Source organism: Sprattus sprattus, assembly GCF_963457725.1.
Source record: "Sprattus sprattus genome assembly, chromosome: 9".
Lineage (NCBI taxonomy): Eukaryota > Metazoa > Chordata > Actinopteri > Clupeiformes > Clupeidae > Sprattus > Sprattus sprattus.
The window spans coordinates 25,511,959-25,569,458 of NC_137928.1; the positions used below are offsets into that span (position 1 = coordinate 25,511,959).

General features: G+C 44.0%; 3 protein-coding genes across 4 annotated transcripts; 1 reads left to right on the plus strand and 2 right to left on the minus strand.

Annotated features, from left to right (window-relative positions):
• Positions 1-12,753: 12,753 nt before the first annotated feature.
• gemin7 (gem (nuclear organelle) associated protein 7) lies at positions 12,754-13,947 on the minus strand. 2 transcript variants are annotated; one of them, XM_080845179.1, is made up of 2 exons: positions 13,896-13,947; positions 12,754-13,339 (listed from the first exon to the last, which is right to left on the minus strand). In XM_080845179.1, the coding sequence occupies exon 2, from the start codon at positions 13,317-13,319 to the stop codon at positions 12,939-12,941; it is 381 nt and encodes a 126-aa protein (XP_080701305.1). In that variant the 5' UTR covers positions 13,320-13,339; positions 13,896-13,947; the 3' UTR covers positions 12,754-12,938. The 2 variants fall into 2 exon arrangements, with proteins under 2 accessions (XP_080701305.1, XP_080701304.1); XM_080845178.1 differs by having other exon boundaries at positions 12,755-13,370; positions 13,896-13,929.
• A 10,080-nt stretch (positions 13,948-24,027) lies between these two features.
• On the minus strand, positions 24,028-32,084 carry LOC308370249 (cyclin-dependent kinase-like 1). Its single transcript, XM_080844902.1, has 9 exons — positions 31,235-32,084; positions 30,763-30,884; positions 29,334-29,406; positions 27,849-27,939; positions 26,970-27,170; positions 26,624-26,706; positions 25,990-26,046; positions 25,218-25,370; positions 24,028-24,874 (listed from the first exon to the last, which is right to left on the minus strand). Exons 1-9 carry the CDS (start codon positions 31,400-31,402, stop codon positions 24,773-24,775), a joined length of 1,050 nt encoding a protein of 349 aa, XP_080701028.1. The 5' UTR covers positions 31,403-32,084; the 3' UTR covers positions 24,028-24,772.
• Positions 32,085-36,716: 4,632 nt separating this feature from the next.
• LOC308369831 (transforming growth factor beta-1 proprotein-like) lies at positions 36,717-55,299 on the plus strand. The gene is made up of 7 exons (XM_080844376.1): positions 36,717-38,347; positions 46,848-47,111; positions 49,413-49,490; positions 50,471-50,618; positions 51,512-51,662; positions 54,050-54,160; positions 54,396-55,299. Exons 1-7 carry the CDS (start codon positions 38,002-38,004, stop codon positions 54,441-54,443), a joined length of 1,146 nt encoding a protein of 381 aa, XP_080700502.1. The 5' UTR covers positions 36,717-38,001; the 3' UTR covers positions 54,444-55,299.
• Positions 55,300-57,500: the final 2,201 nt, after the last annotated feature.

Here is a 57,500-nt window from a genome sequence, read left to right on the forward strand (position 1 = left end):
TGAACAATCTAAGACTGAGATCCACAGCCCATTAGTTCAAGCCTGAAATTCTAAGATCTTCCACTATACACTAACATATACTTCTGATTCTGATCCGCTGTGGTTCTGGTGGTTCTGTGGTTACAGAGTCCAGATGGGTTACAGAACCATGCGGCCCATGAGGAACGTGAGTTGTGGCTGATGATTTCTGTGAGGACATTACATGCTGTAGCTTGCTGTAGGTCAGAAGGTGCTCTCTCTGTTGCCATTAATACTTGATAGATACAGTTCACTTTGTTCATGTTGCTCCAGTTTGACACATAACAGCAGATCTGTCTAAATCGGGCCTGTCAGGTCGGCAGGATATGACTATCAGGGCCACTCCAGAGCACACACTAATCCACGGCATTATAACAAATACTAGTACATACATACTAGTGGTGTATAGTAATGAAGTAGAAATACTTTGTTACTGTACTTAAGTAGTTTTTTTGGATATCTGTACTTTACTTTACTATTTATATTTCTGTTGACTTTTACTTCACTGCATTTTGCAAAGAAAACTGATACTTTGGCTCCGATACATTTCCCCCGAAACCTTCGTTACTCGCTACAAAATCAAATCTATCTTTAGAAAATAAATAAATCATGAGACCAATGTCGGGGACTGTGGTGGAACACAGACTGCAAGGAAGCAGTTTTTGCGAATCAGTGGTCCTAGCTTGCAAGTTAAATCATTGGTTAATCACGTTTATGTGCAATTGCAAACAAGTGCTCTTAAAGCAGTAAATATCAGATACTTTTAGACTTTTACTCAAGTAGTATTATAATAGGTGACTTTCACTTTTACTGGAGTCATTTTCAAGTAAGGTATCTTTACTTCTACTCAAGTATGGCTTTTGGGTACGTTATACACCACTGAGTATACATCATGCCAAATGACAAGTTATGACAACATGTCAAATGGAATGGTCCAATCAAACTGTTGATCGATCTATCAACGTTAGGGAACAGAACCACAGAGAACTAAAACCATGAGTGCCCATTGTGCAGAGGTCATGTAAAAGGCCCATTTCAACTCTAACTCTTCCCAATACTCTACAGCCTTCCTATTTCCAGAGTGTTTTGTGACACAGTTGGAATGTTGGCTGCCCAACCCCACAGCCTTCACCTGCCCATACAGAGCTGGCTTGCAATGGCAACAGCATCACCTTTTCACCTGTAACAAACAGCAAACGAGAGCATGCAATCTCAACAGAGTACACACCTCACTGATACATACACGACACACACACAAAGACAGAAACACACACACTCACGCACTCCCTCCATCTCAAGTTTTCTGTTGAAGCACTCTCATAAACTTGTCAATCATGGGGTCGTTGTTGCTGAATAGCAGTTAGCCTAATCTAGCCTGTATAGTTATCACCCATTCAGGCAGTGAGCACACAAATCATAAAACCGTAGCTATAGGCCCTGAAGCACACTTGTTGGGGGCTTGTGGGTGGACATTATGGTTTTGTGGGGGGAAGGGGATGCAGCGGAGATGAAGGGGGGGGGAAATGAGTGAGGGGGAAGTGAAGCAATAACAGGAAGCGAACTCCTCTCGTTCGTATAAACCTGTCGGGGTCGCTGACCATCTGAAATAAATAAATAAGCGCCAGGCCCAAAAAAGCAGTGGAATTCCTTGAGGGAAGAAGAAGGAGGAGAAGAAGAAAAAGGACAGACCAAGAACAAGGAAAAGACAGAACGAGAGAGTGGAAAAAAAATGAAGCCATAAAATCTAAACAACAGCACCTGCAGCTGGATGTGACCATACTGTATACCATGGCAGCTGCCTCAGCTGTGTGTGAGGAGTGTGGTATAGAACATAGTGTGTGTGTGTGTGTGTGTGTGTGTGTGTGTGTGTGTGTGTGTGTGTGTGTGTGTGTGTGTGTGTGTGTGTGTGTGTGTGTGTGACTGTTCATCTGTGCAAGTGCATGTGGGGAGGCTAACATGCTGACAATGAGAAGAGAAAAACTTGAACACAAACGGGGCCCAGAGAGGCAGGGAGTAGATGTTTATGAGAAAGAGGCCAAGGTGGAAGTGTATGTATGTGTTAATAAATGTGTGTGTGTGGGTGTATATTTCTGTATGTGTGTATGTGTGTGTGTGTGTGTGTGTGTGTGTGTGTGTGTGTGTGTGTGTGTGTGTGTGTGTGTGTGTGTGTGTCACAATCATACACACTCTTACCTTAACATCAACAACACCTATTTCGGGGTTTTGGCCACTGATAAGAAGGAATGGCGATGAAGAGGAACCAGATTTAATGAAGGATGAATAAGAAGCAACATCATCATCAGGATCAGACGGCAGCTTTTTAAATCACACAGGACTCTCAGCTCAGTCCAGACTACCCTCTCCTGCCCTATCAAGACAGTATTATGACCAGAACTAGAATGACGTTTCATACTCCCAATGCCAGAGAGTTAAGTTGCCACTCATTTCCATTTTGCCCACTTCTCTAAATCACACAATCTTGGGCGAGGGTGTCAAGCAATTGTTGGTAGGGAAGAATTCGATACACACACAGACACAAGTCAGTTGCTCCCACACGATGGGGGACATGAGCTAAATTATTTTTAGAATTATAATCTAATTTCAGATTCATACACAAACAAACCTAGCCTGACGATGTCATACTCATAATTCTAAATTTTGTGTGCGGGGTTTGGGCTGGTATCCAGGCTAAAACAAACCCCTCTTTTGATGATGCTTCATGGAGCTGCTTTCAGAAAACAAACTAGTAAACAAACAAACAAATTAACAAGTACAAATCTGCTGTGATGGAGGGTGTCAACTGGGCCATGGACAACTCAGTTGAGGCTGAAGAATGTTTTTGAAAGTGGTTAATTCTCCTATGACTGCGAAGGCCATTGACTGTAATTCTGCACATGAATCCTTTAATTAAAAAACAGAAATGTATGCTCTGTTTAGGCCCATATTCTCGAGTGTGTTCTGGAACATTCTACTGCAGGTTCTGGAATGTGATGTATTTATACCAGTTATGCACGGACATCTGGTCTGCCTGAGTGGGCTGTGCATCCCTTGAAAGAAAAGATACACACACGCACGCACGCTCGCACACACACAGCGTCAGAGAAGTTCACTAGGGTTGGGCCGATCGTGAAAGTGTCCGTCACGAAGCGCTTTGGAAGGGTCACGTTACGCCGAGATGCTGAGGGGATCAAAAGAAGAGGCTGTGATAAAGCACCGTCTCCGAGGAGCGAGGAGCCATCCATCACACACACGGAACACAAGGACAGAACAGTCACAGATAACTGAGTGTGTTATTTATGCAATGCAGCGCCACAGAGATTTGCCCCGTCCACCAGATGTGCAGAGGTTAAAGGAGGCTTGTGTGTGTGTGTGTGTGTGTATGTGTGTGTGGGTGTGTGTGTGTGAGAGAGGCAGAGAGAGAGAGAGAGAGAGAGAGAGAGAGAGAGAGAGAGAGGGAAAGGCTGTCCAGTTTAGTCGCAGGTGCGCTGTGTCAGGTCATATCACCACCTGTTCCTGCCTCCATCTCTGCTTTGTTCTGGGGGTCATTAGGTCACCTGATGGCCCCATGTCCTATGTGGGAACACATGTGTGGGAACACGTGTGTGTGTGTGTGTCTTTATAAGCCTGTATCTCTGTGTGTGTGTGTGTGTAGAAGTGTCTGAATGCAAGCAGTACGTGTGTTTACATGTGAGTGCAAGCGCATGGTTTTATCTGACTTATTCTTCAGTAAGATTAATACCAGTTGTTTGTTTTCCCAGGCAATGAGTCATTTGGAATGTAGTCATCACTAGTAAGTTCAGCCCACTAGTAGAATATCAAGCAACTATGGATGAAACTGTTTACACTCACCAGAAGGAATAACACTCGCATAGAGGTTGATTTCAAACACGGTTTTAGTGTGTGTCCAGTTCTGTGTGTGTGTTCAGGCATGTGGTAGGGTGTTCATTTGCAGATGAGTGCACGTGTGTGAATGAGAACATAAGCTCAGACACTAATTAAGAAGCTCCAGCTCAGTCCTGGCGAGGACCGCCCAGTGGCCCAGAGAGGCCTGGCCAGAGGAGGAGGCCCAGAAGAGGGCAGAGGCATCATGGAGCGCAAAAAGAAGGGGGGAGGGGGGTTAGGGTTAGGAAGAAGAGAGGAAGATTCTGTCTGCTGGTTATCTCAAGACCCAGTGTTTAGCCAGATCCAGACTTGCAGATACCATCAGTAAATAAGCAGGGACTGAAGACGTGCACTGGGACACTGCCAAAGAGGAGCCACACACACACACACACTCTCTCATACATCTACACACACTCCTCTTCCCCCAGTCCCAGCTCCCGTTCGTCCGAGTCAACCCTCTCCCTCACCAATGCCCCTCTTCCAGGCCCAGAGAGTCAACCCTCTCCCTCACCAATGCCCCTCTTCCAGGCCCAGAGAGTCAACCCTCTCCCTCACCAATGCCCCTCTTCCAGGCCCAGAGAGTCAACCCTCTCCCTCACCAATGCCCCTCTTCCAGGCCCAGAGACCTCCACCCGGACATGCCTGTGGCCAAACCTCTCACACAGTGCCTCAAAAGGAAGAGAAAATGCTGTGCTTTAATCTCTGCTGTTCCTCATTCTTCCCAGGCAGGAACCAATGCTAGATTGGATCCTGCCCTGATCTGGTACCGACCCTTTCGGATGAGCACTACAGCAAACCAGAGGCAGATCTATTTCAGATCTGTGTCAGTAGCCATTTGGCCTCTGGGTTTTCTCTGTCTTTCTAGACTGTTGAAAAATGTTCTAAAGGTCTAAAGCTATTCTGATTGTCTTAATGTCAGCAGTCTTGAAGGTCATGAATGTTCAACAAAGAAGGTTTCACTTAAACCGTTAAAGGATTCTGGACTTCTGGGCGCTTCATAGAATTTTAAGAATGTAGCTGAAAAACCTTCTCTTCTGAGAGGGTATCCCTCTCTCTTCCCTTTTTCTCCCTTTTTCTCATCTCTCTTTTCTAGAAGCACCTGTGTCTCTATTGTTGCACAAACTCACCATACTCCTTCTGTCATCCATAATCTCTCCATTCTTCTCCCCTCCTCCTCTTTCTCCCTCTCCCTCTCTCTCTCTCTCTCTCTCTCCCTCTCTCTCTCTCTCTCTCTCTCTCTCTCTCTATCTCTCTCTGCCAAAGAGTGGTGTGACTGTACGGAACAGACAATGTCAGGTATCTGTGGTAATTTTGGGCGGGGACGGAAGCTTGGTGGCTGCGATGGGTGGGTGTGTGTGTGAAGTCGGGGAGGGGGGCAAGACGGGGTACAGACGGGCCCCCACTGATGAGTCACCCGCTTGCGTGAGGGAGGTTGGCGACCCCAATTTGTGAGTGGGAGGAGGAGGAGGAGTTGGAGGAGGAGGGGGACGATACCTACGTCATTCCCTTCTCTAATGGGCAGATGTCCTTGTCCTGACACAAGTAAATCAAGCGTTGCATGTAGAGAGCAAAGCAGAGGAGAGGAGAGGAGAGGAGAGGAGAGGAGAGGGAGAGGAGAGGAGAGGGAGAGGAGAGGAGAGGAGAGGAGAGGAGAGGGAGAGGAGAGGAGAGGAGAGGAGAGGGAGAGGAGAGGGAGAGGAGAGGAGAGGAGAGGAGAGGGAGAGGAGAGGAGAGGAGAGGAGAGGAGAGGAGAGGAGAGGAGAGGAGAGGGAGAGGAGAGGAGAGGAGAGGATAGGGAGAGAATGAAATAAAAAGAGAGAAAGGGGACTGAATGAGACTGAAAGACAGATGGATAGAAACAGAATGAGAGAGAGAGAATGAGTGCATTAGAGCAGGAATGAAAGAGAGAGGAGAAAGAGAGAGATGAGAGAGCATATGAAAGCTGTGCGATAGCTTGAGTGCATGTGTGAGTAAAATTATAAGTAATTAAGGCTGCCTCCACAGACCCCAGAAAACACTCTGGATGATGAAGAGTGGAGAGTCGAGAGGAGAGGAGAGGAGAGAGGGAAGAGGAGAGGAGAGAGGGATGAGAGGGATGGAGCACTGCCATCATGCCGAGACAAGGGGAGAGGGAGAGAGAGGGAGAGAAAGAGTCTGGGTGGGAGGAAGATTAGGGGGGTGTTTTAAAGGAAGGATGAGAAGATCATTACCTCACAGACACAAACACACACACACATACACACACACACACACACACCTACATCCACACACACGTTTACAGGCAGAAACCTACTTCCATACATCACACAGCATAGGCACAGGAGAGGAAGAGCACCACTTTAGATATTTACAAATCTTCAGGTCATTCTTCCATTTTCAGGACATTTCTCTCTTCAATGCTGTCACAAGCGCAGACAGTGGATATCTAACACATAGGAATGCTTTGTATAAGGTCTTTGGATAGCAGCCTTTTTTAATGCTATTTTACTTATAGAGTAAAGCTGTTATAAGATTCCTTAACACATGCACATACATCCACCCCCCCCCCCCCCCCCACACACACACACACACACACACACACACACACACACACACACACACACACACACACACACACACACACACCCACACACATCCACCCACACACACACACACACACACACACACACACACATAAATGTGTCTCTTGGCATTGCAGGGTTGGGCTTGGGACAGTGCCCACAACAAATGGATTTAGTTCCAACAGGAAACCGTTTCATAGATATTGTGGGTCTACTTCCTGTTTTTGGCCAATTAAAGGATTATTGCGGCGGGGTCATAACCTTATCCAGAAAAACACTGGAAACACTGTCCTTACAGTAAGGAGAGTGGAGAGAGGTGTCCAAGGACAACCACATGAGCTCTAGTCTCTCCCCTCCTCTTCTAGGCTATGACCCAGACATATCATGCCTTCCAGCACCTATCATGCAGGACCTTAATATGGATATGTCATTTAAGTCTGAGGGGCAAATCAATAAACCAGTTAAGGGCTATTGGACTTAATTGAATAGTGTCATTATCTTCTTAAGATTGGATCATAATCACTTAAAAAATACATTTGAAAGACCGGTGATTCCTCTAAATGGCCTGATACTGAAAAGCAGTATTCATACTATCAATCATTTACAGGCATACTTAAGCAATGATTACAAATTAAAGCGGGAAGTATCAATGATACGTGCCATATTCTGACAATAACTGTTATGAGTGATCATGCTCTGGGATAACACAACGTCAGGGTTCCATCACAGGTAATTATCATGACTGCTGCCACAATGATACAAGCCGTAACAGCTTATATCAAATATTGATAGGCTGCCATAGCATTGTACAATTATCATGCATCTTGAATAGAATTACAAAATATGAAATTTGCCATGACATGTTTATGGTTCAGTTGAGGATGCTTGAAGTATTGCATTACCAATATATTCCCCATCTATTCAGTTCCATACACAGCACATCTAGCATGAAAAGCTCATGGCAATCACTTCTGGGAGAAACCCTCCAACTACATTGATTGCTAATGGTGGGATAATCCATTTTGGCCAGGAATCTTGGCAGATCAAAGCCTAAAATCCTCCCACACTCCTGCACCACACGGCACCTAGGTCCTCTGCGATTGGCTGCAAGTGGCGGGAGGTCGCGAGGTCAACCAATCAGAGTAGTGTCCCCCAAGGAGCCAGCCCCTCCACCCATCACATCTCTATCTTGTTAGTGACATCTTCCTGTGTTTACACTCTGGGGCCCCTCAGAGGGAGTGCACCCGGGGGGCGCCTTTGATGTAGATAGTGGGCGCTATCTTTAATCACCGCCTAATTACAATCGCCCTTCTTGCGCATCACTTCCTGTCTAGACGTTGGGGACGCATCCCACCCACTCTCCAAAACCTCCGGCCAAGTTCTCCACCCTGCAGAGGTATGCTGGGGGAGAGGGGGTTGTTTATGTGTGAATGGGGGGGGGGGTTCGTCGGTGCAGATTTTCAGGTGACTTGTTGCGTTTTGGGCCCACCATTAGTGTGAAGAAGAGTCTTGTTCAGTTCCAGAGCTCTAAAGTGTAAACTGATCCACTGCTCAGAGGTGGCCTTATGTGAGATGTGAGGCCATGCTAGATGGCAGGAAACAAAGCAATTCTTGGTCTACGGTTAATTAATTTCTAGGTGGGTTATGGCCTAAGTGGACATGTGAGAGGGCCCCAAAGGGAGGCTTTGCTCAGAGCCACACAGAAATGCCACTGCGTGAAATACCCACGAGGTCGAACCCGGAACCTGGAGGCGAGCTGTCTCATGGGGGCTGGCATGGCAGTATTGGCGCTGGCTTTATCTCCCGGGCCACTTGAGCCAGGGAAGTGCACGGGTCACATTAACTCCAGTGACTTCACAATCGCTGGAGAGCCTCCAACATTCCCCAGAAGGCAAGTCAAACAAACCTGATGACTCAGTGCCTCGATGGCCGCCACAATGGGCACATTCCAATAAACATCCCAACCAGAAGGAGCCACCTTCCCTGGGCTAACCTAAACAGAGCACAGGGGCCCTGGACAAGCAACGGGGGCAACAGCAGACCCTAAGCACCACACATCACGCAAGGGGACATAATGCAGGTACACACCGTTTGCACAGGGCTGGTGAGGTGGATGAGCATTGTTGTTTAAATTAAATGTTAGTTAATGATTGTGTTGAATGTGTTTAGCTAATTAGTTTTAAGGGTAGCCTACTGTTTCCACTTACTGATTTTCAGTATGTGATGATAGATAGAACCTTTCTGGCCAGCAGGATAGTCCTGTGTAGAATGCCTAAGCACTGAAAAGACTGTGGGGGAAACAGGGTCTTCATAACTAAGGTCAAATGGATGATGTTGGCATGTTAGCCAGAATGTTTCACAATAGTCACAACAGATCAGTTAACAGTGATTCAACAGCTTGTGGATCTTCTTGTCACAGCTTTCACTCTACATGGATTGCCAATGAGAACTGGACCAAATCGGTTAAGTAAATACATACATCATCGTACAACAGGTACCCATGTGTTTGAAGAGGAGATAGCCTTGCAGGGAGGAGAGCCCACAGGTTTCCCCTTACTCACGATACATGAGAACAACACAATTAAACGCACCTTTGTGTGGGTGAAGAGACGCTCTTTATCCTGTCGGATTACACAAATATTATTCCCTAAGTGCATCCAAGAGCCGTGCGGTTGTTAGTACGAACCAATGAGAGAGCGAGGTTTCAAGTGAGGTGGAGGAAATGACCAACTCTCAAGGACATTGAAACATATTTATTTAGCAGCTGCTTTTTCCAAAGCGACTTACGGCTCAGTACAGGTATAAAATGTATCAGCAGGTGGAGAGGCAGAGTGTAACCTAAGGCCGTAGTGTTAATGGTACTCAACAATTTAAGCTAAAGGAAGGAGGTAAGTGAGGTAGAGGAGATTGGAAGGGGTGTGCTGGTGTAGAATATCTGGTATGAACATGGGAGATCCAGTATCTCTATAAAGTACACAAATAAACAGGAAAAAATTGCTCTTGTGAGCTGAATACAGTATGCTTATAATCAAAATGAATGAATTATATTACAATCCACTACAAGCAATTCCTGTATATATCTATACAAATCTGACTGCTGTTGTTTCGATCCACTGTTAGATAACGGCAACAGCTTCATCCTGAAAGAATTTGGAATGGCATTGCAGAATACCAGCTCTAGCATGTTCCACTGACTCTGTAATTGGCTGTGTGAACCCCTTACACTCCGTCACATCTGCAAGATGCTAAACAAGTAAACCTGTTGCTGCTGACTCTTACTGAAAAAATATGTCCTTCAGGCATGATGTGAATGCAGAAACAAATTACTCTCGTTACGTTATACCTTTAATACAAAAAAGTTAGTATGCTTCTTCAAGTACAAGTTGCTTGCCCAGAAATGCGCAGACCGTGCTTCACAATATGTCATCAGGGTCAAAAAACAGTCCTGCCTCCACTAATGTAACTAAACCTGCAGGACACCAGTATGTCACTTCACAGGACAAAAAGAGTAAGAGACAGAGAGGTGGGAAAAAAGTCAAACAAACAAGTGCATCATGACAGTCCAATACATGGGGCTTGTGATTCAGAACATCAGCACAGCAGGAGAACCAAAAAGGACTATTTGACCTGTGTTTGGGCATGAGGAGGTGGGGGTGTAGGAGTGTGAGTGTCAGGGGGGTGGGGGGGCGGGTAGAGTGATTAAGTGGACGTGGTCATGTATTTTTGTAAGCTATCACAGACATGTTCTTGCGTTAGACAGGAAGTGAGAGAGGGCCACAAACAGGATGGAGTGGAATGTGCTTCCTGTTGGACGGGGCAGATTCCTTGTACCATCGTTGACTACGCGAGCCCACGCAACCTCCACCTCACCCTTCACCAACCCTTATTGAGGGCTCACACACACACACACACCCACACACACACACACACACACAAACACAGTCACACACACAAAAGGATGTTTTTCCACTGGAATCGGAGAGAAGCAGGGTACCAGGACTGGCAAAAAAGCAAAAAGAGGGAGCCCAGAGAAGATAAGAGAGAGACAGACAGTGAGTTCAGCAGTTAGAAACTCAGGCAGGGGACATGACACACAAAAATGTAAAAACAAGGCCTTGTACACATCACCACAGACCTGAGCACCAAATGTCCCCTTAAGTCGCAATAGTGACCAGCAGTAACTCAAACATTACAAAAGGGGACACCAACAGTCTAGTGAAAAATGACCACCACACTACAATCCCCAATTCAAAGCTATGAAAACTAACACTCCTGGAGCCTGTCATCTGTGCTGTGAGCAACGATCAGTACGGGCGGCCAGCCGCTGTCGGAGTTGCCACCCTAAGACTAGGCTGGTGGGAGGGGCGGTGGTGGCACAGAATAGCGACAGTGACTTAGGATATGAAATTAACATTGTATGTCCTTGCAGGCTTACTGATTGAATCAGAGCCCCTGATGACGAAATGGGAGCTCTCTCATACCTCACAGGGCCCGAGGATGAGTCATGCCATCGGCGGTGGCGGCACTCGCCGTAGCCGGGCCCCGAGTAATTGAGCTTGTACGACAGAGGGACAGTCATTGTACACTGCCTAATGATATTCCAATAAAAAAGGGACTTTGGAAAACAAGCTGTACCTTTTAGGAAGATTAAAATATTACTGCCGCATCCGTCCCAAAGCGACGCACCGGAAAGAAATGATGCAAGGCCCTGAGAAAAGATGACATAATGGCCAGAAACCAGGGTTCAAATGACAGCAGAGGATGGTAGAGAACAGTGGGAGATGTATCTCCTACTGCCATACTAAATATTAGGCATGCAAGGTGGATGCAAATTTAACACTCAGGAAACGTTGCCTGAATTCGACTCATTTTTTTCTTTACATATCATTTTATTCGTTGGATGAAGATTGCTTTGAGGACAGAGGTAAGGACTATGGTCCCTGTACTAAGCAACAAAGAACATTTTAAGAATTTGAAGATGGCTCAGAACTCATATAATGGCAAAAGCCATGTTCACTACAGTAAGGAAAATGAAATGTATGCATTACAGGATACAAACTGCTGTACACCATTTTGACAGTTGTAGCTTGGGTAATTTAAATCTTTATTAGCCAAATACAATTTCAGACCCCTTTCCCTCACCCCAGGTGAATGTTGGGTACAAAAATATTCCAGAACGCAGTCCAACGGATGTGTGCACAAACAAGAACTTCTTCCAGGCAGGCACCATCATGAACCCTGCAAAACGATTAACAGAAACAAACAGAACGTTGTCCTTTCCTTTGAGGGCCCGCACCGGGAATTCAAGTTTTCCAGACAATTATATCAGTGTTCCACCTGCAGACGTTTCCTCCTCTCTCCACACACACACACACAAAGCAAAAAAAAAAACCGAGAAGGTGCCAAAAAACGGCCTTACTCCCATAGGGTTCGAATACACATAAGCGTTTTTTTTTTTAAACGGGACGCTAGAAAATGCATTGATTCCTATGGTACAGCGCGCTTTGCGTGTGCGCCTACGCAAAGCGCGTCAAACCATAGGAATCAATGCATTTTCTAGCGTCCCGTTTTTAAAAAACCGCTTATGTGTATTCGAACCCATAGGGAGTGTTCCCCTAAACTCAAAATATCAACCTCACTCTAACCGGGATTAAAGTAATCTGAATAGATTGGGCTCCCCCTGGTGGCACCATGTCGTCATAACATATTGACTGCAAAAGGACCTGTGTATGCCGTAATCCAGTGGTCCCCAATTATTTTTCCCCAAGGGCCAAATTATGTAAAGCAAGTGAGGCTGAGGGCCAACAACCCCCCCCCCCCAAAAAAAATGACAGCGGTTTAAAAAAATAACAGTTTTTATTAGTGCTGTCAAACGATTGAAATATTTAATCACGATTAATCACAAATTAATTAATCGCAAATTTTATTTTAATGCTCTTATCATGGAAAAGTGGATTGGCTTGCTTTATGCAATGTTTTATTTTATTGAAAAACAACATTGCCAAACAGGGGTGTACAAAATAAAATTATAAAGTGCACATTTCAGACTCTGCTGAAAAGCTGCCCGTTGACAGTGAAGCTCGCTTCTTTTGCACAACTTTTAAAAGGTAAACTTTCTATTCAGAAGCTTTTTATCAAACATTTCGCCGTATCGCGCTCACCATCACTCAAACCGTAACGTTAGCCTACTACACAGTTTGCGAGGCCAAAAAGAGCGTTAATCTTAAAAAAAAAAAAAAAAAAAAAAAAAAAACTTTTTTTTTTTTTTTTTTTTTTACGACGTCGCGGGCCAAAAATGTGCCGTACCCGGGCCGGATCTGGCCCACGGGCCGCCATTTGGGGACCACTGCCGTAATCCGTAAGGACCAAAACCTGGGAAAGACGCATCTCACCACTACTAGGCCTACATTACAGCCATCACTAGAGGTTGAATACTGGAAACTGTGACATATCCATGTGAGACGTTTATGTTCACGGTCATACATCAAAAGAAAATGAAATCATATCACGACAGCGAAGTAAAGCCTCCTTCTGAACACCAATCGGTGTCTGTAACTCTGAAACCTGAAAGTTCAGCACATCAATGTCTGACGCTCCGAATTTGGCCCGCACCTGTACACCCTCATACATATCGAAATGAACTGGTTTATTTGACATCTTAATGAGGGTGCGGAGAAAACGTTCCCTCAATTCACTGCGATAACGCTGCTCCTCTTCAATGCAGGCACCTTCTCCGGCAGAGGAAGGTATGGAGGTGGGACACAGGGCGATGAACCGCGGGGAGTTTGGGTCAAACCCGCGGCTGTTGGGATCTGGTCCTCTCGGTAACCGAAGAACGGTGACAGGGGACTTCTTCATTGCAACAGGCTGTCGGCAAGCTGTAGAACATTTCACCATCATATTAGTCACCTATAAGATTAGTAAAAGAACACAGGCATTCAAGACGAGCTGCATTAGGAAGTCAATATATCGTTATTAACAATATAATTCACGGGCAGGATTAGGCTATATTATACGGGCGTAACAATGGAAAAGGCATGTCGTGTGATAATCATATGGAGTTGTGTCAGGATAGTTTGCGGAAATAGCATAAAGTTGGTAGACCTATATGGAGATCACAAAGCTAGCCATCCCAGATCACCGTTGCCCCACAACGTGGCGAGTCTCTCAAAACCTACAAATAACAATACTCCCACTAAATACCGAGAGCTTGACAAAAAACATTTCCTTTATCAGAGGATAGAATTTAGCATACCGCAGCGTAACATTCACAGCTCACTGACTCAATCACTACATCGACTACGTATGCAAGATTCGTGTAAGAAAAAACTGTGCCAGGCTTGCAATAAATACAATAAACTATGCATAATAAACTCACCGATAGAGGTGCAGCTAAATAACAACTATTGAACAATGTTAAAAAATTCCACTTACCAGAGAAGTAGTACCAAAACCGGAAGCAGCAACACCAAACCAACCGGGCAGAACGGTGGGAACGAACGCCAAGGTTCCACCTGTAAAATGATACCACAGCGCTCTCTACAGAGATAAAAGTGGTTGGTTTACCAAGAGGCTTTAACGTCGTTTTATATTTAATAAATATTTAAATATTACTGAATGTTATCCATCATACCCTCACTCCCTCTGCTCCCAACGTGTTAGTGTAAGCATATTCCAAGTATATATATTTAATACAAATGAAAACAGTTATGTAATTCTGATACTTCTAGAAGCTAATACGATCTGGGAATCATCATCGTAGGAAGAGAAAGAAAGAAAGAAGTACCTGGAGAGGGAGCGGAAGGCTTCTGAAAAACAAGATAAAAGGCGACTTGCAGAGGAAGAAGAGCAGCACAAAGAGACAAGAAACTGGACAAAACGCGGCCTCTGAGGAAAAGAGAAATCTGGAAGTGGAGAACAAGAGGCCAAAAGAGGAAAAGAGGAGATTGGAGAAGGAATGGAACACAATTTATGGATTCAGCGCAAATATATGTGCGGGTGTACTGTATAGAAACGTGAACATGTCATTAATAATACAAAAAATAAATGTGGGTCAAGTTAATCAAATTGTGAATATGGCATTCAATGCAGACCTAACTCACAGCGCTTGATAGGTTATGGCGTGTCTTTACAGTGAAAATGTTGGTAAATGACCAATGAACATGAAGTCCATAAGAAGCCTAGCTACCATGCAGCGGAGGAGACATCATTACACTTTCTTTACTAGCTAACAATTCTGCAGGTTAGACTTTTGACAAGCATTTATCCGATTATTGTGATGTTATATTTTTAAGAAATGCGTAGGCCTATGCTGTTTTGTTCTGATTAAAAAGTCTTTAAATACCTAGTGATCAATTACTGAACTGATCGATTTAACGCGACAACAGCCATAGGCCTACTTTCATTTGACATGGTTATGGGATTTAGCAGACTTATACAACATTATAAAAACCTTACACAAAAAAAGAGAAACAATACAGCGTATCAAAGTACAAATGTAAATGTAAAAACAATCTAATAATTATAACTACCATGATTTTGTTTAAAGTTTGCCCTGAACGGAATAACGCATTCGACATCTGTTGCTTGAGAAGATTTAAAAGAAGAAAATAGAGGAAAGAAGGGGCCTAAATGCTTACTCTGGAGTTCCGTGCTCTGGGCTCGTTAAAGCGTATTGAGACCGTTTCTATTGTTACTGGCGCTCAGTGGTGTAGTCCAGGGTATACGCAGGTATACGGAGTATACCCACTTCATTTTCAGTCAGCATTGGGTATAGCCACTTCTCAAAACAGGGCGTTTATCCTGTGCTGTATGGGCTGCTTAAAACAAATAAATGATGGCGCTATATACATATTTGATTCAAATCGAAGTATGCACATCCAACTCAAGTTGAACCAGGTGGTAGACACAGGTAATATATAATTATCCTAATCCATATCACGTCGTCCCAAACACTGAATATGCAAGGTTGGGTTAATTTCAGGTGCTAATTAATTATTAATATTAGCCTACAGGTGACCCACACAAAACATTTACAACACAGGGACTGAATCCACGTAGGACAGCCTATGTTTGTGTATGAGGGGAGGCCTATAAATGTTTGCGTTGTGCTATTGGTGAATCAGTAATATACAAATCCATGATCTTTGATATTATACACCTTCATGATATCACAAAAAAGTAAATAAAGTAAATCAACATTTAGTCTATTATTTGTTCTCCGTTATTTTCCCTCTATATTTAGGGATTAATTCCTCAACAATTCCTGAACAAAGATGCCAAAAACGCTGGGAGAGACGTTTCAAGGGGTGTCACACGAGTTGTATGTAACACACAGACCTGGGTAGGCTTATTCATAATTTGGTACAGCATGGAAACTAAGCACAATACTCTGAAACTCACAGCCATGTTCCTTTATAACCACACCACTGGAAACTGTGATAGAGTTCTATCGTTTCAGCTTTCATTTTTCATGGCAGGATTTAAGAATGCACCAGAGGTCATATACGCTTATTTTAGTAATCTACAGCAAGGGCCAAAGGGAGAATTTATATGTTTATGGGCAAAATGTACCAACTGATCGCATGTTAATCTATTATTATTATAAGGATTATTAAAATGATGATTATTATTGTTGTTATTATTATTATTATTAATAATAATAATAATAATAATAATAATATAAGTAGGCTAGTAGTTGTTGTTGTAGCAGTAGCTACAATGGTAATACTATTATTAGAAGTGGTTGTATTTAGAAGAAGGCAAAAACGCTATCATGTACAAACGATTTGTTTTGGATGCCAGTGGAGGCAGAGCTTTGGAATACTGTATGGCTAGGCAACGTGTCTTTGCTGTCGTCAATATCACTGATTGTGACGTCATTTGTTGCATCGGCAAGGATTACTCAATTTGACGAAACAATGGTGAAATTCTATCAAAATGATTGAATTACCATAACGCTTCACATGCAAAGTGAATGAAGTTTAGGACGGCAAGACTAAGGACTATACAGAACGACACAAGAAGAAATAACGCAATTAAGTTTGTGGTGGGTTAAAAGTACATGGATGATATATTTATATGTTTAAGAAGTAGATTAGATAGCAATAAGACCACTCTGGTCTATTTCCTGAGTTTAGAAAAACATATCCATCTATATCCAGTCGTAGTATATAAACATTTCTTTCATTATAATCTCTCAAATGGTGTTTGAATAACAAAATTAATCACATTTTCTCTTTAGATTTTATATGAAGATGAGTTCCGGTGATCATTCACACCATCCTCAACCCCATCTGGTAAGTCCATCTTTTCCATTTTTCTTTAAATGAATATGACATTTGGACACTACAGCAAACAGTATGGTCATACGTATGTCTGTCTGTGTTTGATATCTGATTATCGTTGTCTTCAGATCTGTGAAAAAGACATTATCAGGGAAGAGATGGCTCAAATGAGCATTACTGAGTATCTCAGAGCGATTCAAATGGCCACCCAACACCATTTGGAGGATCTGACACGTGTGGAGAAGGAGGAGGTGATGTACCTGCAGGAGGACCAAGTGAACCTGGAGCGAAGGAAGGCTTATTTTAATAGAATGGGAAAAAACATGACACCAGAGCAGAGGGAATACGTCATACAATACCTCCTATTTGAGGAGAAGGACATCAAAATAAACAGGAGAACATTAGATAAATCGATAGACAGAAAGAGAGCTCAACTCCAAAGAGATTTGCATGAATGTTCTAAGCTGCTGAAGGAGGAGGAAGAGAAAGGAGGACAGATGGTGAAGTTCCTGGAGAGCGAGCGGAAGGCTTATGAGAAACAGGAGAAAAGGCAACTTGAAGAGGAAGAAAAGCATCTCAAAGAGGCAATGAGGAGAGCAGCCTGTGAGGACAAGAGAAAGTTGGAATTGGAGAAGAAGAGGGCAAAAGAGGACAATAAAAGATTGGAGAAAGCACTGATGGAACAGAAGAAGAAAGAGAAGGAAGAGCTGGTAAAGAGGAAAAAGAGAGAGGGGGAAGAGCTGTCAGAAAAGAAAAAGAGAGAGAAGAAAGAACTGGCAGAAAAGAAAAAGAGAGAAAAGAAAGAGCTGGCAGAAAAGAAAAAGAGAGAGAAGAAAGAGCTGGCTGAAAAGAAAAAGAGAAAGATGAAAGAGCTGGCAGAAAAGAAAAAGATAGGTATGGAGCTGAAACCGCTATGGGTGGACATGAGGAAGTTTTTCCTGTATGGAAATAAATAAGAGGAACAGAGAGAGGAGGAAGATAAGAAATGATGCACCCACCCACACACACAAAAAACACAATTAAATAAAATGGTATGCACCCAAAAAAGCTTTTACCTTCATATATATTTTCACCACTTATGTATCTTAGTAGAATTGGACTTCACTTGACTTCACATTATAAATTGTCTTTTTTTTTTATATATAATTATTTTTATTTGGTAAGAAGGCAACAGAAAATATGATAGGGAACCAAAACGTACAATAATCACAAATAATGTAAGGAAGCAACTAGTTTTACAAACAAAACCATAATTTTCAGCTTTCTTCTAATAATGAATGCTTCCCCTACCATTCAAAATAGGTGGCCCCATCTATCCCCACCCCTTCAGTTCTACCTTAGTTTCAGTTCTACCTTATAACCCTCTCATCAAGCCCCATATCCCAATCCCTCCCCAACCCACTCATTCCCTCCCAGACCTTTCTCTCCCCCTCCCCCTCCCCCACCCACATCCCACAACCTTAATACACAGCACATTCATCCAATATTTTAAATAAATACACACATGCATACATACCTTAATAAATAATAAAGAAAATAAATGGGTTCTAATGTGTATTGCTTGGGCAGCGTTAAGTAAAGCTCGTTATAGATGGAGCTCCATTGGCTATCAAATTGTTTCTTTTTATTTTGGTCCGCTGACATTGACTTTTCAATGTTCAAGTAGAATTGCATTAAGGCTTTCCATTTTTCTAATGCAGGTGCCTCTTTATTCTTCCAGTGTTGCAAGATCATTTTTTTAAAGATTAAAGAACAGAAAAGTATCTGCCAACCAGTTGGGTATCTTATTCCCTCTATATCTTGGAAAATACATGTTTTTTGAGTTAATATTACTTTTTTATCTGTGTGTTTTGAAAGCCACCTCCCAATATCCTCCCATTTCTTTTTAATTTTTTCACAATACCAAAAGGCATGCATATATAAATTGTCTCCTTGTTTAATTACCTCATTATATGTAATACTAAGTGTTTTAGGTCCACATATTCAACAGGCTGCAAAATAATGACATACATTGCAATTCCATGTCCTCAATACTCAATCAGTGAGGTCAGACAATATACAGTACTGTATGCATCCATATTATGGCACCCATCAGTCCTCACTGCAACCACCTGAGGGAGCCAAAGTCTTCTTTTATGAGACCTTTTCATGACAGATCAGATGGTTTGGTAATACGCTGTTCAGAGATCAATCTCTTTAAGGCTGGCAGAGAAATGAAGAACATCTTACTCACATCTTATTTATTTTTTATTTCACAATCGACAGTGACATGTTTAACTCAATTTGGCAGACATATCACCACATATTCATTACAAGCAGAATGAACGGTTCTGCTGTTCTCAGTCTTGCAATTGACCCCACTTTTCCTTGCTCCAAATACCTGAGGGAAGTCTCTGTGGCACTCTAGAGGAGAGTGTTTTAACGACACTGACCTGGTTGGAGCAGGAAATGGATAGAAGACAGGTGGGGCAAGGGGGCTCCAGGAGCACGAGTGAAAACTCCTGGATTAGTGACAGGTCATTCAGAATTTTGGGATACATGGAATGGAAACCAGATTAGCAGTTCAGATATAGCCACTCCCACAGAAAAACAGGGCAAAGGCACCCTCAGATTAGTGAAGTTAATTTGTGTGAATGATTGATTACAAGGACAAAAACAAAATGCTATATGTGAAGGTGCAATATCTCCAGGATGACTACAGGAATACATGTTTATTCAAGACAAAAGACAGTTTTCGCAATTTTGCAGATAATAATATAATAATAATTGTCAGAATGTATTCACACAAGCGACACACTGCACACTGCAACACACGTGAATACATGGAGGTGACACAGGACACTAACAGACGCAGGCCTGAGGTCGTTTGTGAATTTATCTTTTGCATTTATCCCATCCCGGACTGTCATTCCTCCAGGACCCCAGGAGCAGTGGGCAGCCTTTTAAGCGACCAAGGATCAGGTGGGGTGATCCGTCTGTTGGGGTTCTTAGTGGAGGAAACCCCCAGTGAGCATGGGGAGAACATGCAAACTCCACACAGAAAAGCCCAGGAGATAGCACACCTGAGCACTGATGGTATGGGGAGGACCTGCCCCCCAGAGCCAACAGCGCCCCATGCGGTAATCAAACCCATGACCTTCTTGCTGTGAGGCGGCAGTGCAGGCACCTGAGCCACTGTGCCATGCCATATTTCATTTACACCTCAGAAACATTCGATCCAGGACTATACCAACCCAACTGACTTTTTCAAAAATAAGTATGTTCATGTCCAATCTGCACTTGGTTTTGAAGAGTTTGTTTAATGACTATCATCACAAATCTAAACACTAAACAAGATCAGAGCAATGAGGTGCTGATGATAATTTAATAATTTAAAATAAATAATTTACCATTAGGTAAATAAAATGTTTTCACTAGGTAGCTAGCATCAAGATCCAGATGTATTTCATGTTTAGTTTTTTGGCTGAAGCCTGCCTGAACACTTACGATAGAAGAAGTCCTGGGGCGGACATAGATCGGCCCTGTCTCCTGCCAGGCATGTCGAAGGGGTTGCCGAAAGAACGCTTCCTCAGCATAGACTTCACCAGAATCTGTGTAAACAGAAAACACGACAGCAACACAGACCACAAGAGTTAAAGCAACCGTATAGAGCTTTTGTGAAGTTAGTTAGTTTTGTGAAGATAGTAAGTAAGTCCTTACATATCTGCAAGGGATTGGACAAGAATCCCAAAACTACAAGGTGAATAGGGTTTTTATCTGTACCTCACATGACCATATGCCGTCAAAATAAATCTGTAGATCTTATGAATCATTGCTACCTTCACAAACATCTCAAAAATTGCACAAAAAAATGCATAACGAAATCACAATATCCAGTGTACCACCAAATAGCACCATGAATATGATTATTATTCTTTTTCACTAAAATTGTGTGCAAGTGAACTGAACATTTTATAATCTAAGAATAGTCCAAAATAACCTTATAATTCCAAGCTCGGTACATTGTTAAAACTGACTGAATGAAATCCACCTTCTGATATTGCCTGACTGCTGAGGTCTTTCACAGGGGACAAACTGTCATTGGCCATTGGTGCTTACCACAGCGGATAGGCTGGGGATGAGTTTGACTGAGTTCTGCACCTCCTCCTCAGTGACCTCCACCACAGTGCAGTGCTCCTCTTCTAGAAGCAGGGGGTCTGTGCCACAGAGCGTGACCCATGGATGTACCTGCGTCCACATGCAGAACAAACAGCTAGATGGCAGCCATACCGCTGATAATTCAGATTCAATCAATTCCACTGAATTGTATGGTGCTAAATGTGTCATACTTTTAGGAAAGATAAAATAATGGTTTATTTAATATTGATATTAAATGTAATTACGTGTTATTTGTTGTGTGATAATAATATTCCACTCACAAAAGAAAATAATAGCAGATTTAAATTACCGTAACTGATTGCTTTAGACACAGAGCAATCATTCTGTCATAACCTTTGACCCAATTTTCACGTCGCACGCTTGAACGTTTACATTCCCGGACAGTTGAAGGAGAAAGCGAGATAGCTAGTGCGCAGTAGTAATGCATCGGTTTTTGCTACCTAAATGTCGACGTTATGAAGAATCTTAAAGAAACGAAAGTGACCTAGAAGAAGAAATGCCAGGGGTATCTGATATGGATTTTGAAGAAGAGTAACGTCTAGGTCAAGGAGGTCAACCCTCCACCGCTACTGAGGGTGCTAACCATGGTGCTAGCAGCGTCGGTGACAGGCATAAATGCCCAGCTTGGTCCCAGAAGACCAATCTACTCCAGAAATATCCACCTCGCATGTTTGAAGTCCAACAAAGGTTCTATGTGATTTTTGATGATTGTGAACTGAAATAATATATACTTAGTGAAAAAATAAAGACACGATTACAGACCAGCAAGTATTTTTCATATAAAAACAGCAAGTCAAGAAGGAAAAGCTTCAATTATTTTACACAAACTCTCAATTGAATTGGGCCTACTCTTTGAGGAAGTCTGTGGAAGTTGCAGACAATGTTGACCCTAGATAGAAGGCCTACCATACTGCAGCTGTTGACAAAGTCTGTTAATGAGCTGTGATATTCTGCTGTTCCCATGACATGATATGAATGTATTGTTTTTGTTTTAAACACAATCCTATAAGCAACTAGAAAATGCATTTCCTGAAGGAAATACCAGTGCATGAAATGCAAAGGTTAAGAAAGGAAGAAGAAAAGAAAGAAGAGTGAAAGAAGGAAAGAAGAAAGGAAAGAAGAGTGGAAGAAGGAAAGACAAAAGGAAAGAAGAGTGAAGAAAGGAGAGAAGAGCGGAAGAAGGAAAGAAGAGTGAAAGAAGGAAAGAAGAAAAGAAAGAAGAGTGAAGAAAGGAAAGAAGAGTGGAAGAAGGAAAGAAGAAAAGAAAGAAGAGTGAAATAATGAAAGAAGAAAGGAAAGAAGAGTGAAGGAAGGAAAGAAGAGTGGAAGAAGGAAATAAGAAAAGAAAGAAGAGTGAAAGAAGGAAAGAAGGAAAGAACAAAGGAAAGAAGAGTGAAAGAAGAAAATAAGAAAGGAAAGAAGAGTGGAAGAAGGAAAGAAGAGTGAACAAGAGTGGCTCTGGATGAAGAGATAAAGAGAGAGTGGAAATATTGAAAAAAGGAGATAAAAATGGAGTGAAGAAGAGAGATTGAGTGTGAGAGAAAGTTGACTGAGAGAGAAAGATGGAGAGATGGAGAGAAAAAAAAGTAGAGAATGGATGGTGTCTTAATGTTCCTAGTTACAGTTAAATTGAGAGGGACAGAGAGAGTAGAGGTTCCTTTGATTTGGTGCAGCTGTCAGTGAAGCACAGGTGCAAGCCAGTTTAAAGACCCTATTATGATGTCATAATGGCCCAATGTAAGTCAATGGGAGAAATTTATATTTGTTTTTCTTTAATATCTTAAAAAGTATAAAGTTTAGAAAAGTGAAAAATACATAGCATAAGTGTCGTTTACAAGACCTACGCGTCAAAGTTTGAATGAAGTTTCTACGTTAAGCGGTTCGGGCTGAATTAATCGCAGAAAAAGGTAACAAGAAGAAGAAGAAGAAGAAGAAGAAGAAGAAGAAGAAGCCTAGGAATAACAATACAGGGCATTTCATGCACTGTAATAAAACCAAGTCTATAAAGTGCACAAGAATATTGGGAAATCACTGTTTATCATGCCTTCAGAGTTATATATCATCAGTAATGGGACACACTGTTTATAGTGCACTCAGTTATATCATCAGTATAACTCCAAGACGGAGTTAAGTTTGTTTGTAAGTTTTGCCCACTAAAAAATATAAAATGCACATGTATGTGTTACCTCTTCTGATATGACATATAGAGATGATGTCCCTTTGCTCAGAAGAGTATCCTTGACTAAAGAACTGTTGATTGCTCATACCTTTGGCGTATCTATTACCTTTGCATTAGTGTCTGTTTCCAAGTTCGCTGAAGCCATTACCACATGGCATTGTGGGACAATGGAATGAAAGGCCCATTGTGTGTCTGAGCCGCACAGTAATGTATGCACAGGTCTCAGGTCTGCAATCAGATAGTGGAGGGAGAAGATCAGTCAAGTCAAGGGTCAGGAGGACCACAGAGTATCACGGTACATTCCCGAATATCAGTGTCGTTGATCGTCAGCCTCCCATCCCACCTGTGACAAATGAGGTCATTGTGACCTTATGACTCTCCATGATTTGTCAGCATGTATCATGACGGTGAAAAAAAACCAGAGGTATCAATGAGTTTAATGATGATATGAATACATGGATCTTTAACTTCCTGTGGCAGGTTGGAGCAGAATGCTCCCCATACTCCTTACTATATTTTGGGACAGCTTTAATTTATCCACAATACTGAAAAAAAAGTATACACAAAACATAGTATGTTTCTCAGGTTTTATTTAAAAAAATATGACATGTTAATCCTTGCATATCCTTAATTTTTTACAAAAAAAAAAAGTCCAGTTTCCAGTGAAAGTGCATTTTGCTTTTGTAAATAATAAATGTTTGTCTCCTCATGCATAATAGATGTAGGTGCCCGACGCCTCTAATTTATGCCCCATGTCATATAACCCCTTCTGGGGGCACAGTTTGGTGGCAACCTGTAGGCGTATAGCCCATTACACTCCACAGAGCCCCGCTGAACATTACATCAGAGATACAATGGAACCTTAGACCCTGTACAAGTCAGCCAGTCATTAGTGGGACCAAAATAATCTGTACAGTTCATACAGTCCTAAATTAAACCAAAACTCATTCAATCAAGAATGGACTCAAAAATCCATGTGCAACTCATCCACTCATTGATTGAATCAAAATGCCCCATATATAACTGGTCAAATCGAAAAAACGAACCAAAACACCTTATACAACTCATCCAGTTACAGATGGAAGCAAAACACCCTAAACATATCATTCAAGCAGAAATGGAACCAAAAAACCCTGAATAATGAATCAGTAACAACAAATATCTAGCCCAAATAAGATATGTCTTCTTCTAAGATATTATCTTCAGGACTGCCATAGTGGTTGGCTAAAAAAACGCCCTTTCTAACTGTGTGTTATCTTTTATAATGTGTGTTGATCTCTCCCTTGTACGTCGCTTTGGACTAAATGTAAATGTAAAGTGTTCTAGACTGAGTGCTATTCTCTACATTCTCCTGTCCATTTTGACAGTGATCTAATACAGCACTGACTGTTTAAGTGTGGTAGTAACCTCTCCTAAGTCTTCTCTGAGAAAGGGCAGACTAAATGCACGTGTAATGCTACACAAGTCCCCTCTCAGGCAATGCCTGGTCCCATTCTTCTGAACTCTAGTAGATAAGTGCACTCACAGGACGAGCGCATGCAACCAATGAAGTGAAATGGACACTCCTTTCCTCACTGTCTTTCTTCCAGGTAGTACAGGGTTGAATATCCCCTACAGTATCCTTCTTTCACTCTCTCTTTCCCTTTCTTCCTCTTCCTTGCTCTTGTTTCATGTCTCTCCTCTCTTCTTTAAATGTTGGGCAGGTGGTGGTCGTATTTGGGTTTGACCTGTTTCTTGTGTTCGGGTGCTGGTGAGACGTTACTCCCAGGAAGGTGTGGTAGGTACTGGGGCTGTAAGAGAACCGAGGGGGGGGGGGGGGGGGGGGGGGGGAGAGAGAGAAAATAAGGGTAAGAAAACATACAATACTATGTGCACAAGGAGGAACAGCCAACATGCCCTTTTTTAGAGCTACTATGTTCTCATTTAGTTTGCTACTGTGACATTACACTGGGTACATTACTCTGCTGTTCTAAACACTAGCTTTGGCAACAGTGATAATGCTAATAAAGCAACTTAGCATTTTAATTTGAACAGCTCAGAGCTGGGGAAGAGGGAACGATAGAGAGAGAAACAGTTGGGAGAAAGGTCAGTGTGACAGAGGAAGAGGCAGCAGTAAGTATGGGGGTGTCGTACCCCTGGTAGTCTGCGGCGGGAGCCCTTTTCATGGCGTCTCCCCGTCCTCTCACCGTCGCGCCCCACAGGTATGCCCCCGTCCTCCTGGAAGTAGGGCAGCTCCAGCAGCTCCTCACAGGACAGCCTCAGAGACGGGTCCATCACCAGACAGGACTGCACACACGCACACAAGCAAAGATTACACACACAAACACACAAGCAAAGATACACTCACACATACACACACAAAAGCAAAGACACACACAAGCACAAAAGAAAAGATACACACACACTCACATGAGCAAAGATATACGCACACACTCACACATACACACACAAAGGCAAAGATACACTCAAGCACACAAGGGAAGATACACACACATACACACAGTCACACACAAAGTGAGAACAATACACACATTTAAGTCTCCTTTGCTTCAACCTACTAAGTAATGTAAAATCTATCATACACACGCAAAGATATGCACACACCCATGTAAACACACTGACATGAGCAAAGATACAAACACACACACTGACATGAGCAAAGATACACACACACACACACTGTCATGAGCAAAGATACAAACACACACACTGACATGAGCAAAGATACAAACACACACACTGACATGAGCAAAGATACAAACACACACACTGACATGAGCAAAGATACAAACACACACACTGACATGAGCAAAGATACACACACACACACACTGTCATGAGCAAAGATATGCGCACACACACACACACACCACACACACACACACACACATAATATGGATCTCACCTTCATAACAGTGAGTGCATGAGGGGTCACCCCCTGAAACCTCTTCTCTAAGGGCTCCTGCAGACACAATCAACCACGTCCAGTTACACAATCACCATCTCACTTCTCAACACTCACTTGACATTATCTGTACAAAGCCACTTCCATTGTAAGTAGTGTGTGTGCTCCATGGGAGTCTGCTCCTTATTTCGATAATGCATGCACATTGCTCTTGCAATCAATGAATCCACTGCATTTGCAAGTGCATTCACCTGAAATGCCATCACTATAGTCTAGTTGTTCAGGGATTTGGCAACAGTGTCGCTATCACATATGATTGGACCATTAACAAAATGTGAATACATGTGAATAAAAAGCTTTTTAGTTGAGGCATTTTGTACCGGGCCCTTGACCAGCCTTCAGACACACGGTCCATCCAAACTAAACCATTTCATTCCACACTGAAACTGAGACTGAATACATTTAATTGGGTTACTGTTGAAGCATCAGATGTCAATTTAATTCCTGCCAACTGATCTGCCCTCTCTCTCTCACACACTCACACACACAGACACACACACACACACACCGTCCTCATTAATCTCAGCTATGTGGTGTGGTGTGGTGTGGTGTGGTGTGGTGTGGTGTGCGTTACCATAGTATCTGGCTCTGGGATGCTGACTCCGCTGAAGAAGACATTGGAGCGGAACACCTGCTGATGACGGGGGATCAGGTCACCTACAGGGATCCAAAGGTCAAAGGTGAACCTGACTGTTGACTGCTGTTGTTGACTGATCTGTGGAAAATGACATCACTAGCCTTGAAGGCACAGACTAGTGTCCTGACTTGTGTTTAACCAAGTCCAGATCTGGGAAACCATAATGGTTCCTTCTCCAATCAAGGGCAGCATCTGGCACCAAGGAAAAGGTAAACTCATACATGCTACATTCCTACATTCAAAACTCCTACACACTTCCTACGTGCCCTTGGTGAGAACCCACCCAGCGTGCGTCGGATGAGGTAGAGCTGGTCCACGTCGGAGCGGCCGGGCCAGAGTGGGTTCCCGTTGAGCAGCTCGGCGAAGACGCAGCCCAGCGCCCACACGTCCACGGGCGGCCCGTACTGGGTGTCCCCCACCAGCAGCTCAGGGGAGCGGTACCAGCGCGTCGCCACATAGTCTGTGTAGTCATCGCCAGGCCCCGCTGTCATACGCACACACACACGCACACGACACAGATGGAGACTCACCCACACATGCATACATACACACACAAACACACACACGCACACGACACAGACGGAGACTCACACACACATGCATACATACACACACAAACACACACACGCACACGCACACGACACAGACGGAGACTCACAAACACATGCATACATACACACACACACACACACATGCACACGACACAGACGGAGACTCACACACACATGCATACATACACACACACACAAAGGGCCTCATTGAAGTGACTCACTCGTACATTGTACAGAGAGGATTACAAGGCAATGTTGATGGATGGAGCACGTATATACACTGAAACTGAAGGCACTGGGGATGGACAGGCAAGTAAGCAGAGAACTAGTAACCTCCTATACAAAAACACACACACAAACACGCACACAGACCACACACCAACACAGAGCTCTGAATATATGCAGGGTGAGCGAGAGAGGCATGGGAGAGAGGGAAAGAAAGACAGGTAGAACAAAGGAAAGAGAGACAGAACAGAGAAAGAGACAGAGAGGAAACGAAAACAGTGATGTAGATGGCATGATGAAAAAGTAATTAGTGGAGAGGTGGAGGCTAGTGTGTGGAGGTGTGTGTGTGTGTGTGATGGGGTTGGTCTTGTGCTAAGGTGACCCACTGAGGATGCGGGCAAAGCCAAAGTCACACAGCTTGATAACTCCCGTCTTGGTCAGCAGGATGTTCTCTGGCTTCACATCCCGGTGGATGCACTGGTGGACACACACACAGACACACACACACACACACACAGACACACACACACACACACACACAAATGCACTTAAGAACACACACATGTGGTATATTCAGCATATATAAACTCAGAAACACACTTGAATAAGTACAGAAGAACACAAACGTAGTATTTACGGCATATATCAACACACACAAATACTATAGTGTTGAATACAGCATAGACAGAAATACACAAACATGTGCTTTCACACAGATACATGCAGCCAGTGGCGTTGTTAGGTTTGATCACTCAGGGCTATAGCCCCAATTACTTAAAATCTAGCCCAGAGGTGTTTATAGCCAAACAACAGACAGACTGTGGAACAGAGTGGAACTTGTCTTGCAGTGTCCGAAGGAGGGGGGAGTAATCTAGTGCTGCACACAAAGCTGGAATACACACAGCTAGTTGAAAAGAACGCAGATTAATCACACTCTGATGAGCCCATATGTAAATTGCTCCGTGTTGGCCATAATGCACAGATTTGAATATCTGATTTGAATAGTGAATTGGAACAGTTTGTATTTCTCCCACTGGGCACTGCTGATGTGGAACAGGAATCAATGTTTTAGGCTGTATTGGTAGATTGATGTTACACTGACACTGGGCGTGCCATGGTGTGAGGAAATGCAAGCTAGATAGCAAGCTTGCCAGCTAGTAGGCTATCCAGTCACTTGTCTTTATATCAGAACAGTCATTCTGTTAGAGTAAGAATAAATAAATATGTAACATACAAGGAAGAACGACATCTCCTTACAAAGACTCTCACGCTGTTTGCAAATGAAACAACCGAACGACGCCATAGTCCTGCCATTCAAAACCCTTAGAGACAGTAACTAACAATCTGACCGGCAGCTAAATTCTTTCCTCATTTGTATAGGATTCAACTTTTCCCAACGTTTTTGCGCCGCTTCACCCGATTCACGTATTAATCGCTTAAGTTGACAACTTTAATAATAACACCTTGATGTATACTTGCAAAAAAGCCAGTAGCCTGTAGTCACATTACAACAAATTATCACAATGCTAGACTGAATCCTCTCTCCCCTCTTTTCAATGGAATAGGAGCTCTCTTATGCCATTCACAAATGAGGTATCTCCTTTCAGATCTGTATCCATGACAGGCGGCATGTTTTGACAACTTGTGTAAACTCCGCTGCCTGAGTGAAATCTGGCCAGCGGAGGTCATAAATCTAGCCACTGGAGTCAAGGCACAGCTACCCTACCCAGTTGCCCACAGGAGGGACAATGGTACCTTAATTAGGTAACACAATTGTTCTCTCTGGCTAGAGGGGGATACCATTTTCACCACTCCTCTCCTGAAACTGACATCGTCTGACACACAAAGAGGAGTCTGGAGTTGGTACTGACGTTGTGCTTGTGGCAGAAATTGACAGCCTGGAGTGTTTGCCATACTATACTCTTCAGCTGTGCCTCAGGGACCCTGTGCAGGAAAACAAGAAGAGAGAAGACAAAAGAAGGAAGAGTTTCAGTCATCAGATGCATCAGAAAGAGTAAACTCACATAATAGCTGTGTAACAAATATACACGTTTTGTTTGACTCTGTATGTATGTGTGTGTGTGTGTGTGTGTGTGTGTGTGTGTGTGTGTGTGTGTGTGTGTTCTGCACCCATCGTGTTTCGGTGCGGGGCGACGTGTTAAAAGGGCGCCATTGTTGCCATGGCAACGAACGCCTTTGTTTTCAAGGAGTGTCTAGGGTTACCACTGTGCTGCTGAGGATTCTGGGAAATAAAGTGAACACAATCGTGCAGCTCTGCATGCCGTGCTACTTCACAGTACTAGATCTAACACCTTCCACGATCCTGGGCCAGTAATTTCAAACCAACAGAAGAATGAGCAAAAGTCAAAAAAGAGGAATGACATCAGCAAAAAACATGCCAAATCCTTCATTTTCAGGGGTTCTTTTGTGCTTGCTGTTCTTAAAGGCCACCCACTTGGTTGCACAAATACCCTGTTCTTTATTCGGTTTCATAGCAACAGTCTTGCTTGTCGGCAAGCAAGTGACCCCAAGTACCCTCTCACACTCCTCTCTTTGGTTTAGCAAGGGGCGCAGTGTGATCTGGCGTGAAGTCAAGTTTAAAAAACATAACGCAGGCAAGTTCAACAGTCGAGGTGAGCCAGGATGAGACAGACAAATCTCTTTCGCAATATAATGTGGTGATTTAAGGTAGCAGTCTATCTCCCAAACGTGACAGGTACAATCTACAGGGAATGAATCAACATTGGAGCTTACAGGGGAGCAGGGGAGCGAGAACAAGAGAGAATAAGTGTGTGTGTGTGTGTAAGACAGAGAGAGAGAGAGAGCGAGAAACAGAGAGAGAGAAAAAGAAAGGAAGGAAGAAAGAAAGAAAGAAAGGAAGATTGAAGGCAAAGAGGGTTGAAGACCACATAAGCCAAGGACTTGCCTCCTGTTTCATAGCCACACGTTACCTATGTTTTGTGGTGACTTTTGTTCATCAACTGCATCGTATGTGGAACAAGAGACCAGGCTAGCTCTGATTGAGATTGTAGGTCAACATTTACTGCCATCCATTCTGATATTTCACATATAAGAGTTACTGATAGTCTGCCTATGAAGCTCAAAACATTGAAGAAAGAGCAAGACAGAGAATGGGGAGCTTACACACACACACACACACACACACACACAGAGACACACACACACACACACACACACACACACACACACACACACAGACACACACAGACACAGACACAGACACAGACACACACACACACACACACACACACACACACACACACACACACACACACTTACCCTCTTGGGTGTTTGTCTAGTTCATTGAGGACGGTTTGCTCACAGAACTCAAAGACCAGATGCAGGCGTCTCTTTCTCCTGAAGACCTCCAGCAGGTTGACCAGGTTCACATGCTTCAGCTGCTGCAGGATACCAAAAGAGTGTGTGTGTGTGTGTGTGTGTGTGTGTGTGTGTGTGTGTGTGTGTGTGAGAGACAGAGAGAGGGAGATAGAGAGAGAGGCAAACACACACAATCAATGTTTTACTGTTTGTGAGAAAGCTTTGACAATACAATGTATAATTTGTCAATCGTCAAAAAAAGCACATTTTAATTAATTGATCAATTCATCTAATTGAAGTATGAGTGTCTGTCTAAGTATGGGCATAACATGATAGTTAACAAGAACTCTCTCTCTCTCTCTGTGCTTGTTTGTGTGTGTGTGAGAGAGAGAACAGATGCACACTCATACCTGTGTGATGAGCATCTCCTCACCTTCAGCAAACGAATCTCTCTCAGAGCGATCTTCTTGATGACAGGGTCGTCTTCTGACTCCACAAACTTTTTGATAGCAACTATCTGCCCTGTTTCTCGGTGGCGGCACTTAAAAACAACGCCATAGGACCCCTCTCCAATCTTAGCCAGCTTCTCATACTTCTCCATTGGATAGGCGATACAATTCAGCTGCAAAATGAAATAGTTTTGTGCGCATGGAATCTGACATTTTCCATGATCTGACTTTGATTTGTTATCCGAGCAGAACAGACATTGAGACTTATGGGAAATATTAAATTCCCTTATTGCACGTTCCTTACTTTAATTTAATAAAAATGGTGCCACATAAAAAGTGTAAGAAAACGAATACTCACCTACAAAAACGCATAAAACTCACCTAACGCCCGGCCAAATCTAATTTCAAATCTGCGTCCGGCGTTTTCCTGCTATCTGTCTCCGCTTGCGTCGCTTAAATCTCATTTCCTTCAAAGTTCTCGCTGACATGGGGCACTGAGACGTCTGTTTAATTGTCGAGAGGTTACCATTAGGGCAACACTCACTCAAGTGCGTACTTGATAGCCCAGATCTACCTCTTTCCTTTGTCGTGAGATTAATTCCGCAGTCTTGCGCTTCTCCAATCCTGCGTCCTTGGTAACCATACCCAGTTGTTGAGCAAAACAAATGAAGCCCAGGAGAAAATATAATAACCTGCTCACCTGCCTTTTACTGATTATATTACGCGTGAATTTGACGAATCCACGTTCAAAGGGCACTTTTTCTCTGACCCTGTTCTCACCACTACCCGGACGCTAGCCCAGGTGTCTCATTCTCGTGTAACCGAATAACTGACTGGGTTGCCAGGTGTTTAACAACCAATACTAAAGGTCAAGAATCCCCCAAACCAAAAGGGTCGCTATGAATGACATGAGAACGAGACGGATGAAAAGTGGTGTGTTGGAATACCTGTTTGCATTTTGCATATTATAGGCCAATCAATAGATTATTGTTTGGAAACACAAGGCCATATATTGCTGATATATTGCCACACGGTTGAACAATTTAAGCTCTCATCCTTTACGGAGTTCAGCTGTCTATCACGACGCCCAGCGTTCATGTAAATTAATTAACCTCATCTCGGTGATAGGAAAACCATCTGCAACTTAAAAATGTCAACATTCGCAGGAAACCACCCGACCTCACCTGGCAACACCAGGTGGTGATACCGTGCGTGGCCGTAGTCAAATTCACCTTCTTGGCTCCCCATACCATAGACTACAATTTGTCCACATAAACCGGTTTAGTTTTCTCTGCATCACTTAGCCTACAGGCTGAATACGAAGCCGTAAAGAATCACAAATCCAGCTGTGTAGACATATCAAAGCAGTCAAATAAACAGATAAGTATTTTTTTTTTTAAATATATATATATATATATTTTTGCACTACTTTAAAAGCACCCAAGTGTTATGTTATGGCGAATGTATGCACGTTTTGTATTTTCGTGTGATTATATAAACGCCATGATATGACAATATCAGTTGTATAGCTTTGTTTTGCCTACGCTGTTATTGATGGAAATTAGTCTACAGTTACTAACCAAGTTCTTGGTAGCCTACGATGGTATACAAATACTGTCCAAACTACAATTGTTCGTCGACAGATTATGCGATTATGCCTGCTGGAACTGTAATGTGTTGGTACATTAGGCCACAGTCGTATCATGTGCCTGTGTGTGTTGACGTCAAAGGAATAGGCTACTCTACACTTTAAATACAGTATTACTGTGTTATGTCCTTTAGCTTCAAAGCAAAAAAGGATGGCTGCAGGATCATTTTAGAATCAACATTATGATGGAATAGACCTGATATAAATATAGTTTGCGTAAAACCGTCAAAAATGCCAGTGGACTCCAGGAATTACAACGAGATTCTGCCAACGTTTCCTCACCAGTGTTGTAAGTCCACCGTGTGTGTGCAAGCGCGTGCGCGTTTTAACAGACACAGGTTGGACACAGGCAGCTCGAGTCATCTGCTTGCTTGCTTGCTTGGGTCAGGTGAGGAAACGTGCCGTAAAGAAGTTAGGGGTATGGCAGCCGAATGGGAGGCATCAATAACCAAATGAGATATGATAGATGAAATGGGATGAATGGGGGGGTGGATAACTGAAATATGGAAAGCCTTAATTGCAGTATTATGCGGTGCTGCTGTAACGCTATCTGTGTTTTCTAAACTAAAGTTTCGCCTACACCATAAAAAAATGTCATTATATTTACTATATTGTTGTATTTACCGAACAAACAAACAGGATCAATGTGACTGGTTTTAACGTTAAGTTTTAACCACAAGGTGGCGCATAGGTTCCAGATGTTCATTCCATAATAAGTGGATAGTGAAGAGTAAAATTGTTTTGCTGAACTTAATTATGGCCCCTACTAAAATGCGGTATGTCTGGTATTACCGCTATTTATATTATTTAATCCAAATTTCTAGGATGGGCTCAGGATGAAATGTGCTACTGTTTACTTGCACTGTAGATTTCCTCTCAGTAATCCTCTGTTATATGACGGATTTGATTTTTGTACAATGATCATAAGTGACTGATTAACACAGTAGTTAAAAATTAACTTGCTTTCCTAAATAGGGATATACAATCTATAACAATATATTTAATTACCAACTCAAACCGCCATGTAATATGTACAATACTTTTGCTGGTATTTATCTACATGTCAGTACAAAGATAGTTAAACAACCCAGCTGAGGATTCTTGAAGTTAGATAAACCTTTGTTACCTCTTGTTGGAAATTTCTGATGAAATCTTGAAAAACTGTTCAAGAACCTCCATGAATATCTGTTTTTACCGTGTTCTTTCTGCATTGAATAACCCTTTCCAGACTTTATTAACAAGAACTTTTCTTTCAAGACCTATGATGAGCAGAACATTTCTTTCAGTAAGGGACTATAATTGAATAAATGGTTCTATGAAGAGCTCTGAGCTCTAGGAAAAATAAACCTGGAGAGTTTATTGAAGATTTTAGGCTGCTCTCCATTCTCCGTCAGGAACATTTGGTTGGCTGTTTTTGTTTTCAGTTGTGTCATACTTTGCATTTGCTGCTTTTATTTGCCCAAGTGGCATTCTTTACATATCAGATTCATTCACTCCCAAATGCAGAGCAGCTGATGAGACAAAAAACAGAGGGAAATAAACATCCTTCATCTGTCTTGTGTAAAAGAGGAAGTTTCCATTTTACCATTCAGTGTCATATGTGGATTGGAGAATAGCAGTGTAGGCTGGCATCCTGTGTGTGTGTGTGTGTGTGTGTGTGTGTGTGTGTGTGTGTGTGTGTGTGTGTGTGTGTGTGTGTGTGTGTGTGTGTGTTAGCCAGCATACAGGCCCAGGCAGAGCTGTTGGTCAGTGAACCACCTCTGTAACCCCCTGCCACCCTGGCTTCTGTTCATTTGCTTTGGGTGTACGGTATGTATAGCTGTTTGCGTGGCGTATGTCTTAGGGTGTGCAGTATGTATAGCTGTTTGTGTTTACGGTATGTATAGCTGTTTGTGTGGTGTTTGTGTTTACGGTATGTATAGCTGTTTGCGTGGCGTATGTCTTTGGGTGTGCAGTATTGTGCTGTTCGTGTGGTGTATCTCTTTGTGTTTCAAATGAGTTAACATTGTGTCTTTATGTTATTGTGTGTGTTTTGTGTAAGACAGGACAGAGAGACGGTCTTGCTGGTTGGTATGTTTGTGTGTGTGTGTATAACTAGCGGTACTAATCCACCTCTGGGCCTGATGCCTTAGGCTTCCTGAGGTGGACATTGCTGATGTGCTAACACTGAACTCTCTCATTCTCTCTCTCTCTCTCTCTCTCTCTCTCTCTCTCTCTCTCTCTCTCTCTCTTAACTTGCAGATGTTTTACAAAGCAAGACCGTTACCCTCATTTCCTGGGCGGAGAGCTCCCCACTCTATTAGAGAACTAACAGGAACCTGAAAAAAAGAGGAGAGAGAGAGAGAGGGAGAGGGAGAGAGAGAGAGTATGACATAAAGAAAGGGAGAAGTTAACAGAACTGAGTGCTCACACTAATCATTTTGGCACCCGCAAGCTCTGACAAGCAGGGCGAAGGACTGGGCTGGTGAAAAGAGAGAGTGCAGGGAGTCAGTGAACGACAGAGAGAGAGAGAGAAAGAGGGGGAGAGAGAGCAGACAAGGGGGGTGTTCATGAGGAAACCCTGCAGAAGTCAAAGGGCATAAAAGCGGACAGACGACCACAAGGAATCCAGGAAAGAGAGAGAAAGAGAGTACAAGAGAGAGAGAGAGATAGAAAAAGAGAGAGAGGAGAACCGCAACCCGATCCTTTTGGCTAACACGACGAGCTGAGAACACTTGTAGCTCCTTGCTCCTGTTGTTCACTACCACTGCGCCGCCAGACAGTTGCCTTCACATAGTGCCTGGGTCTGTGAACATATTTACTTATCTATTTATTTGACTTTTCTTTGACTTATTTACCATCTCTTGGAAGGCTCAATCCTGATCTGTGTGTCTGTGTGCTTTAGTACCTGAGAGTGTGTGTGTGAGAGTCCGCATGTTGCATCACTTGAAGGCAAACAGTCAGGGTGTTTTCCACGAGGCTCTCACACTAGGACTGCTTTTGTTTCAGTTCCTGTCACACTGCTTGTAAAAGTGTGTCTGTGTTAGTGAGTGTGTGTGTGGACGTTTAACCTAACGGACAGAGAGACAGCATGCTGGTTATAGCGTGACCGCCTGTCTGAGTTACTGGGGACCGCTGCGTGTGTGGTGTCGTGTTTTGAGGGCTCCGTGTGTGTGTGTGTGAGGAGATTACAGCTGGCTTGCGGCAGCAGAGTGTGGGTAGCTCCACTCATTCTCTGAAACAGAAGTAACGACTTACACAGCTATTGTGATGTTCCTCTGAAACGCTTACTTTGACATTCTCATGTGTTCGTAGGAAGTGTTACGTGTCTGCGCTAGAGACGGCTACAGCTTCCCTTCTTGCGCTTAGCGCTTCAATTACGTACCGCAAGTTTTTTGACATATATTGTTTTATTGCCAAAACCACTTGGCTGGCTTGTGTTTGTGAACACTTTAAGTTGGACACACGTTCGATACGTAATGGATCTTTTGCATTGTATATGAAGGGACTATTTATTTTTTTAGCTGGAAAGTGAGTGTGTTACTGTACGCCACTATCTGATTAACTGCCGGGCTGCGTTGCAAGCTCTGGGGACCTTTATCACTCTCTCAGAGGAAGCCAGAGGTCATCTGATTAGCCTTCAGAAGGAAGCCTAAGAGGGACGTGTCTCTGCTCTTTACTGCTTGTGTTACAGCCCCTGAAAAACAGAAAGAGAGACAAACGGACAGAGAGAGAGAGAGACAGAGACAGACAGACAGACAGACACAGAGTGAGAGAGGGACAGACAGAGACAGACACAGAGAGAGAGGAGGGTAGATGTGTATAGTACCGAACAAGTACCACACTGGTTACACAAGGCTGATTGGAAACAGGCAGCTGTAAAGAGGGCTGTCAATCCGAGAGAGAGAGAGAGAGAGAGAGAGAGAGAGAGAGAGAGAGAGGGAGAGAAAGAGAGAGCAGAGTGGGCTTACTCAGGAGGGGGGATTGTGCATTAAGCGAAGGCAGTTCTCTGTGCAGGGCTGTGTTGAGTTGGGGCAATCGAGCATTAAGCGGAGGCTGTGTGTGAAATTAGTTCGCTGTGCCCGGCTGTGTTGAGTTGGGGCTGAGCTGCTGCGTGTCAGACTCGCTGATTGTGTTTTATGTCGAGTGTTTCACGTGCTGCTGGGATCCCACTGCAGCTGGACAGGCTGAGCTGAGCAGTTTTAGGAGAGAGACAGAAAAGAGAGAGAGAGAGAGACTCGGATCTTGTCCAGACCCGGGGACCCATAACAAGCGGTGCAGTGTCTCCCTGCCAAGAGTTTAGACAGTTGTTGAAAGTGCGCACCACGAGGGGACCAGGAAGCTAAGCAAACCTAGCCAACCTGCTGGGAGGTGTGCATCTGTGTGTGTGTGTCATAGTGGATGTGAGTGGCTACTGCCTCCAAGGAGTATTGTGTGTGTCCCCCCTGGCAGAGTTTGTGTAGTGTGTGTGTGTGTGTGTGTGTGTTTTTTTTATTTTGTTATTTATTTTTTTAATTTAGTGTGTGTGAGACTGTGTGGGAGTGTGTTTGCTCGCTCTGTCTCTCCACTGGTCCGTGTGAGTGAGGTGCTGGAAAAGGGCTGCTCTGTGAGGCGGGATTCCCCCCAACCCAAAACCCAACCCCTACCCCACCCCCGTCTGTCTGCCTAGCACAGACGCTCACCAGACGGCCAACCGGCACGAGGCGCGAGCACCGCGACTAGGTGCTTTCCAAAGACAACAGCAGCGGTATTGAGAGAGACAGACAGACAGACAGACAGACAGACAGACAGACAGACAGACAGACAGAGACAGAGAGGGAGTAGTAGAAGCTTCACAGCATCATTGCTTTGAAGAGACTCAGATCTGTCACAGGCCGTGGCAAAGTGGACTCCTGACAGTAAACACCTTCCACCTTGCGTCAGTCACACCCGCTGCCTACCCAGGAGGGGACTTTTCACCTTGTCACCGGAGGACAACAGCAGAGGTGTGAAAGAAGGTACGGTCAGAACGAGGCAGAGAAGTTACCGGCAAGTCATCCGTACATAGCAAGAAGCGGAGAGAGAGAGAGAGAGAGAGAGAGAGAAGGAAAAAAAGGAAAACTAAAACCCAGCAGGAACACCAGCATGGAGGCTCTGTGGCTGACGTTGGCGGCAGCACTGTGCCTGGTGGGGAGCACGGGCGCTCTCTCCACCTGCAAAACACTCGACCTGGAGCTGGTGAAACGCAAGCGCATCGAGGCCATCCGCGGCCAGATCCTCAGCAAGCTGCGCATGGACAAGGAGCCCAAGGCGGAGCAGGGGGGCGAGGGCGAGGGGGAGGTCGAGGACATCCCACTGGCCCTCATGTCAATCTACAACAGCACAATGGACCAGAATGCCGAGCGGCAGGCCCAGGCCCCGCCACTCACACCAGAGCTAGAGGACGAGGACTACTTCGCCAAGAAGCTGCACAAGTTCACCATCAAAGACAGTGAGTAGAGGGACACAGCACAGAACAACACAGCACAACACAGCACTACACAACACAACACAACACAACACAACACAACACAACACAACACAACACAGCACTACACAACACAACACAACACAACACAACACAACACAACACAACACAACACAACACAACACAACACAGCACTACACAACACAACACAACACAACACAACACAACACAACACAGCACTACACAACACAACACAACACAACACAACACAACACAGCACTACACAACACAACACAGCATAACACAGCATAACACGGCACTACACAACACTACACAACACAGCACAACACAACACAACACAACACAACACAGCATAACACAGCATAACACGGCACTACACAACACTACACAACACAGCACAGCACAACACAACACAACACAACACAACACAGCACTTCACAACACAGCACAGAACTGCACAACACAACACAGCACAACAAAACACGACACAGCACAACACCGATGGAACTCTGCATAGTATGGTAGAATTCTTCATCTAACGTAGGGTTGAAGTGGAGAGGGATTGCTAGTGTGTTAACTAGCTTTTAGCTTTTTTTGTACAGGTATAACTGCTTATATACCTGCTTATATCTACACAGGCATAGATACAGGTAGATACTCACTATTCAGCACTAATACACACAACACACACACACACACACACACACACACACACACACACATACACACTAAACATGGGGCCTAGCTGTGCTACACCAACTATACAGCTGCACTCTCGCTCTCTCTCCCTCCTTGGCAGCAGAACAGAAAACAAATACATCTGATTCCCACAATTCCTTGTTCTACTTCCAAGGGGTAATGACTAGATAATAAACTCGATAAACAAAACCTGAGAACCATATGCACCCCCACCCCATGCATGCCCTAAGGTCACCTGACCGAACCTGGCAACCAATCGCCTGCCAGTGTTGCATCTGCTGTTGTGCTGCGTTGTTGTTTTTGTATCTATGGCATTTTTATAGTCATTTTGTTTTGGGTTGCTAGCCTGCCGCTCCTGGCCTGAATGGGCCTTGTTTAGCTCAATCGTTTAGCCTGATCTGCGTTCTCTAACCAGTAAACAGTCAGGCCACGGCAGCCATCTTGCGGTGGGAGCTCGGCCAAATCTCCATTTGTTTACAAGCAGTGTTGCCTTAGCCCCCCACCACTCTCGCTTAACCACCACTACCACCAGCATGCATACATTTCCACTCACACACACATAAGACCACACACACACACACACTCACACACATAAGGCCACACACAGATATACATGCATACACATATACATACTCGCTCGCACACGCACACCGAACACACGCACACGCACACGCACACGCACACACACGCACACACACACACATACATCCACACAGACACAGACACACACATCCATACACACAGACACACGGCACAAACACATAAGGACAAACACACTAAGGACATGGACATACACACTCATGATTCCTTGACCTGCTGCTAGCATTTAACCACATCTGTTTGTTTTGGGCGCAGTAAATACTTCCCCAGCATCTGTCAACATTTGATGTTTGCCACCCACCCACTGCCTTCTTTCTCATCACCTCTACAAGCACACACACACACACACACATACCACACACTCCCTTCAGATTTTCGCCATCCTTTCCTCTCTTCCGCCACTGTCCACACACACACACACATACAGCAACTGGAAATACACACACACACACACACACACACACACACACATACAGATACTGGAAATAAGCAACCATTGCCCTAAGAGATGCATGCTGGGAAACAAAGTCCCCTGAGGACAGTGGAGCTCTCCTTGGCCAAACTTTAGCCTTTTAAGAGAGAGAAAGAAAGGGGGGGGGGGGGGGGAATGAATGCATGAGGGAAGGCCAAAGGGAAGGGAGGCAAGATGAAGAGATGGGCTCCCATTATTTTCTCTTTTCCCCTTTTTCATTCTGTCTTTTCTCTCCTCTCCTCTCCCCTTTTTCATTCTCTCCCTCTCTGTCGTGCCCTGTGGGATTGGGGTTTTCTGTAATTTGATCTTTTCTCCCTCTCTTTCTTCCTCTCTCTCTCTCCTCTCTCTCTCCCACTTTCCCCCTCTCTCTCTCCCTCTCTCTCTCCCTCTCTCTCTCTGTCTCTCTCCCTCTCTCTGTAGGCCTATTATCAGTGTGTTTGTGACAGGGAAGCTTGGCAGGAAGGAAGGCCAATTGCCCCGGTGTAAATGAGGGTGACTCAGAGGTTGGATAAAAAGTGCCTATAGGTGTACACATGTATGTGAGTGTGAGAGAGAAAGACAGAGAAACAGAAGGTGATAGAGTGTGTGTGTTCATGTGTGTGTGTGTGTGTGAGAGAGAAAAAACGAGGGAGAGTATGTGTGCTTGTGAATGTGTGTGTGTGTCTGTGTGTTTGTAAAACTTGGTGTATGTGTCTTTTTCTATTGTTCATGTGTGTGTGTGTGTGTGTGTGTGTGAGTGCGTGCATCTTTATGTAATAGAGAGAAAGAGAGAAACATTTTCGACACCCTTCCACTCTTATGGCAGAGAACCATGTATGTATAGCAGCTGGCAAGTAAAGCGAAACATGGAGAGAGAAATCTAACTTTTATCAAAATAGTTTTTGTAGCGCAACATTAAATAGGCCAATTAACATTGAAGTAATGAAAGTAATAAAAACAAGTAAAAAAGTTTAACTGTGGCAATTGCCTGACATTTTTTCACCATTATCATTAATCATTGCAATTTGTGGTTTCTCGTGGCTAGCTCTGATAGCCCAATGGTAATTCCAACGTAGCCCGAGGCTATACATTTTTGAGTGCTTGATGCGACACATCATCGCAAACTTGGCAGAGTAATGAGGGCACCGTGCTCCCGACCCGCCCTGAAAACTCAGCGGAGACAACATCCTGCACACTGCGCACAGCAGCACACGGCTCAGGGGAGGATTTGGCCCAGATCTGGCTTGGTTCTGGCTCTGATCTGGATCAATCCAGCTTTGAGAATCTTAAACAAACCTCAGAAATCTGAACACTTCCGTGCCCTTGTCAATGTGTTTATCTCACCTGATGTCAAGCGGACTGCGTGTTGAATAGTCTTACAGTATTAACGAGATAATGTACAGTATGTTTCTGGTGGGTTGTGGACATGTAAATGTGTGAAAGGAGATAAAGGTCATGTTGTTTCTACACGCCTGTGTGTTTTTAGACCAAAAAGTCTGTTGTGGTCGGACGACAACGCTCAGAAGGGCGTAGCAACCTCAGCTAAGCTGAGTGTAAAAGTGTCATTTACTGCAGCCTTGTAACGGCTTTGGCAAAGGTGTGAAGAGAAAAAGGGGTTCCTCTGAAGACTATGGACGAGTCAATTTAAGACCACAGACATGTCTTCTTGGGTGGGGGGGGGGGGGGGGGGGGGGGAAGTTCCCACACATCTCAGGAGAAAAGATTTAAAATAAGGTGGTGATAAGAGAAAAAGGAAGAGAAAAACAGACATATTCTTTATGTTCCCATGCCTCTGCCTCTTCCCTCCTCCTGTGTGTGTGTGTGTGTGTGTGTGTGTGTGTGTGTGTATGTGTACGTATGTGAGATATTTCTCACTATCCTATCACAAATAAGACATCTGTTGGCGAGGCAGCTGTGCCCTGAGGTGGAGACATGATAGAGTTGTGTTTATAAAGGTGGAAGAGCCCAGAGAGGCATGGGAACAGCAAAAGGCTGTCTGTCTGCGGAGGGACAGAAGAGGGAGGGGTGAAGAGGCGGAGGAGGAGAGGAGGGAGAGAGGGAAGGTGTGTGTGAGAGAGAAGTGCATAAACAGAAAGACACAGAGAGTGTGAGAGAGAATGAAGGTGACAGGGATATCGAGAGAGAGAGAGATAGAGAGGGAAGGTGAGTGAGAGAACGAATGCTTGGGAGATAGAAAGATATATAGAGAGAGAGGGAGAGAGAGAGAGAGAGAGAGAGAGAGAGAGAGAGAGAGAGAGAGAGAGAGAGAGAGAGAGAGAGGGTACATACACAGGGTTTTTCAGGCAGGTATTTAAGCCGTCAGGAATCTGGACCCTCCCACCAGTAATGATAGTGCTGCTGGTGTGCCTGTCAGGACAGCTGTCCCCAGCTTACCTGTGGATAAGCACAGCATTCAAATCCTCCCAGTGTCTAGCACACACACACACACACACACACACACACACATTCACACACAGTCACACACACAACTAACATACAGACACACACACAGTCACACACACACAGCCACACACACAGACACTCACACACACACACACACACACACACACACACACGCACACACACACACACACACACACACACACACACACACACACACACACACACACACACACACACACACACACTCCTCCACATGGATCAGCCCATAGGCCTTCCCCATCATCATTCAGAGTTTCCACGGGCGTTGGCACTCCTTGGTTTCCCAATCGTAGTGATCCATTTTAAGAGACACACAAACAATGTGCGCCTATTTAAGACCATCTCCCGCTTCCAGGCATCCAGGGAAACTCGCCTGGCACGCGAGAACATGAGCACGCTCAAGAACTGACACCAGTAAGACCCAGTTTAAGACCCAGTTTAAGACCCAGTTTAAGACCCAGGTTAAGACCCAGCTCTCTCACCAAACTACCGTGTCACTGGTACATGTAGAATACACCACCACCCAACCTCTTAGCCATGACTGGGCTATTTTCAACTCGTTACTATGGTTCACTCTTTCGTCACGATGCTTAGCTTAGTATGCGGCTCTTTTGAAGGGGTTCGCTGCAATTAAGGGGGTTATGAAGGATTGGCTTCTCGCGTGTGGACGGGTCATTAGCCTGGCGAGGTCCACGAAAGCACGAGTGTGGGAAAATAGGGGAAAACCGTTACCAGTCTGGGTCTGTTCTGGTTCCTATCCTCCATGGCCTATCCCAGGAAAAAGGAACTTTTAGGAATGCTATCCTAGTTGTTACATTCTCCAGGTTTTTAAAACAATAATTTTTTTTAAATGTGCTTCATGGTCGGATGGTAATTGTGTGGTAATGCAGAAGGACCTCCTGGTACAGTATAGCACTCTCTCAGGCCCCAGGGTGGTGGTGGTGATGTCCTGTACACCCGCAGGCCTTGGGCTGATCTGGGTCTGGGGCTGTGTTTGGACATACCACATTAGCGTGGGTTGGGTGATAGCCTGGAGAATCTCCAGGGGAGACGGCGTGCAGGAGAGGAATGTGCCGCTGAACGCTGGACAAGGGCAAGTCATTAAGAAAAAGATATACACCGCAATCATTAACCAAAAGGAATATATGAGTTGGGAAAGGAGTGTTTTTTAATTACATGGATTGCAGCCCACCTTTCTTCTCTCTCTCTCTCTTTTTGTTTATTTTTCTCTCTCTCTCAAAGACACACACACACACACACATACACACACACACACACTCCCTATCTCTATCTTTCGTGTGGTAGTTTTGTATATATAGTGTGCTATTCTGCCGAAGTGGAACACACTGGTACTGCCTTGCTCTGGCCTGGCCTTGCACAATCCCTCAATCTGTCAACATATGTGGATGTGCGTGTTTGGCTTTCTGCGTGTGTATGTGTGTGTGTGGCTGCGTCTGAGTGTGTCTTTGTGTATGTGTGTGCGTGCGTTTGTGGGCCTGTGTGTGTATGCTTGTGTGTTAACATACGTCACGCTGAGTGGGCGCAGTGTGTGTGTTTGTGTGTGTGCATGTCTGAGTTATTCCAGCAGTGCATCGTCCTGGAGTGATGGCAGCTCAGACAGGCTGAGACAAAGGTGTGTGTTTGGTTGGAGGCTAAACCCCAAACCCCACCTCTCCTCTCCTCTCCTCTCCTCTCCTCTCCTCTCCTCTCCTCTCCTCTCCTCTCCTGTCCTCTCCTCTCCTCTCCTCTCCTCTCCTCTCCTTTCCTCTCCTCTCCTCTCCTCTCCTTTCCTCTCCTCTCCTCTCCTCTCCTCTCCTCTCCTGTCCTCTCCTCTCCTCTCCACCCCTGCTCCCAACACACCTCTGCTCCATACCTCACATGAGCTTGTCTGCATCCCTCTCTCGCTTTCTATCTTTCCTTTCCTCTCCCTCCATCTCTTTTCCCCTCTGTCACCTGTTTAATGGAGCACTTACCTCCACAGACATATTTCTTGCTCTTTTTCAGGGATATGAAGTGTTTCTTCTCACATCGCTCCTCCCCGTCCTCTATCTCTCCATCTCTCTGCTCCTCCCTGCCCTCTATCTCTCCATCACTCTGCTTCTCTGTCTCAATATCATTCCAGGGAAGTTAATCCGGGAACACTAAACTGCTACTTTTCTTTCTCCCTTACTTACTTTCTCTCTCCCTCTTTCTGTTCTCTCTGCTTCTGTCTGACCTTCTTTTTCTTTCTCATCCATCCTCTTAGTACTCCTCATCTCACTCTGTCGCACATACACTCATATTCTTTCTTTCTCTCTCTTTCTCACTCCCTCTCTTTCTGTCTGTCTGTCTATCCCTCTCTCCCCTGTTTTTTAAAATAAAGGGTTTGAAAAGTCTCTCTTTCCGGCTTTCCCCTTTTTTTCTCTCTCTCTCTCTCTCAGTCACTCCCTCCATCTTACTCTCTCTCAGTATCTCTTCCCCCTCCCTCTCTCTCTCTAACTCCGGGTGTAGAGTCTGAGCCACTCCCTGCACCTGCTCCAGCAGCTGACTGGCGGGGCCTGTAATAGGCTGGCTAGTGCACCGTGAGGCTAATTGTGGCCTAGTGTGGGGTTGATGTGTGCTGTGTGCATAAATATCAGGGGGAGAGTGGGATAGAGAGAGAGAGGAAGAGAGGGAGGGAGACAGAGGGCGGTGAGAGGGAGAGAGAGAGAAGAGGGAAGGAGGGAGACAGAGGGCGGTGAGAGGGAGAGAGAGAAGAGGGAAGGAGGGAGAAAGAGAGAGAATGAGAGGCAGCTGTGGTGGAAACGACACATCACACAACAGGTGGACAGTGTGGTCTGCACGTGCTCGGCTTTGAGGCAAACACACACACACATACAGTCATAATGAATGAATACTCTGACTCATGCGCACACACACATGTGTGCGCACACACACATACTCATGCACACTGAGTAGAGGTACACACACACACACACACACACCTTCCCAACTTCCTCTTTCCTGTTACTATAGAGCCTGGTATGGTATATGTGTGAAACACATATGCACACTCACACATTCCCACCCATGTTTTTTCCGGTGGTTGATGAGGATTGTAGTTTATGGACACCGTTTTTTTTTTTGTACATCTGTGAGCACTGTGAGAATATGTCAAAGCTGTTTTCACTAGTTCCATGTACAAATGTCCTTTTAATCTTGCCTTGGCTCATCCCTATATCCCCCCCATCATCACACGAACCACACCACCAAAACGAATCTATTTGTACGCACTCTCTCTGACTTTTCATTTATACGTCTGTCGAGACCTATAGTTTAGTGTCATAAATCATTTATATAGAATGGTCATTGGTCATAAAATCTTCGCTGTCAAACTATTTGCCAACCATAACTATTTCTGTTTTTCTCCTCCATCTCAGCCAACAACACCACCATCTGCCAGCCCCTCACACATCATCTCGAACTTCTCACTTATTTTTCATTTCCTTTTTCCGATAATTGTCATCCTCACGGCACAGACACATATAGGGCCATTGTTATGACAGTAACTGTAATTATAACCATGTCAGTTTTCCTTGCTGTTAAATCACAACCATCATGCCTCACCCCCTCCATCCCTCACCACCGCCACACGAAGCTGCTCTTTCATATCTGTGTCTGCCTCTATTGTTGTATTGTTCTAGTGTAAACCATATACCATTCAGAACCATTCCTGTTGTGCACTATGCCTCTTCTCTCATCTCAGCCAACACCACAAGCAAATCTTTACTGACTGTCTCAATTTTTGTTGAATTCTAACCATCCCTTGTTTTCCTTTACTTTCCCTCTCCCTTCATGTCAGCCATTGAAACAGACGGTCTTTAACGTACATAACCGTCCATGTTTTTCCCTACCCAGTGACACCACAATGCAGCTGCTGTTCAACATGAAGGCAAATCTTTAATGTCTACCTCGCCGACCATTATTCTCCTACTCTTTTGATCAATCGCACACCTTACACCACATTCTCCCCTTAGACACCACCCCACCCCAAGCCCGCCAACGATACCACCAAGGCGGAACTGGTATTCTATGTGAAAGTAAACATTTAAGGTGTACTTCTCTCTCTGACCCGCCTCCCCCCTTTCTCCCAGCCAATGACACCACATAGATGCAGTTGGTGTTCAACACAAAAGCAAATTTGAAATCCCATTCAGTACATAACCATCAATATTTTCAGTACATAACCATCACTATTCCTTCAGTACATAACCATCACTATTCTTTAAGTACATAACCATCAACATTTTCAGTAAATAACCATCACTATTCCCCTTCCCTCCTCTCTCCCAGCCAACGAGACCACCAAGTCGCAGCTGCTGTTCAACGTGAGTGCCATGCGCTCGAGCATCGTGAGCAAGGCGTTGCTGACCAGCGCGGAGCTGCGGCTGCTCATCAAGCAGACCACCATGCAGAACGAGCAGCGTCTGGAGCTGTACCGTGGCCTGGGCCCCAGCCAGCGCTACCTGGGCTCGCGCTTCGTCAACAAGACCATGACCAACTTCTGGCTCACCTTCGACATCACCGACACCGTCAAGGACTGGCTGGAGGGCAGCGGTGAGGGAATGTTCACCCACACCCACACACACACACACACACACACACACACACACACACACACACACACACACACACACACACACACACACACACACACACACACACACTCACACAGACAAAAGTGAAATTGAATTTGACAAAAGAATTGACAAAAGACAGAAGTCGAGGGAATTCAACTAAGTAATCAGCCTGGCCAGTCCAACTCATAGTGGCTGATATATGCTGCCCTTGACAAAGATAAGTTGATTGGTAAGTGTGCATATGCAGCATATCGCCTTGTTTGACCATGAGTGAAACATTCAGTTTTTAGAAAGTGGGAATCCAAGCTAGTACTTTTGTAAGAACTATAAAGACCAGAGAAATTTGAAAACAGTTTTAAAATATTTAAACCAACAGACCCTAAAAAAAAGGTGCATTCAAACATAGCAAACAAAGGCTAATGTTCGCAAACATTTTCAAAACGTTTTTCATTTGCTTTGCGTTCACTGTGAATGTGTGAAAACACACACAACAGTCTGAGGAAGTAGTTCTCGGCAAACAAACATGGATGTTGGACTAAAGATTACTGTTTAAATCAAACGATTTGGAATGTTCTCAAACATTCAAGTTTAAAATGAAACCCGATCGCCTCAAACGTTTGCCGAATTTGAACGCACCTCAGTTTCTCTACACATACATACTGTATGCAGTCCTTGCCAATCATGTAAACATTGGGGTTGATTCAAAGAAGCTGTTTTCTCAAAACCTGACTCCACTCATAATAGCTAGATATGAGAAAGGGAAAATAGGGAAGGAACTTGAGCCCCCACCCCTACCCCACAAACTCCTCTTCCGCTACATCCTGCTGCGCAGTTAGTAAAATAATTTCAAGGTCATATACTCAAATCCCACTGTTAACCTTATCTTATATTTACAGTCATGTATTTAGCAGATGCATTTATCCAAGGGGACTTACCATAGAAAACAGCTCTATACCTCACTGCTATGTTTGCACAACCTTGGTTTTATGAGCTCTCCTAGTTGATTTACAGGAACACACATAGTATCTATGAAAAGCAATGCCCACATTAACTGTGTTGTGTGTAATTGGATAAGGACATTGGGCCTCATTCTCGACAGCAGTTGGGAAGACTTTCCGAAGGATTTCAGAAGGAACTCCACTTCGGAAACATTTATGAAAACATTTGCATTCTCGTTATTTTTTTCTTCTGTGCTTTCTTCTGAACTTCAGACAACTTTCAGAACTCGAAATAGCAGTCGTAACTCTACCGTAACTCTTCTCAAATGGGATTCCACGGGCCATCTTGTGGTTATTTGAGGAATCGCGTTGAGGAATGACATTTGAAAAAACTCCGTATTACAGTAAAAGGGTTAACGGGCGAATTTGTGAGAACCCGTTGGAGATTGCGTTCACGTCAACTCTACAGACATCCTCGGATTAAAATAATTATGATAATAATAAATACGAGAATATTTGTATCATTAACAATTACGTTTCACATTTATAGTCATAATTATACGAGGTAGTGTTTATTGTTACACTAGGTCTATATGGCTCGTAGCTTGACTGTTCTGTCCCTTGTAAGTCACTTTGGACAAAGGCTGCGTCTGCTAAGAGACTGATTGTGAATGACATGAACACTGCAAATGTAAGTGAATAAATAAATAAACACTAAGGTCAATCTCTAAGAACGAATATATTGCTATTAATACTACTACTGGTGGCCTGTCTTCACCCCTATGGTTGCCATTTCAAACTATAGGACGGACTACAATTTATACTCGTACTTGGGACCGGTCTTCACACCTATGGTGCCTATTTTTCGATAAAAAAACAAAAAAAGTGACTCCTTAAATGTGTTTTACGGACTTCGGACGTTCAACGTTATACAATATCTCCACCTTATTAATGAACACCTGTTACGAGGTGGATTCGGGAGATTGCGACAGCACACGTTTCTAAAATTGCGTCTCCTAATAAGGAGCTGGCAGGGCGTGTATGTATGCAAATCCACTTTCACGAGAACGCGCATCAATCTAAGAAGCTAATCGGAAGGAACCCAGCTGAGAAGACTTCGGCTGCTTATGAACACATTTTCAAGCGTGCGGGAATGCAGCGGAAGCGTTTCTCTTACGTTGTTTTTGCGAAGTCGTGTAAGAAACATTTCTGAAGAATTACAGAAAAAGGTCGAGAATGAGGCCCATTGACACCAGTGTTTTTTCTGCACACAACGGCACATATTATGGTTCAGGTATTCCCCCTCATCTAACCATCATCTTGTTCTCTTCCCATTACAGAGGACGAGCAAGCACTGCAGTTCAAACTGCACTGTGACTGTGGTATGGCAGAGGAGAACCGCCAGTTTTCCATCTCAGGTGAGTGTGGGGTGTGCTTACATAAATGTGTGTGTGTAATAGAAATAGAAATGGAATAGAATAGAAAAGCCTTTATTGTCATGTTGTCAACTAAATCTGACTTAATCCTGTTAGTGCGACGAGGGTCAACATTTAACACACCAACAACATATAACACCGCAATAGTACAACTAGCTCAAAACAGTACAAATAGCTAATATATATATATATATATATATATATATATATATTACGAGTTCAAACAAAGTGTGGTGGATGGATTACATACCTGTGTGTTTGTGTTCTTGCATATGTGTGTTTGTGCGTGCTTAAATGTGTGTGTGTGTGTGTGTGTGTGTGTGTGTGTGTGTGTGTGTGTGTGTGTGTGTGTATGTTTGTATGTTCTTTAGCCTCTTCTTCAGTGCTTACCATACACAAAACACCATTGCTTCATGTTTCATGACATCATTGCTTCACAGTGCTTGTGAGATGCCAAAAAAAAGATATCAGGATGACTTTCAGCCTTATAAGGCAACACTCCCTCTCTGTTGGTAATCCCTCTCACACCCAATATGATAGGTCATCAAATCTTAGCATGGCCCTAAAAGGTTCAGACCTTCATGTTAAATAGTACACAGCACCTGCTTAGCTTACTAGTGTGCTTATCAGCGTAAGGAAATAGTTATCATTAAAGGCTGAGTCTGCTAATATGAACCTAGCATTAACAAATGCTGAGGCAAAGTTTTTGACAAATGATCATGTGTCCTTCAGTAGGGTAAGGATGATGTAACAGCAGCTGTCACAAGTGTGATAATAATGGACTTTAGTTAACCTTAGCCATTTTTGCATAATATTTATGTGTTTTCTCACAATGACCTTTAAAATAGCATGTATTTAATAGTTACTCAATTGTCTCTCTCTCTCTCTCTCTCTCTCTCTCTCTCTCTCTCTCTCTCTCTCTCTCTCTCTCTATCTCTGTGTCTGCCTCCATATGGTAACAGGCATCGATTCTTCACGAGGAGACATGAATGTGTTGGCCAAACAGAACATGCAGAAGCCTCACATCCTGACCATGTCGCTGCCACCAGACGGCACGTCTCCCATCAAACGTCGCAAGCGCGCCACCTCCACCGAGGAGTTCTGCTCCGAGTAAGTCATTCACCTTTGACCTCTGTTACTGCCCCTACAGACTGACACATAGGGCTAGAGAGAGCAGAAAGGACACACGCAAAGGCTACTTTGATAGGGACTTAAGTGGTGCTTATTGCTGTATACTACTGCTGTTATTAGCAATATATGCATCTTATGGCTGTTCTTTAGTTCACATGGAAGGATTGAATATTGAATAATGGAGCGACTGAATATGTAACAAAATAATAAAAGGATCATCAATGCCCCTGTTGATTACACAACGTCCTGTTGACCTTTGACCTCTGCCTCTGCAATCTGCTATATTACTTATCTGCCTTCATACGCATCTTAACCTCCATTCAGCTTCTCTTTTCTTCACTTCGCTTCTCCTTTCTTTTTATCTCTGCTGTTCTCTTCTCTCCCCTTCACCTCCTCTTCTCTTCTGTAATCTTCTCTTTTTTTTGTTGTTATCCTCCGTTTTCCCTTCAGTGTCTTTTTGTTGTGCTCCTTTCTCCCCGTCATCGGGCCATCTCTATTCTGCACCTCTCCTTTCCCCCTGGAACTCATTCCTCTCGCCTTCATTTCTTCTCTTCTCCTCTCTTCTCCTCTCAAGTATCCCCTTCCCTTCTTCTCTGTTCTTTTGTTTTCTTCTGTCCTCCACTCTCTCACTCTCACTCTTCCTTCGTTTGTGCTGGCTCCACTGCGGCTGCATCTGTTGTGAGTCATCAAACAAACATGAAGCAGCTCTTTAATCACACATGCCAGTTTGTTTGTTTGCCTGTTTCCTTTCCGTCTTCTTCCCCTTCTGCCAGTGCCTTGCATTTTCCCATCCTCACATGACATGGACTGAAATCATCCGAGGCAAAGCCCTTATCTCACCTCTGTCCCCTCCTGCTCCGTGTCTCCTGCAGTACGAGTGACAGCTGCTGCGTGCGCAAGCTCTACATCGATTTCCGCAACGACCTGGGCTGGAAATGGATCCATAAGCCCAAGGGCTACTTCGCCAACTACTGCGTCGGCTCCTGCACCTACATCTGGAGCACAGAAGATAAACACTCTCAGGTACGCTCCTGCCTGCTCCTCACCTGCAGGCTTCCTCAATCAGCTCGCTCTCAAAAGATTGCAGCCTGTCCCAGATCTGACCTGGGGTCAGTTAGGAGTGTGCTGTTATCTGGGTTCATTTCCTTCCTCCTCTCTCCATATGTTGGCGTGTGTATTCAGCTCACATGATTGCTGGGGTGCTGAGGCGGGCGTAGTCTTATGAAACACTCTGTGTATAAGGCGACACGTATGCATGTGTTTGGGAGGAAACACAGTCTTTCGCCAAGCAGATGACAGATATTTTGCAACGCCACAGGACCGAGAGAAAGATAGAAAGAAAAAGAAAAAAGAAAGAAAGAGATAAACAGAAAAAAGACAAAACACAACAATTCTCATACATGAAAAATCCATTACTTATAGATGAGGAGATGTGACTATAAACTAGACCAGGATATACCGTATACAGTATATATATATATATATATATATATATACACATATATATGTGTGTGCGTGTGTGTCAGGCTTAAACGGCTTTTTTCCTGTGCAAACATTCTGCCAAGAGTGTGACTCCAGATATAGGCTGACTTTGTTGCTCAGTTATTTGCCAGGTGTGTCAGTGTTCACTTTGATATGTTTGAATTATGAGCTTTTACTACCTTAGGCCTCGTCCAAGACAAATTTCCAAATTAAAGCAGTTGCAATTTCACCAACTGGTGACCAGGTAATGTTTTACCAGCTGCAGTGATGCAGGGTGCTTTTTGTTGTATATAATTTATATTATTTTGGAAAGAAAAGTATCGGCCAAACTTTAATCAAACTAAAAAGTCCCAGTGTGAAAATGAATCCCTCATATTTGTGGTCTTATGGCTACTGGTCTGTCTGGTGTACAGATTTAGAAACAGCAGTACCTTGCAAAGTAATTGAGAAAATGTTAACATGATAAAGTCCTAAATGAAGGTCCTATGGGTAGACTGGATGGGTAGACAGGATTGAAGGGGTCGTCTTTAAGTGTGTTTATCCTCATGAAGTGTGTTTAGAATGGGCCGCTTACAAAATCTTGTCACTGTGGCATTTTTGTTTGAGGGAATGTAAATGTTTCATCTTGGCGACCCTCTAAGTAATCTTCAATGAGGATGGTGAAGGCATGCAAAAGGCTTTCTTTGGCCATTAAAGCTGCAGGAGTTGTGAACCGCATTTTTTTGTCGGGACAGTTTTGTGTGGCCTACCTTAGGTAGTAGGCCTTAGGATTCTTACTCACAATAACACAACCACCAACACTGAAATGGAGCGCAGTATCAGATTGTCCAACATTTCTTGGTGAGGGCACAGGCCACTGAGCTACAAGGATCCTTCACAAATGACGTTGCCAGCACCAGCTAGTGCCAGTTCACGTACTACCTGGGCTTTGTGTTGTGTTGTGATTTATACTAATGTATCTAGTATATTTATATTTATCTAAAACCGGTCAATAAACTTGCCAGTCAAATGTGCCTTCGAAAGTGATATATATATACTTTCAAAGGCACATAGTAATACTATAGAGTAGCCTGTCACATTCTGAAGTGATAATATCCGTGGGGAGAAGGAGGATGGGCAGGTCTGAGAGTTAAACCATGGTAGCTGCGGATGGCAGAGGTTGGTGGCCCACAGAGACACGGCCCCTGACCACAGCAGACCCCACCCCCAGGGCTCTGTGCTGTGTGTTGTTCCCAGGGCTGGGGGCTGTGTGTGGGGCTAAGGTGTGACTAGGGATGTGTGTAATGTGGGGACTGTCAGGTAGAATAGATGTGTCTGTCGTGTGTGTGTGTAGGGGAGTGGAGTTTATAAATCAGTGTATCAGAGTGGTGTGAGCAAATAGGACCATCTCTCTCTCTCTCTCTCCCCCCCCCCCCCCCCCCCCCACACACACACCTACACATTTAGGCCAGTGACCTTTATCTGACCGAATCTTGGATGTGCTTTTTTTACACATTGGCGCACACCTTTACTTTCCTTCTCTCTGTCTGTTTCTTTCTCCATCACAAACACACACACAGACACACACTCACACACCCACACACAAACTCACACAAACACATACACTCACACCCTCACATACACTCACGCCCACACTTGCTCCTACTCTCCAGCCAAACCTTTGCAAAGACGCTGACATGTAACTGTGCTCTTGTCTTTTAATGATTGCTTTGGCCATGGTCAAGCTGATGAAGCACTTCTGAACCCTCTCTCTCTCTCTCTCTCTGTGTGTGTGTGTGTGTGTGTGTGTGTGTGTGTGTGTGTGTGTGTGTGTGTGTGTGTGTGTGTGTGTGTGTGTGTGTGTGTGTGTGTGTGTCTGTGTGTGTGTGTGTGTGTGTGTGTGTGTGTGTGTGTGTGTGTGTGTGTGTGTTTGTGTGTGTGTCTCACAGATTCTAGCTCTGTATAAACATCACAACCCCGGAGCATCGGCCCAGCCCTGTTGTGTCCCTCACGTCTTGGACCCCCTGCCAATTATTTACTATGTTGGCCGGCAACACAAGGTAAACAGCACCACCAGTGTTTGGAGTTGGCTCTAAACAATGTCAACTATTTTCCCCACGTTCAACTAACACAGTCATAAAGGCTTAATGTAGCTAGCGACACGCGTGCACGTAGTCAGTACGATTTAGCAACAATGTGAGAAATCAATCTGAACTCTGAGTTCATCAGTCAGTCAGTCTCTAAGGAACAAGTCAAACTGACCATCTTCTGTTGGGCTCTTCTGTCTTTCTATAGGTGGAGCAGTTATCCAACATGAGTGTCAAGAGCTGCAAATGCAGCTAAATGTTTGGATCGAGAAGTCCCCCAAGTTCTGTTTGACTGAATGCCTGCCACCACTACACATGCACACACACACACACACACACACACACACACACACACACACACACACACACACACACACACACACACACACACACATACATACATACAAACATACATATTCACTCACACATGTAGAAGTCGATATTTAGGTACAGTTTGATGAAAAATGAAAAACAGAGACACAGTTCCTGCCTCTCATCTGGCTGACCAGAATACTAACAAAGTCATGCGTTAGTTTCCCATGGAGTTTTAGTCTTTTAAACGAACGGTGTATTTGGACTTTAGGTTCAATTGGATAAAAGCATCTGCTAAGTGAAAATATATTTAAATGTACAAACTCACACTGTTGCAATGCAATCCACACACACACACACACACACACACACACACACACACACACACACACACACACACACACACACACACACACAGACACACACACACACACACCACTGAGAGCTGTGGCAGAACAGAAGATGCAAGGAAGGAGAAGAAGAGGAACAGAAGCCTCAGAAATGACCACAAAACAGGAAAAGAAGAGGTGGAGGACATTATTCACCAAAGTCTGAAAAGAGTTCAGCAAACAAGCCTTCCGCACTTAGCCTCTTTTCTTCTCCTCCATACACTCAATATTTTTGAAGACCAAAGGACATTCATTTCAAACACATAATATAACGTTTTTTTAAATAGATATATAAGTATAGATTTACATATAATGATATACTATGTGTGTTTTAGTATATTCATTTAAGTTTGATGTTTTTTTTAATTAATTTATTTTGTTACATTGCATTGAACTTGAGAGGCTACTCTACCCGGCATCAGCCATTTGTTTTTCTGTACAATGAAGATTTCAAATGGTGCTTATAGAAATGAAAAGGCTAATGGATGACGGCAAGACGGGTGCAGAGATGGCGCACAGCGGCAAAATGTGTGCCACAGCTGAGCTTATGGCCCTCCCAGCCACCCATTCGCCAAGCCAGTTCCCCTTGGGAGACCTACATTTCACAGGAGACGAGGGGATGAATTGTTTGCACTAAAACAAAAATCCTTAACAGAAACAATGACTTCTGGTGGTAGTGGAGGGGAGAGTTGCTGTGTATTCTCCACGGCCAAGAGCTCGGGATGGAATTGGCCTGGTCACTGAACTTCTGTCTTGGCCATTGCCCTGGAGTTTGGAATGGAGAGCAATGGACTCACTAAGGAAAGCTGGAGCAAAGGAGAGATGAGCCAGAGAGAGGAAAAGATGTGGAGGACAAGAACTTGAATGCCTGAGTGGAGAGCGACTGAGCTGAGGGTATGTTTGGTTTGTGCATGTGTGTGTGTGTGTGTGTGTGTGTGTGTGTGTATGAGACATAACACATATTATTGACAGCTGCAAGTGGATACAGTTCTTGTTTCCTTGGAGACATTTTATCCTACAAAGGGGAATGTGTGTGTGTGTGTGTGTGTGTGTGTGTGAGAGAGAGTGAGTGAAAAGACAAGCCCTTTCCCTCATGCCAGAGGTCCAGGTGTTGTCCAGGCCTGAGGACTCATCCTACAGGAATTGACCTGCAGCTAACTCAGCGTCTGTCTGACAGAGGGCCACATCTGCGTGGAGGCGCCTGTGCACCCTGCACATGACACACACACACACACACACACACACACACACACACACACACACAAAACCAGGCCCTCACTCTGTCCTTAACTCTCTGGTCCTCACATGCCCTCAGGAGCGGTCCAGTGCATTCTCTTGTTTTGTTTGCGTGCCTTTGCATTTCACACTATGCTTTTTCCGATGACCTGTGTATGGACATCTGAAGTTCAATTGCGCCATGTTACTTTTTTATGGTTGTGTATGTAGCTGTGTATGTGTGCTTCTTCTTGTAATGTGTTGTATTTTTTCAAAAGAGCTAAGGCATATGGTAGCATTGTTAGTGCTGGCTTTGCTTTCAAGTAGTTGTATAACTGATACCGTCTTCATGTTCCCAATTTTCAGTGGAGAACATGGGTCTGATTATAATGTCTTTATATCTTGAACTGTTTGTTTCTTTGTCATATCTTATCCAATGTGCTGTTATTTTGACTTTTCCTTTACTTTTAGGTTCGGTTATCATCCATTTCATCAATTTCACATGAGTCATTCCAACAGTTTGTCGGTTTCATATTGTGACAGCTGTTTGTATTTGCACTTACTTTTTCAACCATCACGCTTGCCATTGTAAATACTCATTCTACACAAACAACATTAAACATAATCTTTCCTCGTGTTGGAGGATTCCTTTAATAGTGATGATTATTGAGATATTTGGGAATTCTAATTGGGATTATTGGGTGTTACTGTGTTGACATGACTACAGTTTTTCACGTACATTCATACTCAGCTAGCTGCTTGTGTATTCAGTTTGTGTATAGAACTACACACGAGGGTCTGCATATATGTGTGTTTGTGTGTTTCTGAGTGTGTGCATGCCCATGTGTGTATTTGTAGTTCTGTATGTGTGCATGTGCATGTATATGTTTGGGGTATGACATGTTTATTTGCCTCCTAATGAGTGTGTGTGTGTGTGTGTGTGTGTGTGTGTGTGTGTGTGTGTGTGTGTGTGTGTGTGTGTGTGTGTGTGTGTGTGTGTGTGTGTGTGTGTGTGTGTGTGTGTGTGTGTGTGTGTGCACGGGCATGAGTGATTGAGTGAGTGTGTGTATGCGAGTGCGCGGACACACGCGTATGTGTATGTGTGTCAACACAGACAGGTAAACAGCTCACACCTGTTTACTCTGGAGAGTGTCTCCGTACTGGCAGGGCTGCTTTTCACAGGTCGGTGAGACCAGCCTGGCCTTCCCGGACACACAGCCCCTTTTCCTGGCAGCGTCCAGAAGCCTCTCTCCCTCCCTCTCTCTCTCTCTCCCGCTCTCCCTCCTTCTCTCACTCAGTCCCTCATTCCCTCTCTCTATCCGTCTGTTCCACTCACTCTCACCCTATGGCTGTCTTTCATTCTCTCCCTCCTCTTCCCCTCTCTATTTGCCTGTCTC

Bases quoted from the DNA above. Each gene is read 5' to 3' on its own strand.
- LOC308369831 (XM_080844376.1), top strand. From the start codon at position 38,002: ATGGAGGCTCTGTGGCTGACGTTGGCGGCAGCACTGTGCCTGGTGGGG. The intron at 49,491-50,470 runs GTGAGTGTGGGG...ATATGGTAACAG, and splicing joins CCGCCAGTTTTCCATCTCAG to GCATCGATTCTTCACGAGGA. The intron at 51,663-54,049 runs GTACGCTCCTGC...TGTGTCTCACAG, and splicing joins CAGAAGATAAACACTCTCAG to ATTCTAGCTCTGTATAAACA.
- LOC308370249 (XM_080844902.1), bottom strand. From the start codon at position 31,402: ATGGAGAAGTATGAGAAGCTGGCTAAGATTGGAGAGGGGTCCTATGGC. The intron at 29,407-30,762 runs GTAAGTGTGTGT...TTTCCTGCACAG, and splicing joins CTAGACAAACACCCAAGAGG to GGTCCCTGAGGCACAGCTGA. The intron at 27,171-27,848 runs GTGGGTCACCTT...TGCGTATGACAG, and splicing joins TGGCTTTGCCCGCATCCTCA to CGGGGCCTGGCGATGACTAC.
- gemin7 (XM_080845178.1), bottom strand. From the start codon at position 13,361: ATGATGGTGAAATGTTCTACAGCTTGCCGACAGCCTGTTGCAATGAAG.